Raw genomic sequence first — 68,285 nt, forward strand, 5'->3', positions numbered from 1 at the left:
GGTTTGCCTAATTAGGAATGTACAAGATGATAAGCGCAATGGTGTTAACGGTGGTATTAGCATGAAAGTTGACACTTTAGAGTGTACAGATGAGGACATGAGAGAGCTGTTCAGACTAAAGGACTAAAGTGCTGCTGCATCACTCCATCATGTCCTAGGTAGACATGAACCAAGAGCTAGTTTCCACTGGCACCACTACCAGCAGGTAGAACAAGATTGTGGGTAAGGTAGGAAACCATTAGCCTAAGTGAAAATCAAGTAACATGTTACTGAAAGAAGTTTGAACTAAAAAAATCAAATAATTACAAAATAATTCTTGGATGCCACTGAAGATTGCATTTAATTATAAAGATTAATATGAAAGTTGTGGGTGGATTTTTCTTTTAAAGCTAAAGCAGACAAGCATTCTTCACTGTCACGTACCTTTCACAGTGTGGAGCTCAAGGAGCTCAACTCCTAATCTAGGGTTTCATCATCTCTTGAATGGACTACTGTGACTTCCTGGCTGACCTTCGATCATAAACAGATGGTTCAAAATGCAGCAGCTGGTCTGGTTCTCAACCAGCCCAAAAGCACACACGTTACACCTCTCTTAACCTTGCACTATTAATGCTTGCTCTTGTTGAAATACCACTCACCCTCCATACATTCACTCATAGGATCCTATGCTACAGCTGCTCCACAATAGCAAAGAAACATTCTTTGAAGTTAACATCGTTACCCCGAAAGTTTCTCCTATACATAGATCATCCATGGTGGAAAGAGGTACCTATCTCCATTTGTCTTGTAGAACCTGTTGAAACCTTATAGAAGCATTGCAAGACCTTGTTTTTCTGAGAACACTTGATGATCTAATGCTAATACACTTATATGCTTTAACTGCTACTTCTTACTCTTATTTTTTACTAGGGGTCCAAGCACTAAAGTTCATCTGCCCTTAGTGATTTTGCATTAAAAATAATTGTTAATGAGGATTTACTTTTTTTGCTCTCTTATTACACCATAAAGCCAACCCCAAATGTAATATTTTATGCCAATCAAATTTATTAGGACTTATGTAAAATGGTATGGTGGTGCAGAGGGTAGTGTTGGCGCCTCAAAGGGTCCTCCAGGGTCCCAAGTTCAAGTTTCCTAAGATGATTGAATGAAATAATTATGATGAATTATGTAGGGTCAAATCAAGCTCTAAGAAACCGTTCACTGTGGGCCATATTCAGACTCGAATTTCATGCACAGTGAGGAGTTAGTACCAAAATTATGCACATCAGTATTCAGACCTTAGATGTAACCACAGAACCTAAGCCCTATTTAGACAGTTGTGTAGGATTTAGCATGAAATGGGCACAGTTTTTGAAATCATGAAAAAAGACAGTACATCACGAGCATACATTATGATTTAATGACCTCAATTTTGTAACTCCTTGTCACATTAAGTTGGATGACCTGTTTACTGTCTTTGCACAGAATACAAAAAAGAATCATTAGTCTTCAATGACTGGTTCAGTCATTTCTGTATTTTTATTTCAGCATAAACTTCATTCTTTCTGTTGCTGGAAGTAGAAAATATTATGCTACCTCTAGTTCAACATGCAGGCTGTACTGTATCAAGTGCTATTTTATAAGCTAGCAGCCAATAAAGGTGGGTGTTACCCAAGCTGCTAAATTGAGAAATTTGCACTGATAGCATGATTAAATGTGATTACCAAGACTGGAACTACAGCTTTTCATATTCCGTTCATGAACAGTCAGCCTTAGTACAATATATTATTACACTATTTTTAGATCAGATGTTTATTTGAATCTTTGCCTGCTTTCCATTTGTTTATTATTAGTCGAATTGCATTTTTTAATTGTTTCTTGCTTTTATGCCAAATCCTATTGCAACTGACAGCAAAGGTAGTAAAATTCAATTTACTTCAGTCCACATTTTCTATCCCCTACTTTTTCAGTCTTAAAGGAAAGTGCTTGTGTTTAAAGGTGGTGGTCTAAACTGAAAAGCTCCTGTAGCGAGAACTAATCACAAGAAACCCTGTCAACCTCGAGGCATAAACTGAACATGGAAAGGTAACTTAAGCAGCTGTGAAAGCCCAGTCTGAATACGTGAAACTTTATGCATAAATATTGACGTATACACGAAAGTAGGTTAGTGTCAGTTTCAGTACCACATTCTTTAATGAACTATTGTCCAGATTCACCACATGCTTAATCTTTTCATTAATCCCTGGCCTTTACCTTCATGCCATCCATCCTGGGATATGTTTCTATAACTCTTAGTGTAGTGGATTAATTTATTCACCTGTTGAATGAATATCAAAATGCTGCGAGATAAAAGAACATACACACCTCTTCAGAGCAAGTTCTTACAAGAGACATTTATTAGAACATTGGAATACATGCCAAAACAAATAATTTACAGCAGCATTTTTTTTTTCATCACTCTCCCTCTTTTCCATCCAGTTTTGCCCAACTGTTGTGGAAGTGTCCGTTTCTGTCCAAGGTTCATTGACCATATACTGTTTTGAGTTGCATTTCTCATTGTATATTGTAAAATAGTGAAAAACACACAGTCCGACCTGTGAGATTCCAGGTCCGTGTAGTGTATACATCATCTGTGTGAGCTACAGTGGGAGAGAGTACCATAGGCAGCAGTACAGCCCTTAGCTAACACTGTATTTGTCACATATCTAAGAATAGGAGTATGTCCACCTCAGAGTAAATGTGGACTGTCAGGAGTCTACAGCTGTATGTGGCACTCACAACATTACTAACTAGCTACTGCAAATGCTAGAGGAACAAATGGAGTGATAAGAGCATTCGCATGCAGGTTGTACACGTTTTATCTTTCTTCCCAAATATTTTACAGTATATTCACAGCTACATTCTGGTGTTTTTACATACTTTTCTTTATAATTAAACCAATATAGACCTTAAAGAGGGAATATTAAGGCTTCCTGCCTTGTCTGTCTTCTCTAAGTTTTATTTCTTTATTTCTGTACTACAGAGAAAATTCAGGAATAGAAGAAGAAAGATTTTGTTTTGTTTTCCCAGTGAAAAACTCCACTATGCTTTCAACTACGTGTTCAGTTCTTCACAATAATACAGTGCAGGCTGAATACAGGTTGGGTGTCAGTTCAAATTTACAGCAAGAGGAAACATAAAATACACATGAATGGTGGTTTAATGAGGTCTGATTTGGTAATGTTTTACCTTCTGAAAAGAACTTTCTCTTATGCAAGATTCTTTCCCATTAAAAAAATAAATCACCACCCAAATCCTGTGTGACACCTGACACAGGATAAATTACAAATGCTTTATTTAATTAAGGAATAAAACACCACACAGTGTGCTGTTATAGGAAATGAATCAATAACAAGGTGATGTGTTGTGGCACAATGTGAAACAGAGTTAATGTCCACCCTGAAGTTGATGAATTTCCTAGAACAGCATATTCCTGGAGTGTTTTGTTCCTCTTATACCACAGCAATTCGTCAATTATAATAAATGTTAATTTATTAATGAATGTAACATCATATTTCTTAGCCATTTATAGTTATATTTAATGTTGTGGAACATGTTCCGTTGTAACATCTGTAAACAGTCCCTCACTTAATGGCGTAATGGCAGAAAACTTACTGAACATTACAAAGTGCTGACACTGGAGACTCCTTCCAAATATATCAACTTCTCCTTATGGAAAACTTTACACATCAATAATTAGATGCTTTTGTTTTGATGCTTTGTTAAATAACAGCACTTTTTTAAAACATTTATTAACCTTAATTCCTGTGAAGGAGTTGTTACTATAGAAATGATAATGTATTTGAGTGAGCACATTAATATATGATTTGTCTTGCTGTTGTTATAGAAAATGAATCAACGCCCTCTAACTGATCAGATTCAAGCATTCAAGAGTGAAGTGGAACAAACAGGATTATTTGATCACACTTGGCATGGCATGTCACTTTCTTTTGGGTGAAGATTTCTATAATAAGGGTATATGGAAAATCGAAAAGCAGCTCTGATAAAGAAAACTTGAGTACAAATGCTTAGTAGCCCAGAAAACAGAGGCTCGAGTGAGAGCATGAAGAGACCCCATTAATAAAATAACTCTATATTATGTAATATTCTTATATATAATTCTGAAAAAAGTACAAAATTAAATATTACTCTACAAAATAGCTGAAGGATGTACTTATGTCGGAAAGCTTATTGAGGAAAGGGAAAACACGCTGTGTATTAATGTCATGGCCAAATGCTTTTGGAGCAGTTAAAAATAAGGAGAAGGAAAATAGTGAGCTGGAAAAAGAGTACACTGAGACACGCTGGATCTTCACTGGGAAAGGGTTTGACTCAGTTTTGCTCGGCAGATACACGTTTTGGGGTTTTATGCAGTATATACGCACAGAAGTTTAATCAGTGGCCTTCAGTTGTGCCTTTATTCTGACAGACAGAAGTACGTCTCGTAGAAGTTCACTTAATTCTGTATGATATTTACAGAATATTGTCGCTGCGTGTTATTATCCATTCTGGGTATGAGTGAATTTTTCCACTGGAGACTCCTGGATTTTGAGTCTGAATGAACAGCTCAGAGTGTGTGTGTTTTGCTTCCAACATACACTCTCTCTGCAGGAGGAGTGGAATATTGTATTCACATTTCCTGTGTGTGCCTCTCAGAGTCACAGTCAGTAGAATGGTCAGAGTCACTTCTCTTTATTCGACATTTGTGTGTGTTTGCAGTTATGTGGGCATGTGGTCACACACTGCGAGGTGCCCGCGGTGTCTCGTGGGTCCTACGATTGCGCCCTTTCTTGCTGTCCTGCATAAGCCTCCACTTGCTGGAGTTGGACTGGCTGGTGTGAAGAAGCTGGGCAGCATGTGATTGACTAGCATGTAGGTGGTGGGCCTTTTGCCTCCGCTGCTTCCTCTCTTTCTTCCACACTTGCTCACATAGCTGGTCCACACTGTTGGGGCCAGGCGGGTCAATCAGAGACAGGAAGTCCTGGTACCACAGTTTGGCATGTGAAGAGTGGCTGGCGTCTGAGGGTGGCCGTTGTATGAGATCGTCCAGATGATCAGTGGGGATGACGTGGAGCGTCAGGCGCAGGAGTGTCTGGATGAAACCATGTTCCACTGCATGGCAGTAATACACACCCGAGTCCTTCGGAAGCAGACTTCGGATCAGTAGACCCTGTTCAGTTCCCATCACTCGCTCGTCAGACTTTATCTAAACACACACCCACACACACACACACACACACATACACGAGAGATAAGATTATGTGGCCTCTTGATTTTCCTACTTCTTTCATATGCATACACTCACACACATATACACACCAGATCCAGCTCAGTAAAATAGTATCTTTACTAAATAAATCTGTGTAAGGAAGTATTTTTTAAATATATAATTAATTATCTAAACTTTTAAGAGTATTTTTAATAAGCATTTAAGTATTTTCCCTTCCTCAAGCAAGCCTATAAAGACAAAAATGCACTTTTACGTAATTATATTCAGCAGTTCCATTACATGTTCTGTATCTGTATCTTTATTTTATTTCATTTTATTTTATTTTATTTTATTTTGGATGTTCTACTCATTTTGTCTAGCGAAGATTCATCTTTTAATTAAGTTTTCTAAGCATGTCACATCTTCATATCTGAGGTGGATAAGATCCACTGTTAAGATGAATGAATTTATGACTTAGTGAAGGCACCTTCCTGTTGACACAATGAAAAGATATTCACACACCAGACTGTCGGGATAAAAAAAAAATGTTTTCCTCACAGGGACCAAACAAATGTCCCCACAAGATCAAAACTGTCAGATAGCCCTATACAGAACCTTTGGTCTGCACCAAGATACTATAAAACATATCCAGACTTTCCAGACATCAGCTTTCCAGTTTTTTGGTTTCTTTTCATAATTTTTACTGTTCACTGTTACACACACACATAAGACAGACCTCTTGTTTGCGGTCCTCCCCATGTCTCTGGAACTGCCAGTAGATGAGAGCACGCTGAGACTTAGGGCTGCACTCCAGGAAGGAGCTGCTGTTCTCCACCCCATACACTGTTTTATCCAGCAGGGTGCTCTCACCATTCTCCTCGTCTAAGAAAAGGGAAAGAGATTCCATTTCAAGACACACATTCCCACTGGGAAAAGGCCATGTAGAGGGCAAAGAGTGGGATCTGGCTATGTCAGTGGTCAGTGTGTGTGTGTGTGTGTGTGTGTGTGTGTCTGAGAGAGAGAAAGAGAGAGAGAAAGAAAGAGAGAGTGAGAGACAGAGACACAGAGAGTGTGTGTTTTCATGAATGTGTCCATGTTCATTCCAATCACATTCTCATGCGTCTGCAAGAGGCCTCATGTCCAGCAGAGAGGATATGAGCTGGTAATCCAAACCATGAGCATGAACTCATAAGGACACACATGCACTCACAACTACAAACACAATTTATTTATTGCTTTTGGATGTTTCATATTTTCATATCAGAGCATCAGAGTGAGGTTCTGCCCGACTCTTCCGCCACTGCCCTTACAGAAATATCACGTATATTTCACATCTGAAAATATGTTTTTTTTTCCTCACTTATGTGATTATGTGAGTAATTTGTGATGATATACTAAAAAGACATGAAGCTGCATTTCATCATGTTCTGCCCCAAAAGTTCACATGACATCATGTGAACAATATGTGCATTACATGTGAAAAGTCCGCTACATGTGAAACATATGAAGTGTCTAAAAGTGTGTAAAGTTCACGCGTGTATCATGTGAAGTCCGTGAGACTTTTCAGTAAGGGTGTAACAAAGTGGGTGCGCGAAACAAAAAAGGTACGACATTAAAGTGTGTGTGGTCCCTGCGTGAGTGTGTATTTCTGTAGCTATGAAAGACTTCCGTTGAAGTTAAATATACGCCTTAAACACTCAGTTCCGCTCAGTTAAAATTTTATTTTAGCCCGAAGGTAATAATTGTGGAGGCTATGAGCCAATTGAAATTCTCTTTAAACCTTAAAGTCAAGCCTAATGAAAATTCAAGGTTTTATACTCATTTAGGTAAATTATATGGTGCGTGTATGATGAGGTGATGAGAGTAGTGCTCTGTGGTTAGCTATAAAATGCTGAATGAGGGTTAGCATCTTAAATCTGCAGCTCTTACCATTGTGCTGCAGGTCCGAACACTGAGTGAGAGGGTCTCCGTTCCTGATATCTTGGCGCCGAGTCCTCCTACACACACACAACACACACATACACACACACATGAGACATGATTAGGAAATGCAGGAGGTAAGCACCACATGTGTAAACATTCACTAAACACAGGCATTTTGTCTTTGTCAGAAGCCCACAAGTGCTTCATCTCTCACGCCTTAACATGCAAAGTAAATTGCATCTAATATTGTGTGTGTGCATGAAATGGTGCCTATTAAAGCTGCAGGCTATTTAGTCTCTGTAATATAGCACTACTCTAGTCTTTCTAAAAACATGACAAGCAACATATGTCCTGAATCTGTCCTGTGCATGAATATCCTTTCAAGGTTATTCAGCCTTAATAATGCAGGCAATATGTAAGTTTGCTTCTCTGCTAACATGAAATAAATAAAGAGACTGTCGTATCACTGAACCAAAAGTACTGGTAACAGAAACACATAATTATACACCCAGCCAAACCATAATATAAAACATTTGGTAATTATATGTTAATAATCCAACTGATAGCTCAATTGGAATAAACAAAAAGGTCTTGTATATGGTTAAATCACAAAAGAGTGAACCACTTGAGACAATCAAACATATAAGAAATATATCCAGGTTAATGGTTTGTTACATAAAAGAATAATCAATGTTAATATTTTAATAATACCATATTTTCACATATATATTCTGCATGTTTGTTTTTGGGTCAGGGCTGGTTGGGTAAAAATGTCCAAAAAGCAGAAAAAAAAAGGTTAAGTCACACATTTAAAAAAGAATGATGGAGGTGTTACATCCACATGAATATTAACCACTCTGTTAATATTCTAATACTCCGAATATTAACCACTTTGTCTCCACTCATCACTTCCTATTCACAGACTATTTAAAGCCTATTCAAACTAATTGTGAAGTCTTGCCATCTGCATTTGTATAATTTCCAAGCTTTATATTTAGTGATTGCCATTTCTGTGTTCTTGACCCATGCCTTGAGTTATGACTACTCTTTGGATTTTTCTTTGTCTGAACTGATCATGAATGGCTGTTTTTGTCCTTTGCCCATTTCAACACTGATTTTTGGGTTGTTTATTGGATTTTCTTAATAAACGTCCTGGTCATGGATTCTCACACATCTCTCAAGACCTGTTTATTACACAAGGACACAGACGTTTCTTTTCGCCTCCTGATAAGGACATCTGGATTATGATTTGTTAAGTGATATAATATAAAACGAGGCATTTGAAACATCGATTAACATGTTTGTGCAAGATCATGTGCAACAGCACACAGAGAAGTAACCCAAGCTGTATTCTAGTTTCGAACTTGAGTGATATTTAAATAGCATATTTGTATGAAGTTGAGTGACATTAAATATTGTACACACAAAAAATCTGGGTTGGATTTATCCATTTTGACATTGCGTTTATGGATTTGAAAATATCACTGCACCACTTGATTTCAAATGTCACATTCCATGTTGCTCTGTTCCACCCCGTCAATGCAGGTGTGTTCAAATCTCACTACAAAAATAGAAACTGAGCACTAAAAGGAAAAAAAATGGCTTCTGCCCAGTTAAATTAACAATACACTGCTGTTATAGCAACACTTACACCTGAACGAAAACCGAGCGCCTTGTGTAACCTTTTGTAAGGTTGACTCTGGACACATTCTACAGAGCTCTTTCATTCACTGTTTATATTCCCCTCCTGCAGAATAGCAGAACTGTGCAGCAGCAGCACACTCGCAGTTTCAGGCCAGGTTAAACAAGCTGTGATCACCAGCTGGGAGTACCTCTTAGCGGTGGGGAAGTATCGGGAACACTGCGAGCCATCCCAGGCGCAGTAGGGGTCTCGTGCTAGACAGCATTCAGCGCAGGCCTTGCCGTAAACGTCACAGCGGTGCAGTGGCATCTGGGAAATGCCGATATTCGAGCCTAGATAGAGCTGTTGCTGTAGGGAGAGAGTTCAACTTCTCAGAGTTAATGTAAAAAAAAAAAGTCAGATATCCACATTGAGTTTGGTTGGTTTGATATATATTCTAACATTTTCTTATGTAATAGCTTGAGTTAATGTTGTTTTGGAGCGAGTTTGAGGATTCTGTGTGCAAGTACACTGCTGTTTAATTATAAACTAAGACAGTCTCTCAGTGTCAGCTTGATTATTCACAATAAAGAGGAATCGCAGCTGCAGACACACACTCTTTATCTGTGTGTGTCAGATAGAGAGCAATAAAACTTTATATTTATAATATATATTTCTGTGTGATCGGAGTGCATGGATGATAAAATGATTAGGATGCCATTTGTGTCCCACTGGTATTACACTTACAAATACAGTATGTACATAAAGCAGAGGTATTTTAATCACAGATAAAGACAACGAAGTTTCAGATAAATGAATAAAAACTTCTATAAAACCTACAGTACTTAGAAAACAGAGAAAATATATTCATCAATGTACTCCAAAAATTGAATTATTTTTACAATAATGCATGAATCCAAGTTGGATCTCATGCTTGACGCATCTTTTTTTCCATAAGTCAACCATTATAGGTTATAAAAAAAATATATACATGTTTGTTGCATCCCACAACATTCACTCTATACTGTTACTAGATATTGCTTATTGTGTATTCACCCTCTATGAAATATTTGGAATATTCCACAAGTCACATGTTCAACAGGAAGTTGCATCATCTGAATTTTCTGAAGATCTTGGAAGAAGAAAAGTAAATTCTCTTTCTTTATTTTCAGTTATTTTCTATTATATTAGAAATTGCATTCCTGTTACTCAAACTGTAGCCCGAAAGTAAATTATTACTTTTAAAAGTGCATTTTAAGCAAATCATTAGAACGTCCTTAATGTCCTCATGCCATTAGCATGCATTCTAGTTGATTATGTTGATTTTGTGTATATAATTCTATGCTCAGTTACTTTCAATGTTATTCAGCCACTGTCAGGAAAGAAACCTTGTGAAAAATGAACTTGTTGCCTGAGATGGGTTTAATACATTTTGAATGGACAAATGCATATTTTCTTTGATTTAGTGTTGAAAAAATGATACTAACTAAAATTTCAGTGTTGCAAGGGCTAAACACCACAACCATGGAATCACCCCTAACACAGTAAAACTGTAAGCCATGGAGAGAAAGTTACACCACGAGGAAAGAGCTATGCTGAGTATTTTGTGGTATATGGCAGATCCAGCAGTGTTCTATCACTCCTGTCCACAGAGCTCTCATGTAACTTTGTGGCCAGCTCTCCCCTTGGACTCATTCTGTCAACCTCACTTACTATTAGAAAATACGTTCTTTACTGCTACATTTGCAGATTATGTGATTAAGGCTTTTGAGCTATGACAAACATCTGATAAACCTTACCTGTTTGGTGGAAAGCTCCATAGCAGTTATAGCTGTTGGTTCCTGCAAGAAAAAAAAAAAAAAAACATTTACATCAACACTCAGGAAATTAAATGATGTTATACATACAATATGTCCCATGCTATATAATTCGGATATAATCCAGGAGTTGTTCATACCCTAAACACAGTCATCTCTTCCAGTAAAACTTCCTCAAGGTCATGCCAAGTGCCTCTGGGAATCGAGACCACCTTAAGAACTGTGCCAAGATCTGAAAAGATAATGAAAAACCAACTCATTAATAAATATCATTTTATTGGATGATATCAACAGTTTTATTTCATTCATTCTACAATGACGTATACTACTATATTACTAATATGCTATATTAATGTACTAGACTATGCTGTTTACTTTGTTTTTGTCTTTTTCCTACCTCATCCTGGTTACATCCTTTCTAAGGAGTGTGTTAAAAATACTATACTATACTATACTATACTATATACACTCCAAAGAAAGGATTAAACCAGTAGGATGAAATAAAAGGAGAAATAAAAATATATATTTTAAAATACTCAATAAAAAGCCTATATTAATTAATACTGTACTGCACTATACTGTTGTACTATACTACACTACATGACACTGTAGTATACTGTACTATATTTTTCCGTCCTGGTTTCGTCCTGTCTATTACTTTATTATACTACATAACATATTATATACTACTGTATAATAGTAGAATGCAGAGTACAAATTCCGAGTACGGGTCACCATACCTGGCCTCAAAGTCACTTCACTTCACTAGAATATACTATATTATACTATAAAATACTATACTAATATACTATATTTTTATTTCCTCTCCACAATCCTAGTTTGTGTCTTAAATATTCCTTGAAAACATACGTATAATATACTACAAATAGTATAGTATACTACAAAATATTAAACATATATTATACTATACTAAACAATACTACACTATACCATTGTAATATATGCTATACTATATTATGCTATACTATACTATGTGAAGAAAACACAAGTGAAATAAAGTTGCTGTTGGTATTCTTATTCTTCCGGCTCATCACTGGTCTGCATATTTGATTTGGCACAGTTTTAACGCCGGATGCCCTTCATAACGCAACCCTCCCCAAATTTATCTGGGCTTGGGACCGACACTGGGAGTGCACTGTGTAACCCCAGTGGCTGGGTTTGGTTCCCTGGCCGGGAATTGAACCCAGGCCACGGCGGTGAGAGTGCTGAGGCCTAACCACCAATCCTCCAGGGAACCCACAAGTGAAATAAAGTATTAGGTATAAAATTGCACTTTTTAACAAAATACGAGCATGTGTTCACTGACAGCATTGTTATGACACTACAATATATCCTCTATTCCACTAACCTGTGCCAATGAACATGACATCATACTGTCCGTCTTCTGCCTCCACTCGGTCCACAACGATCTGTGTGAACTGGTAATCCACATCAGTCTTAACAATGATTGGGCGGTTGTTGAGGGGAAGCACTGGGTTGTGCATGGCTGGATGACTTCGGGCAAAAGTGATAACATCATCAGGTAGATCTTTTGTGGATTCAAAACCTCCAAAGGTTTTGCTTGGACACTGTCATGAGAACAGAAACAGGATATAAAGATACAGTCTATTTTCCTGAGCTCTCCCTATGTGCCAATTTAATTATGAATTGAAGCTGTCTCACCGTGCCAGGGCGTGGATAGGGCACTCTGCCTAGAAAGGGCACCCACTGGTAGTTGGGCCCATCCCGGTGAGCATAGGGACCCAAAAACACCCTCCTGACATCAGCCATGCTGTACATACACACTGCTGAGCCTTTAAAGATATTACTGTAAAACAAACACATACAGAAATCAACATGTTTGATGGCAACCAGAGTCAGTAATACCCTGATATGTTTCATATATCAAACAATGTCATTCAATATACCTGGATGTTGTGAACACTGCATAGATGATAGGATTCTTGGAGTCCTTTGAGCTCATCAGAAAGACGTCCTCTGAAAGGACAAAAACAAGAATTGAGCTTCATGGATATTTCGCAATTATCGTCTCTCTATCTCCATCACTCACTCACTCATACACACAGTCACGGAGACAACTTACGCAGCTCATCAAAGTGTGTGTCAATTCCATTAAGGCCTGGAACAGAGCAGATGAGCCGAGCTTTCAGGAACGTGGTCCATTTATTCACCAAACTCCTGTGACCTCCAAAGTCGTTCTGTTAACAGCACAAACGTGTCAAGGTTAAGTTTAATGACTTTCAAAAAATTACTGTTGGTCTCAAAACTAATGAACCTAAAGACAGGGCCATAGCTAAGCCTTTTGTCTTGTCTTTTAAATAATTAACACTTTAGAAATTACTTTACATCATATAGTCACACCAATATTAAATCTTAAGTGAAGGCTGATAGCATAGTTTAGGAAAAGTATGTATCCTGACAGAGTAATGAAGTTTAACATAGAGTCAATTAAGATGAGAAGTCAACTTATTTTGCTAGCTAGATAGGTGTGGTGAATACTTAAACTTCAATAAACTATAAACATTATCCAATATAAATAGCAAAGACAGCAACATCTGGCTAAAAAAAATATAGTAAACATAGTAGGTTTTATGGTAATCAGATTTTCTTCGGAAATATGTCTATATTTCAGTGTTATCTAAAGAATACAAAGTGAAAAACTGTGTGTCTACATGTGTCTACATATACTATACATATACTGTAGACATGATCAAGATTCCAAGAGCAGTCTTTTTTTTTCCTTATCCAGCACTGAAATATAGACATATTTCCAAAGAAAATCTGATTAGCATAAAATCTACATTAGCAATTGTTCTTTTTTTTTCGCTGTTTTTTAACTAACACTAAAGAATTTCAAAGCAGGGGTTTGTTGTGATAATTACAAAATTATAAAATAGTTATTTTGTAATTAGAAAATAGCTTATATTTCCCTCATAAACCCCACATTCCACCACATTCCATATGTTCTAGCTGGGGCCCTGCTTTTAGACGTAATCCCACATGAACATCTGCAAGCAGTAAGGACAGGCATGCCCAGATAATGTTTATATTAGCAGCACTACACATAATGGAAGTGAGTATGCATTGTATGTGTGTGAAATTGTAAGATTTACAAAAAATAGCTGTAAAATATTAAAGCGGTACAAAAACCACAAAAAAATCTGCCGCAATCAGCATTTATAACATGATAATTTCATGATAATTGGTGGACTGATGACTCAAAATTGCTGCACAGTGCCCTGAGATGGACTGGTGTCTCATCCAGGGTGTATTCCTGCATCACGTCCAGTGTTCCTGTGATAGGTTTCAGATCCACAGTGACCCTGACAAGCATAAAGCGCTTACTGAAGATGAATGAATGAATTAGCAGCGTTGAGAGGTGGACTGAACAAGTTGCAAAAAAACAAAACATTCTCTGACATCTTGAAATAATGAGACAATTGTGTGTGTGCTGGTGCAGAGTGGATTCCAGTCATGCCAGAAAGCCAAGCGGCACATAATTGTGAACACCTTTCTCCCGCTCGCCGCTCTAGAGTTCCACTTCAACTAAGTGCAAATGCAAGTTGTACGTTAGATCCACAGAGGAGCCTTTGTTTCGGCCTGCTGATGACTCTGGTGACATTTCAGTCTCTCTTCAGCTTCTCGGTGGGCAGTGAGATTAGGATGCAAGAAAAAGACACACATCGCCAAAGAAACTTGGCTTCTTAAGCTACCATGTCTACTGTGTGTGTACGTACAAGCAATTTGGCATGTATGTGCATGCATGTGTGTACAAGATATCAGCGCGTGAAATATTTGTCCGTGTACCTCTTTTTATGTGCATGTTTGCAGATCTGTGAATATGTGTGTTATCTTACTTTACACAGCTGCCCGATTCTGGCATGTGTGGCTTTGCCAGTTTGTTCTCCGTCAATGGCGTTCTCTCTGAAGAACATGTAGATCTTGTCATCTTCAGGGTTATCGCTCTCAGGAATGAGATGGACACCTACGAACCTAGGTTCTGCGCACAGATACACACACAGTGAATTTTGCATAACACGGAGCGGGTTCTAGACCATGGTACTTGCTTTGTTATGGTTCTGTTAATGAAGGAATAAAACACTTCAGGATATGATGTTATTGGAAAATAATCAACAACAGGGTGGTGTGATGCAGTTCTCATTCCAAATTTGATTATTTTTCAATAATGGCATGTCCTGAAGTGGTTTATATCTCTTATATCACAGCAATTCTCCAACAAATTCATTTTTATTTATTAATAAACAACATATTTTTTATCCATTTATAGATACATTTAATGTTATGGACTGTCTGCGAAACAAGTTAGCTCCTATTATTACATATCATATCAGAGTTATAAACAGTCTCCTTCTTTTCTCTCTGATGTTAATAAAACAAAAAAATGCAGCTCGATGTGTTAAGTGCAAGTTGTGACTATAGAAATAACAACATATTAGAATGAGAGCAACTTGACCAATCTGACCAATCAGAATCCAGAATCCAAAAGTTCTGCTTTGGTATTACTAATATTTATTTACTGCATTTGTTAATATCTCATTACACACACAGCTTATTATTCAGTTATTCATCTTAAAGCATGTGTCTCACCATTGAGCCACCGGGAATCATGCTGCTCCGTCCTGATTGGATGATGCTTTCCTAACGTTCGGAAAACAGCAAAGTCTCGCCCCATGAAGTCGGCTGCTGTCCCAGAATACAGCTCACCATCTGTCAATCATATGCGCTAAAGGTCAAACTAGGGTTACGGCAGAGAGAGGAAGAGAGAAGAGGAATGACTAATCTCAGGTGAACACTCAGTGTGGCTTGATGGTCATCACCTGAACATAATTTCAAGAAAAACATCCTGTGATGAAGAAATTGTGTGTGTGTGTGTTTGTGTGTGTGTGCGTGTGTGTGTGTGCGTGTACGTGTGTGCATGTGGATGTGTGTGAGTGACCTTTAATCTGAGATGAGAGATTTAACAGAAGAATGTGCTGCAGGTAGAATACAAAGACAAGAACAGTCTGATCTTTTCATCCTCTTAGAAAGACTGTTAATCAGAGGTGTTGGGTTTCTATTGAAAATAGCCCACATTCACACACGCATACATGCACACATTCACACACACACACACACACACACACACACACACACACACACACACACACACAAACAAGCAGCACTCTACATCTACCTCATGTAAACATACACTCACCAATAAGTAGTGAAGCAGTCATGAGTTTTGGGTCATAGGGGCTTTTCCCTCGGCCATTCTCAAAGTGTGATGAATCCAGCCTGAAGACGTTGTCCTACATTCAAACACACACACACACACACACACAAACACATATTGTTATAAAGAGCAAATAATTACAAGAGATCACTGGATGGTGAGTTTTTGTCTGAGACACACAAGTCAGGAGAGAAAAAGAAAAAGAGTACATTTACTGACCACTTTATTAGGGACATCTGTACGCCTGCTCATTCATGCAATTCATGTTTGAGTTGTAAACTTTCTAAGACTTTTATGCATGAAAATCAGGAGATCAGACATTTCTAAAATTCTCAAACCCATCCATTTGACACCAACAACCAGGCCACCGTCAAAGTTACTGATTAAAATTGTATTTGCAGGCCACAGTCAAAGTTACTGATTTAAAAGTGTATTTGCAACTCAGGATATTATTTTAAATATTTTCCAGTGTCCTGTAACTAACAAGGGTACTCATACAACATTCTCTATCACTTTAAGAGATTTGTAGTTTATAACACATATATAAACAATGTACAGTGTTGACGCAAAACAACATGAGACTATAAAGCAGTTTCATGACATCCATTTTCCTGGGAGATTTGGTTCTGAAAGAGAAGCCAGTGAATTTAAGTGACTAATTTTCTTGCATTTACTTAAAACTTGCAGGTAAATGTAAATGTAAATTAGTATTTAGCTTCTAGTTTTTGCACATTCCTATGTGTACTTGGAAGTAATGGACAATGTACTTATTTTGTTTGCTTTCGCTCACTAAGGTCTAGTGTGGTCAGTGGTCAAAACTATTTAAATCAGAATGCTTTTTGTAATATTTGCTGAAGCAGTTATGAATAAGATACATAATTAGAGGAAAAACTCCTTAAAAAAATGTGGACCACCAGGACAAGGAGGTGTCACTATTTCCTTTAATACATTAAGAAAATAACTAATCAGGGGATATTTACCTCTGGCCGTTTGCCCACCTCCACATAAGCACAGGCAGGGTGGAAGGCTCCTGTTCCACATGCGTACAGGTGAGTGTGATTAAATGGCTGCAACACCTTTATAAAATTTGAACACTCTTTCTGCAAAGAGAGACAGAGAGAGAAGTTTGACAAGCTGGATTGACAATTGCATGTTGTATGAATGTGTAATTGATGGTTTGTCTGCACACACGCAAGCACAGAAAGCTAAGAGGTCAACTATAAGTTACGCAACATCAAGACACCTGCATTTCTGCAGGTTTCATTCAACATTCAATAGATATTGTCACAAAGCAGCTCTACTGAATCTGGATGTAGATTTAGATTCCTAATGGAAAGGAGGCAACAGTGACAAAGAAAAACTCCCTTAGATGACAGGAAGAAGCCTTGTAGGAGGAACCAGACTCGAAATTGAACCTTCTGGGTGACAACAGGTAGTGGCATTGTGAATCATCACTCTTCTCTAAGTGTACTATAAAGTCAAGCTTTATATTGAAAGGATGTTCAATGTGAGCATATTGTGAATAAGAGACCTGGGATGAACACAGGACAGTCTTGATGGTTACAGCAGCAGGAAAGGGTGAGACTTGGCAAGAGCATGACTACACCATACTACAACATTGTAAGGTTGTGCTATTTAAGGATTTGTAGAGTAAAGGTCACAAAAGCAGCAAGCATTAAAGAGTCAACAAGGTCAGCAGTAGGGCTTTTATGGGTCATTCAGAACCATATCCATTTTTTCCACATGCTGAGTAATCTAGGCAATTCTGTGTTCGTCTGCTGTTGTATGGATTATACAGTAGATGTATCCTGCATGTCTCAAACCTACACAGATCCACAAACACTGTGCACTTTCATACCTAGATGACACACATGCACACAAACACTAAACACAGTGGTACATCTGGGAAAAAACATGCAGACTTTTAAAAAAAAGCCAATGTTACAACAGCTGTAACTGGTTTGAGCAGCGTGTGGAGAACATCAACAGGAGCAATCCTGTTATGAGCATCCAGAGGTCCCCTGTGTGTGTTTGTGTGTGTGTGTGTGTGTGTGTGTGTGTTTGTGTTTGTGTATGTGCGTGTCTGAACAAGCCTGACAGTCACCCAGTATGGAAAAGCTTTTTCAGAAAAACACACACAGGCCAGTTACATGTTAGACATGTGTCTCAGTACTCCTGACACATACAAGCCTTGCTTTTCTAGCCTTGTCACTAAAACAATGCTATGGAGCAGAGTGAAGCATGATGCTAGCAAAGCAGGATTACATTCCACTCCTTCACTGTATCATGTTTGTTTAAAAATGATTTACTGTAATGCTGGGTCACCACATGGCAATGCACTGTCTCCATCTGACATTTCTATGGGTTAGGTTATGGCCATCATCGAGCATGTCTTTTGGGCAATGAACAATTTGAAATTGCTGACTTGATATTTTGTAGGGTTTATAATGTTATATCAAAGCATAACCCTAAACTAAAGATGAGTCTGTTTGAGTCCATCATAATGCGCATCAGCTGTTCACCTGGCTAGCTAGCCCACTCAAATTCACTAGCAAGCTACACAGCAAGACTTAACAAGTAACCTAACAATCCTGATATGATTTAAATTGGGTAATAATGTTTAGTTACTTTAGTTTTTCTAAAAATAACGAGCTAGAAGTTTTGGGTTTGGGAAGCTTGGGTTACTATCTGTGTGGGGTTGCACATGCTCTCCCTGTGTCTGCATGGGTTTCTTCTGGGTTCTCCGGTTTCCTCCACTTCCAGAAAACATGCTTGTTGGTGAATTGGCTACTCTAAATTACCCCTAAGTGTAAATGAATGGGGTTCATGGTGAATAGTGTTGGAGTGGTGTCCCATTCAGGGTGTATTCCCGCCTAACGTCCAGCATTCCCAGGGTACGCTCCAGACCCACCATCACTCTGACCAGGGTAATGCAATCTCTGAAGATGAAATAAAAGTCTTCCTGCTTTTTGTTGTTAGAACAGTGGTGCTTCAGTGGTTAGGGTTCTTAGTGATTGATAAGAATGATTTGCTGGGCCCTTAACCATCAACTGCTCAGCTCACTTCTAATCTAAAGCTTCTCTTTACCCAATTACAGCAGCCAGATTAACTTACATAACTGGCATTTTGCCACTGCATTGTGTGGTACACAAGTGCATATGTACCCTAAGTAGAATTTATTTTTGTTCCCCATGCATCAACCTATTTCTTATAAAGGCTTTGTCTAGCACTAACGTGACTACAAACAAAATTAGCATAAATTCTAATAAGGAAAATCTACTTCACTGAATGTCACACAAATAAAAAAGAGAAAAACTACGACCACTAACGTCAACCCCTAAACCTCACCTTAACCATTCTCTTTAAGCTCAAGTTAGCTCATGCAAATTCGTATGGATTTGCAAATGTAAGACTATTTTGCGTGCCACAGTGGCTCATTTGTTATGACTTTGTGAGTGGGCTCTTCTCGAGCACCTTTATACCATGTGGTTGATCTCCTTCTTGAGCGTTGGAGGAGTGGCTCCTTCATGAAGGCAGCTGCTCTATGTTTTCAGCAGCTTTTCAATAGCTGCAAACTTGACATTGTTCCACTTCAAGGAGTAACAAGCTTCAGTCAGTCGCTCTCTTTTTATCAGCACCATTTTCACACAAAAGCCGTCTTTCATCGAGAGTCCTCCAAGCACAGTCACCATGTTTACATCAAAATCCCACACACAACCTTGTACTGCTATTCAGATATGTACTATTGGGAGTTTACCAAGCTCAAAGTTTCATTGTGGTGATAATGGGGTAGAGGGAGGGAGCAGGGCCGTGCGATGGCTCTTGGTTTCAGTAGAGAGCCTCAGGCATTATCTACGATGGAATTTCAATGAGACAGAATGATGGTTATACCAGGAAGTGGTGTAAACTCCTGAACAGTGCTGAGCTTGCTGAGGGCCACGTCTTAACTGGACTCTACAGATAGAATGCTTGGGGCTGTGGATGGTTTACTGTAGCAAATAAAGCCTTTGAGAAATAAAGCCTGACCATCATTTAGACTGGAACTAAATTCTAACTTTCCTTCTGATTATTGGTTCATTTATTGTTTATGCTTTATCAATGGTTTATCGTGGACTGAGTCTATCCTGAGAGGGTGTGAGATAGGAATATGCTCTGGATACTAATTATAATTTATTACTTAAATAATTTCTAATTTATTATCTATAATTTTTAATTAAGATTTTTGATCATTCATAGATTTTTTTTATTATTATAGTCAATAATCACTTTAATTTGGTTTCGATTTTGGTATACAATATAAATTATGTAATATTTATATGTAATATAAAATGATGGTAAACCATATTTGGCAGCGTTATTCAAATGAACTGCATGTTTTTATTATGAGGAAGTTTTTTTTTTTTAAACTGGGAAATAATAGTGAGATCTACCATATTTATACATATTGCTGAAGTGCATTTTTTTTTTTGTGAAAAAAAATTCTGAGACCCAGCTGACTGTGAATTACTGTCTCATGTTGGCAAAATCAACATAACCAGTGTGGTCTCACAACTGCAACTTGCTAATATCAATAAATTAAACCATTGGCCAACTATAAAAATGGACAAATGGATAACAGCATTATAGGTGTGGTTAATGATCATAACTTAGTTATAATTTATTAGAATCTCTAAAACTTTTTAAAACTTTTTATTGAGCCTATAAAAATATAAAATGACAGTAAAAAAAAACCCTTTAATAAGAACTATGAAAAAAATGTTTATTAGAATTCATATTAATTTTGCATGTGACCCATTATAGCAAACATTAAGACATCAGCAAACTCACCTGCACATCTTTTCCAGCCCACCTGCACTCATCCCGATGTGATGAAGATGGAGGCCAGGATATCTATCAGAACAGATGAAACAGAATGACAGAGAGAAAGAGGAGTTATAAAACACTTCAGTTATACACTTAGTCATAGTTAAGTCAGAGGGAAACAATAATGTAAATGTGTGCGTGCATGTGTGTGTGTGTGTGTGTGTGTGTGTGTGTGCGCACGTGTGTATGTGTGGTGTGTGTGTGCGCTGCAGGAACAGCATTGGGTTTCTGGCTGCGAGTGTAATATGCTTTCCATGTGAAGGTGAAATCTATCAGGCTGGTTTTAAGTCTCCCAGAAGAACAGACCAGTGCTTGGTAACCCAACCCAGTTCCTGCCTTACGGCTGTGAAAGAATGAGACACTGTTTAATTAAATAAACTTTAGCCAGGTGCAGGTGTGTGAGCTAAAGAGGCAAAGATAAATTCAGGATATGACCTGATGATTCTTAAAAGGTGTTCGTTTTTCTCATGTCTATGCACACAAGAACATATTTTAGTGTCCTGTATATCGTATGCAGTACTTGTCTACTCATGATACAGGGTACTGAGACAAGATATAGTGATAAGAGAGGAATGAGGATAACACTGGAATCTGATGATAATTTGTTATGATAAGTCACTTTCAGTTTTCAGATTAAAATTGCCGTATCAGTTCTAGTTATACCTGATGCTACGCTTCATCTAGACACTCTCAGGAATTCAGTTATGCCACACAACATGGCTTGTTTTGAGATGAAAAGAAGACATGAGTTGATGTCAGGTCCAGGGTGAAAACACTGAAAGGAAAAATGGTTTTCCAGGTTCTTTAACCCTATGAGACCATCTGGATGACATTCAGCACTTAACTGAACTAGAGAAATTGTGTTAACTGGTGAGCCACACTTTGTCACTATGAAGAAAAAAAACTGTTTATCTTGCTGAGAACAGACATGACCTGTGAACGCCTAGATAATTTGTAGAGACCATCTATAAGTAACGATGTAGGCTTTGTGTTTTTCTTTTTCCCACGATGCTTAAGGTGTCTGATTTATTACTATAAGTCTGATTTATTATTTTTTGTCCTAAGGCTAGACCATCTAGCCTCCTGATGATAGTGAAGTCTTACCTCCTGCTTGAAAGACTTTTGCCTGAAACATCCTGTTTCTCTAGAAACTTTGCATATCATGCTGAACGTTCTACACTTACAATTATTACTGAAGTAATACTGAAGTTCCACTCGATAGTATTACGTACAAAAACTTCAGAATAAGGCATTATCAAGCTAACAACTGTTGTGAAGCCAAGCTTTTCAAACTGCTGCTCATGTTGCATCACTGTTCTGCATACACAAGCTCATAGATTGGCTAGTGTTGCTCTGATTGACAGGAGCACAGCCTGAGAGCACGGCCAATTTTGCTCTCCTGACTCCAAATGGCTGTTGCGTCATCAGGATTCAAACTTGCAATCTCCCAACAATGATTGCGAACACTTTTCTTTTGTGCCATTTGGGAGCCCTTAAGAAGTGTTTTACATACTTAAAATTATGTAAAGAGTACCAGCAGCTACATATTCTGTCATAAATGTGATAAACTTTATAGTAAAATACTTAAGCATAGAGTTCCGTCTTTAAGCAAGAGTACTGTCTTCAGTATCTTACCAGCTGCTGGTCCATGTTGATGTCTATCAGGTTGAATGACAGGAGATGGTCCTTTGCTCCTACAAAGAGCCGACCCTTCTCCTCATCCAGTAAAAATGTGTGGTAGGCTGAGCTGTTGGCCAGTCCGTTGAAAGTAAACAAGTTGTTCGACTCCAACATTTCTGTGGGAAGGAGAAGAGACTCTGTTTTATTACAAATAAAGAATTACAGTAGAAATATTTGCAGTGGCTTACAGTTCTAAGAAAACAGTTTAACCAAAGCCTGCTCATCTTACGCCACTCTTTGTATCATATCATTACAGCCATTAAGTTTGAAAGACCATTGTTCATATCTGTAGACATTTTCCGACCACATGTCACCACTAAGGTCTCCGTGTTGAGTGAGCAGGCTGTTAGAAGGCAAAAGGAGACTTAACGGACTGAGCTCTTGGCATAATCGCAGAACACTTCGGCACGGTAGCTAGCTCTCTTCTTTTACTGCTGATGGTGAGTGTGACGCGTGAGTGTGGTTTTGGCCATAATAAAACCGAGATCGCTGGCTCAGTTCCTTCTCTTTCCATTTCCCTTCTTTCTCTATCACATATCACACACACACACACACACACAAAGGGAGAAAGATATCTGCTTGTTTTTGCTGTTGTCTGTGTCATTCATGCTTGATGGAGCCGAGAATTACGTAAGTAGAGCCATGTGGCCTGTGAAAGATCTGTGCCAGGTTAAGTTAGGGCCATGGCCAGGGCAGATCTGACCTGACTTTTGGGGACCCTTGGACAAGCCTTATAGAGCCAAAATAGTAGGAAATTAGAAAATCCATACCTATAATACAAACCTAGAAGAACAGGAAATAATAAAATAAATAGCTAGAATATTAGAAATTTTGAAATACATAGCTGGATTAGCATCAAATCAGAAAGTACATAGATAGATTATTGGTAAATCAGAAAACACTTAGCTGAAAATCATAGCTAGAATAGCAGGAAATAAAATAAATCGCTAGAATATTAGTCAGACTATGTCTTTTTAATGCATAATATAGATGATTTAGAATGCATTATCTGCATCAGAATCCATTTATTAATTCAGGCTCTGCCATCCATGTATGGTGATGTTTCTTCATCAATACATCTCATTTAAAAGTTCATCCTAGTCAATCTTAATTCCAAAGGTTTTGACCTTCAAGATGACCCACTGAGGCACGAGCGCGCACACACAGCGCGTGAATAACACCTTGAGCAGCGAGAAAAAACTGAGGCTAAGCAAACAACACATCCACTGCTACACCTGGAACCCCTGCTGTTCAGCTAATAGCATCCAGCACTTTCTGTTATGATTGGTTATGGTGTGTATGAAGGAATTATGGGACCATAAAATTAAAATCTGAGCCTCAAAAATTCTTCTTCCATATTGAATTACTTGAAGTAGTTTCAGTAACTGTAGCCTTCATATAAGTTGCAAATAATACTCAAACTATTAATGGACTTGGGTAGCTGTTTTGAGCCGGAAATCCAAAGAAAGAAATGTAATCCAGTCAATATGAATTGCTAAAAGGGTACAGCTGAAGGTGAGAATGGTCCGGGTGTAGGAGCCAGAGCAGGAGAGGTGGCGAGAGAGCTCTAATTACAGACTGTGACCTGAAGGGAAATGAGATTTTTCCCTGCGGCCACCCTAGAACACTTTAAAACTGCACCCCAGAGCAACATTAGTACTGAGTGAGACTTGTTGGACACCTCAACCTGTTATTACAGCCTGTGTGTCCGCTTGTGTGTGCGTAAAGCTCAACTGGGCTTTGAATGCAAACCCACTCTTAACATACCACAGCTCCATCTCATTCACACATCAGCTGCAGGTATCACATACAAGCAGCTGGCTAGTCTCAACACAGTGACAAATGCTACCTGAAACCTTTTCTGCTTGACATATGTAGCTAAGGAAACATCTGAACACACACTTCATGTGTTTTGTGTTAGCATAAGAAAGTAAAAGTTGCATAAGAGAATGCATATTATCATCTGAATAGCACATCCAACGTAAACTATATCCTAACTCTACCAGATGCTAAAGAACTAGTATAATCTTCTAATTTATAGATGAAACTGTTGTGTGTTACTACCTGCCTGCCCTGCTGCCCTCATAGTTATTTCATTTTCTGGTAACAGATCCTAAAAGCTTTCATTAATATGTGATTAGTAGATATGAATAAATTATTAGTTATTCAGACTATATACATTAACACATGACTGGTTTGAGCTGACAGGATGGCTTCTGTAACTCAAATTATCACTCGACATCCGTGGTGAGCAGAAAAGCATCAGGTTCAACAACATCAGGTTCAACTAAGAACAGGAATTTGAGGCTACAGTGGGCACAGGCTCACCGAAACTGGACAGTTGAAGATAAAAGACCAGGCATCGTTTTTCCAATCTTCAAAAGTCCAGTTAATGATTAATTAACTATAATTGTGTTCTTAGTATTAAAAAATTTATTATAAAATATTGCCCATTTTACTACATATGAAGACATTTTAGTAGATTTTTAGTTAATATTTTCAATGCACAGGCAGCAGTGTGCTAAATTTACTAACTGCACCTTTAAGAGTTAAAACTTAAACTCAGTGGAATGTATCTATTTGGCAAAATTATTAAAACCCACCAAATGCCTTACTAAACGAGCTATAAGTAGAAATGGAGTCATGACTCACTCACTGTGAAAACTTTTGCTGGAATCTGTCCATTTGGCAAAACAACTAAAACTAAACACTCACTAAATGTGTTTCAGGATCAGAAAGACTCTCGAACTGACTCTACATAAAAGGAATTTAACTGAACATGCCTCCAGTTATGCATTATCAACTCTATCTCTCTCTCTCTCTCTCACACACACACACACACACACACACACACACTACAGAATTAAGATTGCTAATACAGCTAAGCATTCTTAAACCCTCAAATGTGATGAAATGTGAATGTGTGTGTTATACACTCATAATCCCGTGATTGTATCCTTCCATTGCTTTAATACCTCTTCTTACATAAGGAGACAGAAAATGGGAGAGAGGACCTTGTGTGTGTGTGTGTGTGTGTGTGTGTGTGTGCTTGTAATGTCTCGATCAATAGAAGTATAAGTGTTACAGGAGTCTCTTTGTATTTTCAAGTGCTGCTTACATAATGCACTTATAGTGTAAAAAGCTCTACTTGAAGTTTTATCATCTCTGATAGTGAGTGTATTCACTGCACAGATGTAGACACACACACACACACAAAACTCTTGTTACTCATAGGTGTTTTTTTTTTTACAAAATATTTGACATGTCCATGTGCCTTTATGCCTGAACAAGTGTGTGTGTGTGTGTGTGTGTGTTTTCCCCATTGTAAACCCTTCCTGTATGCCCTTACACCAACATCCAATGACAAATCTCAATGTTTATTTTTGTCTCGTATTTTATTTGAAGGTGTCGAAACCCAACAGTGTGTCATCAACCAAAAACGTGCCGGTATTAGCACGCTATTAGTGTACCATTAGTGGATACGATTCCTGTGTGTGTTTGTTGGTTTAGTTCAGTAAGACCACAGTAAAGCTCATCTGTTATCATGACACATTAGGGCGAGGCTGATGCAGGAAAGTTTCCACCCTACAGTATATAAGCAAAAACCACTTCCTGTCTACGCATTTATCTGTGTGATGATTAATAAACAATAGTTTGAGTAACAGATGTTGTCATGACAGCCAATACATGTGATGTAGTTAAAACAAGGATGTACACACAGACACACACCTACACACACATTCACAAATATTAGGAATCCTTTTGCTGTATAAGTAGTAACGTTATCAATATATGTATCAAATATGTACCCAAAATATACCCCAATATGTACAGTCTTATACAGATGTGCTAACGTCTAGGGGTAAGCCATAGTGTTTACTATTTTTGATCTTTTGCTACAGAGATAGTGGAGACATCTATCAAATTAGCTTTTCTCATTTTTTAATGCAAATAAAAATTCACATGGAAAAGCCAGTTCAAAAGTTTCTCTGGTTTAGCATTGACTTTATCTAAACAAACTTTGACCTGTGAATTCATGTATTATTATTTTGTAATAGTTTAATATAATTTGAGGAATAGTTTGACTTGTTTGATATTGTTTGCCCAGATCTACCGATACCTATATATACAGTACTGTGCAAAAGTCTTAGGCAACCTATTTTTTTTTAGTGCAAACTTTGTAATAGATTTTTATTTTATGACTTCTACATTATCGACTCAAAGCATTGCAGATTTCCAAACATTCGTTTTCCAGCACAAAACTAAATATTACAGAAAAATGTTTGTATATCAGTAAATAAGCCAACTTATTACATATTTGTTTTAGTGAAATATTGACTTTGTTTCATTTATTACTGTTTACTGCCCTTTTTTCATATAGAAACATTTAATTTCATTATTTTTGAAGGCATCTTTGCTCTACAGCATTTCTTTGCATGTGCCTAAGACTTTTGCACAGTACTATATAATCTACTTTGTCCACTACAGGTGGACAAAGTAAGCTTCCTTTAGAAAAGTAGTTATATAGATTTAGAAAAAAAAAGTAGTTGTATAGATGCAAGAGCTTATTTTACAAGCACCTTTTACTGAAGCATTAATGAAAACCTATAAAGTATTTGCTTCTCATGAACTTTTATTGACTGTTCCATAGAAGTGATATATATATGATATACTGTTCCATAGAAGTGATATATATTTTCAGTAAACAGGTTTTCTGTTCTTTTCTCAGCACAAAGTATATATATATATATATATATATATATATATATATATATATATATATATATATATAGAGAGAGAGAGAGAGAGAGAGAGAGAGTGAGAGAGAGAGAGAGAGAGAGAGATTAAGTTGAAAAAACACTACCTTGTCCCTTTAGTTTTAGGGTTAAAGTTAAAGGTTGTAGCTTTTCACACAAAATCTGACCAGATCACTCTTTCTAGGTGGACTCCATAAATCCGGTGTGAGATTACGTAGGAATTCTGTGTTTGTGAACAGAATCAGCAGTGTTTTCTTTTTCCCCCCTCCGTGAGAACAGTAGAGCATAAAGAAATTCCTTGTTGCCTTTATGATCGACACAGTACAAGAGCAGAAGTTTTTGAATGGTATTTTGATTACTTTTACTGATTTTGTCTTGTCTTTATTCAGTTATTTTCTTCTCACATCCCTTAAACATTAACCTAAACATTTTCCTTCTGCAACATCATGGTTTACCAAACTCCCCACAACACCTAGAATCCAGCATTTTACAGATACGTATAGGTTTTGTACGTACAGTACAGTCTCTCTCTCTATCAATCTCTCTCTCTCTCTCTCTCTCTCTCTCTCTCTCACACACACACACACACACACTGCTATTGTTATGAAAAACATCAAAGAGAGAGGAGAGAGGACAGATGGAGGCAGAGGAATAGTCCCATCTGAGAGTGATAAAAATAAACTCCTCTACCCTACATACATCCTGCCCTCCCTCCCTGTGTGTGTGTGTGTGTGTGTGTGTGTGTGTATGGAAAACTACTTATTGTTGTCTCTTTGCTTTGGTCCTAATAAGACAATTGAGCAGATCCACCTGTGTTTCCAGAACGTTCTGTAGCTAGCTAGCACAGCAGCCCATATCAACACCCTTTGAGAACAATTAGCCGGTTTCACTCAAAACAATTTAATTCCATTCATTCTGATTTATTGTGGCTATAATTAGCATACATAAGCATAATTAAATATTAAGATGATATTAAGAGCTGAAGAGCTTACATCCCATAACTTTCCTTACATTCCTCCAATTAGCTTCATTATGAAAAACATACAATATGTTGTTCATAAGAATGATCCAATGCAACTTTAAGGAGTTAACTAATAAAACAAAGCTGGGCTTGCTGTTATAGGAAAATATCAATGACAATCTACAACAGTGTGATGTAATGGTTTTATCAAACCCCAAAGTTCACTATTTTCCTATAACAGCATGTCCTGCAGTGTTTTATTCTTCTTGTAACACAGCAATTTGCCAATGATGACAAATTTTTATTAATTAAAGAACATCATCATTTTTATTAATTCATTATTACATCTGATGTTGTGGAAAGTCTGTGAAACAAGTCCCTGTTATACTTGCTCATTCCATCATCAGCCTTTATTTTTCACTCTCTGTAGATGATAACAAGACCAAAAACACAGCTTGTCATGTTACAGAGAGACTGAAAAATGTAAAACCCTCTATCTTGAACGCTTTCATGTGTCTTAAAGCTTGCAGGTAAAGTTGCAGCTTTACCTCAGACTGTTGCAAAGCACTGACACTGGAGACTCCTTGAAAAATGCTAAATAAACATCTCTTTACAGAAAGCATCACCATATCAACAATTACAGGTTTTTTAATCTGTTTATATGGAGCATCCACCATAATGTGTAAGTTACATTAGAGACTATAATGAACTATAACGAGAGCATTAATATAAATGCAGCTCACACTGATGTTCAAGTCATGATGTTATAAAAAATTAATCAACATCATCTGACCAATCAGAAGCAAGGATTCAAGAGTGTTCTACATTGTTCAACACCCTACTGCATTAAAAATAACACAACTATTTCCTCATTTGGTGCATGAATGGTTTACACAGAGCAAAATTTGTTGGTTTTTACATATAGAACTGACAAATCTACTTGGCATGTACAGTAAATCTCAGATGAGTGGACATAATTCAAATCTTCTAATCGTGATACTGTATAACAACATAAATCCAAACGTGGGTGCCAAGTTTTACATGTTTTCCCCTCGGAGCCCCTAATATGAAGCCCTGGGTATAATTCAGTGTAATTCAGCCAGCATGTACGTTTGTAGGAATCTCTGTGTGAATCGTTTCGGGTATCAGCGTCCACATTTGCACACATTCCGCATAAATACAAATGCTGAGAATGATACAGAGAGTTCCAATTCTCTAGCTGTAACTGAAGAACTCTTATTAAACTCAATGCATTCTTGGCATTTTTTTTTTTTTTTGGATTCGAAGCTTAACGCTTAAAGCTTAAGGAATCCTTCATTCAAACATTTCATCACAAGACTACAGCAGTCTCATCTGGTCATGTAAAAGAACTTTATCTGGTCATGTAAAAGAACTTTATCTGGTCATGTAAAAGAACAATTTTATCGCTTGTAAAGTTATATTACACACAATTTCTCTGACTATCTTGTATTTCCAGTGTGTTCATGTTCAAGCACAAGCACAAACACACATACACACACACACACACACAAACACACACACATAAGCAGTGCATCTGTGTTGATACTGTCAGGCCACATTGGTTGATGTTTATATAAGGGTGTTAATGTTATTCTGCCCTGGGCTCAAAGGGGGTGTAGGACCGCCCACACACACACACACACACCCACACTCACACACACACTAACACACTCTCTCTCTCTCTCTCTCTCTCTCTCTATTTTTATTATTTGGGCCTACTGGTCCAATCAGGACTTCCTCATGGGTGGTACCAGTATTCCAACATTTACCCTCACCCCCTCCCTGAATGACAGGTTTCCCCCTGTGATGATGGAAATAAAGCCTGGGGAGCAGTGTGTATGCATGGGTGAGTGTTTGTGGAGGAAGGAGACCTTAGGAGCAATGGCATTCCCAGATATATACAAGCTTCTCTTTAGCATATGATAGTTCTGCACTATATTTGCTCCATGGTTGTGGTGCACATTCACCCTTGTAACTCTTAGAAATGAAACTTGAACTAAACACTTAATCAACTGAAAATTGTTCATTGAAAACCAATTGAAAATTGTGTTAACCCATATCAGGCAAGTCAGCAATCTCATTTTTACAATGTTTATTTGCTGAAATTACCTGCATTTTGCTCTAAGTAACATGTTTTGTTGTTGTTGTTTAGCACTGAGTTAGGAGATATCCAAATATGGTTAACTAGCATCTATGTTAATGCCATAAGGAGATTAAAGATATTTTATAATTTCTCAGTCTATAATTTGGGAAACAGGCCCATACTTTCAATAAAACTCTATTAGTCAAAATCACAATATTACTGAAAATAAAGAAAAAAAGAATCATTTTATCTTTCTCCATTATCATCTAAATAATTCAGATGATGAATGTGTGATTTGTGGAATATTCCAAATAGTTCATAGCGTTGAATTTTTCCAGCTAAAAGGGTTAAATGAATGCTGTGGGATGCAACTGAAATTTACAACTGAAATAGGATGTTTCAAGCATGAGATGTTAAATGGATTCACACAGTTATTAAAAAATAAGATTTTACATATACTTCAAGGTAAGGTGTACTTATAGTAGGATGGGATCATTTGTAAATATAATATCAATGGGAAATAAAATGGCACCCCAATCATGGAATCATCCAATAATCCCTGGAAATAACTGATAGTGAGAATTTGTAGGAGATTTCCATGTACAGGTTTGAAGTGCCTGAGCGGTGATACTGGACGCATTGTAAAGATAGTGTAAAACCTGTTTCAGCTAGACTGCACAGACAAGTGTTCACAGGCATAAGCATAGTTTCCACTGGGGACAAGTCCACCCCAACCCCCACACCCCTACACCCTGTCCCCGGTTTTCAAACATAGCTCGGGGTTGTGGAGGATTATTACGTGCTATGTCAGCACTTTGTGCCAAGTAACAAATTCTGTGAAGATATGCGCCATTACTGTCTGAATGCCATTATGGTGAAGACAAAGTGGCAATACATTTTGTGTGAAACATTCAAGCAGAACATTGAGCAGAAAGAGAATTATCCATTCTAATGGTAAGTGGATAATCCATTGTAATAAACTATCCATACAGTCAGTGCAATATTGCAAACTTTTTAGTCCAGGTTCACTCAGGACATCCTGCCACCAAGGGTCCCTAAGTAGGCAGTTCCACCATTCAGTGGTATATTCCACCACCTCAGTAATGCCCCTACATGCAGTTTTCTAGCTATTCATCACTGGAGAAATTACAAAATGGTTTGACTTTGTTAATGTACATTAGCTGATAAACTTTTTTTTGACAAGCCGTTCCAAAAATGTACAAGGCATGTTCCAAAATAGCCCTTTAAGGTTATTCAAGGGTTCTTTGGATAGTTACGTATTATCTTACTAAACTAGTTTTACCATTTACTTTTTCTGGCAAGGAAACACTTATTATAGGTGGAGCTTTGAAAGAACCCTTCAGAATTTTTAATGGAGAGGTACATCACAATTTTCTGACAGGTTTCCCCTGGAGGAAAAACCACACAACTCTTAAGGTTTTTTAGAATGAATTTTATTTACTTTTATCTTCATACCATTAAGGATTCATCATTCTGACTATATAGAACTTCAATAGAAGGTTTCCCTTTCAGAAAAGATTTCAAGTAGAACCCTATAACGAAAGTCCTCTCTTTTAGTCTTAGAGCAGGTTCCAAGTAGATTTGCTTTGGGACACACTTACCCATCCCAAAGAATCCAGTGTTTCAGTTTTAATTTAGAGGTAGCTAGGAATTTACTGACAGGGTTCCCCCAGAGGAACAACCACAGAACCCTTAAGGCTTGTTGACTGAACTCTAAGTGTTGCACCATTAAAAGTTCTTCATTATATCTGTTCTATGTAGAATCCCAATATAAGCTTTCTCTTTCAGAAAATGTTTCAAGGAGAACTCTACAACAAAAGACTTTTCTTTTAGTCTTAGAGCAGATTGTAAGTAGATTTATTTTGGGAGACATTTACCAATCTCAAAGAACCTTTGCGGGAACCTTTTTGTTTTTCTCAGTACTTAATAAATGACCAGGCATTGTGTGAGGAACTGCACGTTACACGGTGCTATGTTTCAGTACTTCAGTTTTAATATAAACTCTATTTAAAAATTGAAAAATTGTAAAAAAAAAAAATAATAATAATAATAATAATAAAAATAAGTAATTTTTTGACAGAGCTCCCCCAGAACTCCTAATGCTTGTAGAACCCTTTTTTTTTTAACTGTTGCACCATTAAAGGTTCTTTATCTATTCATTGTAGAACTATGCAACTTAATATTTCTCATTTGGAAAGGGTTTCAAGTAGAACCCTACAACAAAAAGCCTTTCGTTTAGTCTTAAGTTGTAAGGTTTACAGTAGATTTGCTTTGGGACACATTTACCCATCCCGAAGAACCCAGTATTTCCGTTTTAATGGAGAGGTAGCTTGCAATTTTCTGACAGAATGCTAAAGGCTTCTTCATTAAGGGTTCATTCACACTGTCTAGTCCTTTTAGAACCTTAACTTTCTTTTTCAGAAAAGGTTTCAAGTAGAACCCTAAATCAAAAGGCTATTCTTTTAGTCTTAGAGCAGGTTCCAAGTAGATTCACTGTGGGACAATAGAACGTACAGCCATCCAAAGAAGACATGAGGAACCCTGTTTTTCTAAAACTATGTCATAGATGTCCAGGCTTTGTGTGAGGAAATATTATACAGTGGTGTATTTCAGTATTCAGGTTTAATAGGGAGGTTTAAAAGCAATGTTCTGTATTCATAATGTAGGGTTATATGAATACGGTGTGTGTTTGTGTGTGTGTGTGTGTGTGTGTGTGTGTGTGTGTTGTTTGAATCCAACCCTGCAATTTCACTGCACATTCCACAGAATCAGTTTTCTTCACCCTCCTCCATGTCTTCACAAACTAATAATCAGACACTTTTTTTTTTCATAGCAATTTCTATCCATATTGATCATATCACACACATATCACATATAACACACACACAGACACACACACACACACACATAGGTGCCTGTAGGTGTCAGTATTTGTTGCAGCGAGTGCCAGTTAAACCTCTCTCTCTCTCTCTCTCTCTCACACACACACACACACACACACACATATACACACACACACACATACACACACACATCTCAGAGGTATCAGCGTTTCAACAGCGGCTGTCAGGCGCAGAGCTTTATAGAGTGCATAAAGATGTAATTTTCCACTACCTAGCTAATGAGGAGCTGTCAGTGTAACTACAAAACTGACAGAAATAATGATGACACTTTTTTTTTACTTTTCTTCCTGCCTTTACTGTCAGCCTGTGATTCTATCTCTCTTTATCTCCCTCTATTTCTATCTTACACTCCTGACAGTTCATTTTGCTCAACCGTGACAGAGAAACAGAGAAACTGTGAGGAGGAAAAGAGAAGTTGGACGTCACTAAATCTTATCCTGCGTTACGGCGGAAACAAAAATGCCTCAATTAGTCATCCTCGCTATAGTTATGAGCTTGTCACATGTGTCCAACACCAGAAGAGACAGCAGCCTTAACGTGGACGCAAAGACCAAATGTTGGCATTGGCATGTAATTGGCGTATTCTGTGTAAAAAATGATGTGTAATTAAAAAAAAAACGACAGAGGCTGTCAGTTATCCATGTTGCATGTTGCAGAAGAGCAGTTCAGTGTAAGAAAGATAAATCCAAGGACTGGCATATTGTGCTCAGAGCTTGTGGAAAAATAATAAGTGCTGAATTATACATGCAAATACAAGCCAGAGTGCAGTTTAAGCATTCCCATCTGTCTACAGTTCTATTCATTTATCCCACACACTCTTCACACACATCACACATGTACCCGGGTGCTTATTAAAGCAGCGTACATTACATTTGAACAGCGGTAATTCTTGGATATTTGTTCTTGTGTTATTAAAATGGTTTCAGTTGCACTTCACTTTACTGAAAGAAGATGTGGAAGGGAATGGAACACAGAGTGATGCACCCTTGCCTGACTTTGGACTTTTATATATTTTCAGAGAAAATGTGAAACTTTCCCAATAGAATACAATTTCAAGGAGCAGCAACCCAAAACAAGATTGTGTCTGCTTCAGAAGTGAAACTCATGAATTCCTAATCTACAAAAGATCTGATGTTTCAACCTAATCAAGCTGATATTATACAGTATATATTTTTAAGTTTATTATACAGGCCACAGTATATATACTGTATATCACATTTCATGAAACTGTATATAATCAAAAGTACAGTGTTCTCTTTATGATATGAATGCACAACCAACATTAAACCTGCAGCATGAACAGATATTAAAAATGAATTTCAAAATGTATCAGATAAAAAAGTCACCTTTGCCCCTGAGTTTGATGTATAAAAACAGTGCTTTCTGCAGACCAGCAGGACAGGCAGCAGCAGTAGTGGACATTAAGTGCTCTCACCTTTGTAGGAGAGTTTGAGTCGGGGCACGTTGCTTTTGGCACGCTGAGCATCGGCTCCTCTCTGCGGTGTCCAGAGCCCACACAGCAGCACTGCCATCCCCCAAAAGTAGTCCATGATGAACCCAAAGATACACAGCTACTAACAGAGGTCCAGATCTTCAGAGCAGCACCTGAGGATGGAGCAGGTGTATGGATGTGTGTAGAGTCAGGGTGTAAAGCGTACAATGATCACATCCCTCTTGGAGAATTGGTCAGCCCAGGCAAGAGAAAACTGACCGCCGGCACCAGTTCTCAACACACTTGAGTGTAGATGTGTGTGTGTGTGTGTGTGTATGAGTGTGTTGTCTTTTCTAAGCCCTCAGGCTGTTTATCTACTTGGTCCCCTTGCCTTGTTTTCTTTTCTCCCTCTTTGTCCTGATCCGTGTAAAAGTAGCACCTCAGCTGAAAGCACACTGAGACAAAAGTGAACTTAAGCTTGCTGAAGCTCTAAGCACTTCCACTAGCTCCCTCACAGGCACACACACTCTACCCTCTAAAGCTCAGCACACACAAGTCCACAGTGCACGTAGCCGAAGAGAGAGTGAAGCCAAGAGAAAGCCTGGCCAAGTGAGCAAGAGAGGGAGGGATAGAACAGGGGGAAGGGGGACGGGCTGGGAGGAGAGGATCCTGTAGGTAGATTTCTCTTTTTCCGCCTGACACAACAGATCCTCCACCCATCTGAGCGCGCACACACACACCCACACCCACACCCACATCCACATACACATACACACACATTCTGTCCATCTCTCAAATTTTCTCTCTGTTCAGTTAATACCTGCTACTTAGCCCTTGTTTCTGTATCTCACATCTCTAGCTTCCTCTCTGTAGATATCTTTTAAAGACAAAAACAAGTTTTTCTAAGTAGCAAGAAAATAAAACTGTAATATTCTCAACATATTCCACAGAGTCCGTTATGTTTTGTTTTTACTAACATGTTATAACTGTAATGTAGACCATTTTCTTTCTGAATTAAAATGTTCAGAACATGATGGAGTATGCTGTTAGAGGAAAATAATCAATGACAGTGTGGCGTGATGCTTTGGTTATTTTCCAATAAATGTTCCCTGAAGGGTTTTATTCCTCTTACACCACAGCAATTTGCCAGCGCTAAACAAAGTCCATGAAGTTATCTCCTGTTATTACTTACATTAAAGCAGCTATAAACCATTGTTCTGTCACTTTCTTTTGAAATTCTGTCAGTAAGACAGAAAAAAATGCTTGTTAACAGAAACCTATGTTGGAAAACTTAAAGGAATAGTTAATACTATAATACACAACCTTGTGTTAGTTGTTAGTATAGAAAAGTTCATTAGAACAAGCACATTAATATAAACCTTGCAGCTGGCACTCTATAAGCTGCTGTTATAGAAAATTAATTCACTGACCAGTCCATTAATCTTCTGACCAATCAGATTTGAGAATTTAGGTAAAGAATAATATCATCTAACATTTAAGCACATTAAATGATTTTCTATAAAATGAACAGCCTACAGATGCAAAAAAAAAAAAAAACGACATGCTTATGTTGGCCCTTTTATTAGATACAGTATATGTTTATTAGCTATACCTAGGTACAAGTGTCTTATAAGTTGCTTTGTATGTCTATAATTACTGAATGCAGTGCACTCAATGCTCCATCAGTGGAAAGGGACCACAGTAGGACCACCACTGAGCAGATTATTTGGGTGGTTACTCTTTCTCAGCACAGCAGTGACACTAACATGGTAGTATGTGTGGTGCTGGTAAGAGTGTATCAGACACAGCAGCATTGATGGGGTTTTTTAACACCTCAGTCTCAACACTGCTGGCTTGTGAACAGTCCACCAATGAAAAATATCCAACTGGGTTCCCAAGTGGCATGACAGAAAAGAGTTTCGTCAGGAGATTGTGGCTGGGAGCCAAGAGTGCAAAATTGGCCATTCTCTCTGGGTGGATTGAATGGTGTTACTCTCTCTCCTGCCAATCATAGCAACACTAGCCAATCGTGGACATCTGTGAGCTCATGTATGTGGAAGAGGGCAGATAGCGGATTCAGCTGCAGACAGCTGCCATGTGACTTAGGATGAGCATGTTGTGTATTTTGGAGGAAGCACATATCAGACTTCACTCTCAATGGTTGGTAGCTGTTGGTAAGGAAGAGCTGGCTAGTTGGTGGGAATTGGCAATCGAACAAATTGGGAGAAAAACCGGTTATAAAAAAAAAAAAGTATCCAGTGATGCTTTGGTTAAGAACTGATGAATGACTAGAGGATGATTAACACAAATCGTGACTGGAAAAAGATGAGCTAAAATCTCTATACCAACAAGGTAGGCGTGTCTAATAAAGTCAGTAAGTGTCCACAGCACCACACACACCACCATGCCACTATTACGTAGGTGTCACTACAGTGTTGAGAAGTGTTGCAAAAATAAACTGACAGCCGACAACTTTGTGTATGACTCTGCAACTTTTACCACCTCTACAGTTATTACTGAAGTGCACTGTTTTTGCCCTATAAATAAAACCATGATAATTTGCTCCACTAGTCATGTTCACTTGTGTCCTGTCTCCTCACACTGCTTCTGGACTAAACCAGACACAGATCCTTCTGCTCAGCTCAGCTCAACCCTCACACGACGCTTATTTTTAGCCTGCTCCATGCAAGAGGTGAAGACAGCGAGGAGGAGTGAGAGTGAGAGAGGATTGTCTTATCAAAAAAAGTCATGTTCAAAACTGTTAACAGTGAACATAATTTAAAAAAAGAGACAGAAAAGAAAGCTGTACTCTCAATAGTATCATTGTGCATGACTGACACTGATAGCTGCTGCTGGTTAACACATTTCCGACAGTCACGGGGACTGCAGATTAACAGCTTATAGACACACAGCACAAGACAATAAGTCACACTTATTGTCTAAGTCACACACTCATAGCAAAACTTGCAGTCTTCTCTTTTCCTATAACTGCTCAGCAGCCCCAGTGGAGTGAACTATAGCACACTGATCCTGACCTCCAGGTCAGCAGTTTCCTCCTCATATTTCCATTTGGCAGTGCCTGAGCGCTGCAGGAATACTTGAGTAATTGGGTTTTAATATGGTGTGACATATGAACACTTCTAAATGCGTGTGCTATTGACAGCATCGATCCTTCAGCAGTGAGCTCTAGAAGAGCAAAGAGCAAGACAGAAGACTGTAAACATCACACAGTTACTACCAAACAGTAGCCCCCTCGAGACCTAACAGCTTAGTGTGTGTGTATGTGTGTGTGTGTGTGTGTGTGTATGTGTGAGGTGTGTCATGGGAATGCACTGAAAGACAGAATTTAGCTAAATAATTATTATTAATGCTTCAAAAAAAGACGTGGACTTCTGAAAGTGTGGGTTTGTTATTGAAGCCTATTGAAACAGAAAGCGGATATTTAAAGAACGTAAGATAAATACGGTCTATTCAAAGAAAGTAAGTTAATAAGGAGTTCTACAGTGAGATGTTTGACATTTGTTATGTCATCAGCATCACCATCACGGTGAAACATGGAGCCACCCATGTGTGGAACAATGAAGGGAGAAACAAGCAAAAATAGACTAGCCACAGTCCAAATATAAATTCTGCTTTTAGGAGACAGGTCGGCTAACATTTGTCTTTAAGTGTTAACTGATAAGATAAAATGAGTCTTATAGGGAACACGGCATAAAGGTTTCAACAGAAATCACACACAGTAAAAACAGTTACAGTAAAACAGTCAGTAAAAGACATACAGAGTGCAGTTACATAAACTGTCTTCATCAGTCTAATTATCAGAAAATTCATTGACGATATAAAGTATTTTTTTTTACTGCTTGTGAGTCTTTCTGACTGGTGCAGTTCTGAAGGTAGCACATGGTGAAATTCTGCAATAGTTTTATTTGAGGTCTATTCTCCTACTCCCCTTTTTGATACCTAAGAGTAACAGTAAATAAAAATGCCCCTATTTTAAATAGATATGGGGTGATATCATTTTTCATGATAACATGATTTTTTTTCAGCACAAATAGGGCTATGGGACAAAACAATTTATATATATATATATATATATATATATATATATATATATATATATATATATATATATATATATATTTTTTTTTTTTTTTTTTAAGGAAAACAAAAGGGGAAAAGAACATATTTTAGATGTTTTTTGCTAAACTGAAGAGCTATGAGTGGATTTGCAGTCGCACTCTGTGGCCAGATGCAATTTGAAATAAGTCTCTATGACAAATAATTACCAAATTCTACTCTCCACAGACCTCATTGGGTTAACAAAAAGTCATTACGGGTGATTAGCATTACAAAGCATCCTACTTTAACAAATAGAATGCTTTTTTATGCTAATCACCTATAATGTGTTTATCTGAGGTTTCAAATTAACTGCCAAGATTTGATGCCCATTCTTACCAAAAAGAAGAAGAAAAAATCTGTCTAAATAATGGATTTGGCATTTGGCAAATTTGGCATACAGAAGATGCTAAAATGCCATACTTAGGGAATAAAAAACTGTATAAAACAGTTATTCAGCTAGCGAGCTAGTCTCCCTACCTATGCAGTCGCCTAATTATATTCACAGCCTGTTGTTACCACAATGAATGATTCAGTTACTGCAGTGAAACTAATAGCACAAGGTATATCTTTAGGATAGTTTAAGTGGTTTAATGGGTTAATGCAATATAGCACACAGACTTCTACTGCACCCTGCACATGTATCACTGGATAACACTGATTAACACCAAAGCTGGGCTGAAGACTGGAAAAAGACCAGGTGATGTTTCTCAGGTCTTCTACTGCTTTTCTGCTCACTTGTTAAATGCTGAGCTGAAATCCACTAACAGTACTGTTACATAACCATGGAGGTCTTCAGGAGGCTGCAGTGTAAATATGTTGTGCATGTGAGAAAACTGGTGTGAATTGAACTGACATGATAGAAATCCTCTCCTAATTTCAACAATAAATAAGTAAATAATGAAGCTGACATGTACAATAGGACAATTTTTAACTTCTTGCAGTGTTGCGAATGATGAAGAGAACCTTTTAAACACTTCTATCCATTTTTATCTCAGTTGCAACTTTCCAAAACTTGTTTTTCCCCATGATTCATTCATTCATTCATTCATTTGTTGGACTGCATGACCATACCACTGACTTTAATATGGAGTGGCACAGCATCTTCTGCCTCTAGCTGCTGTCTGTGTCCCTCCATTGACCAAATTAAGCCACAAATAAGTTATTGTTCACCAGCAATTACACGTAATAACAGCTTGTAGTCTCATGAGGCTTAAATATGGTGCTGACTGACTAAAGGAGCCTACATAGCCATCTTTCTTCATGACCCCAGGCCTCTAACATTACATTAGGAATATTAAAGCAGTGAGCTGTCTCCAAGGCAGTAAGGCGTCACACAGCCCGTCCAAGTCTGTTCCCAGAAATTCTGCTGTGCTGTGATCAGATGACTGAGTGCTGGGATTTCTGCATATGCATCTACTGGAGCTGACCTGCTTTGCCTACAGTGATATACAGGATATGAAAGAGCTAAAAATCACAATCGGGATAGTGAGAAAACATTTGTTGTACCCCCAGTCTTGCTAAAAGTGATTTCCTCACAAGCAAAGAGGAAATTTCCCCAGAGAATTCTTGTGTAAGTGTGTTCAAATGTACAATGATCAAAGGGGAAAAAGGTTATTCCATAATGCTTAGTGTCTAGCCATAAATTTCAGTAAGTCTAAAAGACTAGTCATCTAATTACCCATGCCACACTACCTGAGTGAATTTCATCTGTTCCATAAATGGAACAGACAAAATAATATTAAATTACTAATAAATGTTCTGTTTATGTCACTACTGAAGCACTGGTGTTGTGTAAAAATGTGTGTATATATACACATACATGAATATAGCACAAACTAGACATCACTCCTAGCCTTTATTTTCTCTTCTTCAGCTTGATGCACAGCTAGGCATAAATGTTCATTCTTTATTTGACACTACATAACTAACCTACTTCACTATCAAGATAGCTAATATTAGGTTATTATATTGTGTATTAACCAGTCCCCAAGATTGCTAACATTATGCTAAGAATTGTATCATACCACTGAAATCAATTAGTTAATTCTGCTAGCAAGGTGTGGGCTAAATCTTATACTTTTAAACTAAAACCAGTAACCAGATCTGCTAGAAAGCTAGTTAACTTTACAATAACTATTGTATTATGTAATTAAAATGAGTATTTTGTGTTAACCAGTAGGCTACATTTAAGACTCTGTTAATTCATTTTTTATAATTAGCTTCTTATTCTTATTTACAGTTTCTGTGGTGAATTTACCACCAACTGAACATGAAACAATATTGGGTTTTTTTTGTTGTTGTTGTTTTGTTTCAGTTATCTAAAGTGATATCTAAAATTTCTCCTGCCATTTTTTCTGGCTGATTCATGATAGGCAGGACTATATTTGATACAAATGATGTCAATGTTACCAAAGTACCAATCAGAATTAGCCATCTGCTTATGTCAGCTCCTCTTTTACCCCAACCACAGAAACTAATGTGACCTGTACTGGCTCACTGCAGCCTCTTTGTGCCTGAGTCTCAGCAAAAACCCTATCTAGTTAGAAATCATATCACTTTATATGCACTGTTTAAGGTTATTGGTTGATGGAGAGAAGTTCTACCTCAGTTCTTTTTTTAATGGTGAAAGAAATGAGAATTAAAAGAGTGGCTGCACTATGAATGTGAAAAGCATAAACTATAGCTAGTACTGTTAAAAAAAAACAGTAGACAAGCTGTATTTTGATGTGAACAACACAGTTTTATAATAGTTATTGCTTACATTTGGGTACACTGAAAAACCAAGACTACAATGTTTTTCATGTTTGTATAGTAAAATCTCACAATTTTATAAATGAAAAAAGATGACAAAGGTAATCTGATCTTGCTAAACTGACCCTAAATGATAATTAAGCTGCTCACTGTCACGTGATAGTAGGCAGTTGAATCAGAGGACAGTAAGGCTCATTCTAGTTTATTATATTCAGTCATGATATGTGCACTGCGTCTGCATGTTGCTGTGCCATGCTCTGCTGATTAGTGTAGTTTTTTAAACTAGCTGAAAAGGGAAAGTAGCAGTGCAATGCACACAAACCGCAATCATATCTGATTTTGCCAATTTCCACATTCACCATGCTGCTAGGAATATTTGCAAAATACTCCAACACACCATGCAATGTTCATTACACGAAAAACAAAAGTGCAGTGGCAGTGCCATGCCGACATTCCTACACACTGTTCTAGCACCAGCACTTTAATAGTTGCTTACTTTGCTGTTAAGTAATTTGACACCCTACACTGTTCTGATCAGGCAGAAATTTTTGTAGCTGACTTATGTAGCTTTAAGTTACAATTAAATTGTAGTTAAGGGTATAAAATTTTTTTATTTATTATTATTATTTTTTTTAATGGGATACAAGATCCAGGCCACACCAGTAAATCAGCCAAAACATGGTGTGTGTGTGTGTGTGAGAGACACTTGTTAACTTGACTCATCGTCTTAGTAAATAAAGCCCTTTAAAGTGTTAAGGGCAAGCCAGAGCTAATTCCACCTGAAAACCCTCTTAGATATGGAAATACAGGCTAGTGTGGGTCTCCACATTCTGCAGAGAGGAAAGGCCTTAGCCATGTGAAAGGCTGAGATGAGAGAAATGCTCATTATCCTTGCCGAGTAAACTGGTCTGATCCCTTTAATCTGCTGAAACCTTTTTGTTAAATATCACAAAATGAACTGTGAATGGGCTTCTTGTAGTGTTTTTTCCCCTTTCTTCCTTTCCCTGTTATTTACAGGGATTAAAATATAATCTGTTGTTTATTGGAATATGGACGGAAAACTGTTGAAACCTGATCTGATTCATATGCTGCCATGTCCATGATAGTGATTAAAGATGGCAATATATTCATATAAACTACAAAGACTAAAGTGTGATAGATAATAATTTAGAGAAAGCAATAGTTCTATTAGATGTTTAACGGGTTATTATCATTCTCCTCTTCTCTCCTCTCCTCTCCTCTCCTCTCCTCTCCTCTCCTCTTCTCTTCTCTTCTCTCCTCTCCCACATAACTTTGATGTCTTATTTCATCTTTATAGCCCTGTAAAACTGAAAACCTGTCATCAAAACCTGTATAAATTAAATTTACAGTAGACACATTAACCAGCTAATAAAATACAGTATTACCAGTGGGTATTAGTACTAATGTATATGCATATCTCTCTCTCTCTCTCTCTCTCTCTCTATCTATCTATCTATCTATCTCTCTCGCTCTCTCATTATCTCACTGTCTGTCTCTCTCTTTTTCTGTCTCTCTTGCTCTTTGTCTTTCTCTTTATTCCTCTCTCTATCTCTCTCTCTATCAGAATTAAAGGTATAAAGAGAAGGAGAGGGCATTTGTCCAAATATTGTGAAGTGAAACTATAAAGTAAATATTTCTGCTCTTTCTTTTTATCATGACTTCTGCATGTAGGCTGAAATTCTGTTCGTTTTCCTTGCTACACCAGCAGGTATACTAAACAAAAACCACTTGACCTTTGAAAAAACGCCTCAGGGACTAGTTCCAAGCCTCTCAATCCCAAAGTGCAAGGGCTGGTCTTGATTTAAATTGGAGACCATTGAGGGCAATAGGAACCCACTCAGCACTTACTCAGCCAATTTATTCAATGCCAACCCACACAAAATACCCCCAACTGTATATATACCTATGGGCTCAAAAAAGAGACTCATACAGAGCCATATGCCCATACCTACTCACTTCCTCTATGCCCTGCCTCCATTCTTCATCGCCCTGCTTCTAGCCCACCCACTCAAACCGCCAAATGGGTGGTTTGGGTGGAGAAGAGACATTCTGTTGCACTCAAGCAGTTTGGGGAAAATAAACTCATAAATGAGAGTGTTGAGGTCAGCCATTAAGCTTAAGCCCGCTCAGACCTCTGGGCCTTCTGCTTGAATAGAGAGCTTTAGTCTTAAAGATGAAGGTTTTGTGGAAAAACATGTATCAAAAATTAATTATATCATCATGGTATTGTGAGAGGAAGTGAGAAGCGATGGTTCTACCTGCTGTCACTGTAGGCACAAGAGATGGAGCGCCTGATTCCTCGTGGCCACGGATATTGGGTTTCTCTCTGCGATGAGGACAGATGCACTGGCTTTCTCCAGACACGAACAAAGCATAATTCCCACTCTGATGGATCCCAGCTGTAGAAGCATCAGCCATCCTCAAAAAGGAAAACGGTTTGGATTTAAGAAAGATAAGGTGTGTACCTTTCCTTTACTAGACCTTAATCTCCACCACATCCTTTAGAGTTTGCCAAGAAAAGCCACAGCACCTAATAACACAGTAATATCCCTTTCTGTGCATCTTTTTTTCCATGCTATAAAATATTCTTTTAAATATGACATGCTAAAATTGACCTCCTTTATGACAGTTCCATGATACCAAATAAAAAAAACACTCTCTTAAATGGAAAGATATATGAGGATGAGATATATATGAGGATGAGATATATGTGAATAATATAAAACCTTGGGATGTGCGCACATGCCTCAGGGATCGACTACTATTTTTAATGCATATGGCCGCAATGACAATAAGAGATTTCTCTATAAACTTTTCACTGCAGAAGACAGGCCAAGCCCAGTATGCAGTATTAATGAACACATACCCTGCACACTGTGAGTCATTTTCTTTCTTGTCATAAAAAATAGATGGCAAAATAAAGTGAAAAACCACAAAGCTATGAATAAATTACTCAGGGCAATGTGCTCTCCTGCATGTGATAGTGTGCAGGTCCCACCCTTCCCAGAGTTCAAGTGGAATTATTGTGCAAGTTAACCCACTGAGTCATTTATTCAGAAAGTCATGATTTTTGACACATCAGCACTTTCAAGAGTCCAAAATCTGACTGCAATTATTTTCAGTTATTTTACATAGTATTTATATGAATAAATCTCAGAAACATGATGGTGTGATCTTCCAGATTGCACATGTAATTTAATACAGCTCAACAAGAGTGTCTATTCAGTTCAATAATACACTTGCCCATATAATATTATAATAATCTGTGTATTATTATGTACTCATATTTCCTCTCTACAGACCAGCTTTGCTTAGTTTCACTGGTTTCCATTCATATTTACCCATATTGCATTGATATAAGAAACCATACCTGATTATGTTTGCATATACAGTGAACCTCAGTACACATTCATTTTAAATATATTATTTAAATAACATTGACACATCCACAGATTATTGCATGTGTGTAAACATATAGAAAGTGATCACCCAACTAGGTAATAGATTGAAAAATCCACGATTATGACAATAAGATTAAAATATAAATGGCAATATGCTAGTGCTTATAATTTCATGCTACAGAACTACATTCTGAGCAAGAGTTCACTGTTTTACACTTAAATTCATAAGCATTAATAAATATTTCAGTCTTTCGTTCACAAAATGAGCCAATTGTACTCATTAAAATCACTACAAGCAGGTTTCTAATAATTTTTTACTTAAGTAGCACTGATGTGCTATGTATGATGCATGTTTACTTGTTTATACTTGTATACCTGAGAAATAGAATTATTATTATTATTATTATTAGTTGTAGTAGTAGTAGTAGTAGTAGTAACATTAATACTCTGATGAATAACAGGTATCCCAAAAGTGAATAATTCAAAGATGATATCACTTTGAGATCATTTTTACCCAACACCCTTTCAGAAACATGATTTCTACAGAAGCTCTAAAGTCCCTTAAACTATTTGCTCTGACTGTACCTGGAAACCTTTAGACAACCTCCAAAATGACCAAAACTCCAAATAGTATCTAAATCCCATCCACCACAAAATATGTTCTCTTTTTCCAGGTTTCCTCCTTTTTTAAATCCTACCTCTAGATTAATAATTAGATTAATAAAAATGTTGATAAAAAGCTGTTTATGAAGAGATCATGCTGTGTAAAGTGGGATTAGTAGATCTTCAGTTCCAGACAAAAGCCGGTATAGAGCTTATCACCACACACACACACACACACACCACAGAGAGAATATGAAGAGAAAATGTTCCTGGTGTCAGGCAGTGGAAGATAAGTTTCTCTGTGGAAATCCCTACTTAATCTCAAGAACACACACCTCTACTTTTTTTACATTTCTGTTGAATCATAGGATTGATAAATCAAGAGTGTATCTACAGTCTTGGCTCTAGGAAAGTGGAAATTACATAATCTAGGAAGTTAAATTATGTCTAAATGCTAGAACTTTCTGTGTCGTATCTGTGTAGAGCACAGACTCCTGAAATGCATCAATCACCTACTTTATTTATTCAGGACCACCTTACGTCAAACCATAAACAGTGACGTATATACTCTGCCTGTCAAAAATGCTTCAGAGACTTCATTCAGGTTTTCAGAAGTAAACGTTTTCATTTGTGTTTGTTAGCCAGAGACACTGTAAGCCAAGAAAAAATCAAATGGGCCTATTAAAATTAATGCTGGTGTTCTACTCACAATGATGGAAACTGTCTCTAAAAAGCACTACAAAATATTTTTCCACAGATAAATGAATGCAGCTCATCTAGAAGAGAAGATTTTCTGCTTCTGGATATAAAAAAATTATTTTGAGGAAATGTTTTTAAAAAATACAATGTTATTTCATGTCTAAGCTTTATATCATGTATATCATAAGGACAAAGAACTTGACTTGTATAGCAGAAAAAAAGCTTTCCCGGCACATATGACATGATGTGATTGATGAAGGCTTTAACTTCCACCCATTTGGCACAAATTTTACACTAGTGCAGTGGACAGGGGTTTGTTGCTGTTGTTACTGTTGAGTATTAACAGTTTTATTTTATTATATATAAGGAAAGACATGTTATATAATGCAATTAATCCAAATATCGAAAAATGATTGGTGAAACCAAATTTGTTATTTTGCCCTAAAAATAAAGAGACAGAATACTAAATATTTTAAATTAAATGTTGAACTTGTTTTGCTATAATGGTACAGAAATATGCTGAGGAGTGAACAGAATACAAAAGTTAACCCTGTCAAAAGATGACATCTCTCAAATATGGTATTAAACTGCACTTCCCAGGCAGCAGATTACAAGTTACAATGCTAATGTTGCTTAATTTCAAGGTGTACCACTTCATGTTCTCTTCTGCATTTCTCTAGAATAGAGCTTGGATCATTTAAAAAGAAAATCCAAGTGAGAGACCTTGAGGGATCTTGTAAGAGAGAGGGAAAGAGCAGAGCAACTGAATGTTACCCACTACCCAGCATGTAAGGTAACACCTTCGAAAGTAGACATAACAATAAACTTTACCAAAGCCAAAACGCATGTGCTTCTACCTTCCCCCATTCCCATTTAAGTGAAAGTGCCCACAGGGATGAAAGCTGGTTGTTACAAACACTCTTCTGTCTCATTTAGTGCTATAAACCGACATCGTTCAACACTGCATCCTGCAACACAAACTTTTTCTACTTTAAATTAAGCAATATGTCTAGTAGTCTGATTAAATAAATCACTTGTGAAGAAACGATTCTTCTAAAAAATGTGCACAAGTACCTCTTTGTGCACTTTGCTGAATAGAACCACATTGGTAAATCAGGTTGATGCTAAAAATACAAAATTCAAAGTAAGAATGCTGAGTAAAGGTAAATGAGATGAGATTACTATTTGGCAGGAACTGATGCAAGGCTGGCCATCTCATTAAATTCCTTTTAAGCTGCATGGAGGAAAACTGCCTGTAGACTTTGATCACCAGTTGGATGTGGTTGATGTTGGATATGTGCCATACACTGTTAGATGTGAATGCAGGCTCTATGATCCCTCATGAATAATGGCATGAATAATTCTTGGTAACATGACAAGTGGCACTTTTTTTTGTCTTACTAACTTCAAGAGAGGAAAAACAAGTGGCTGGTGAGGGAACAACTGCTTATGGCTGCTATGATGTGAAGCGTTTTGTGCATTTTCCATAACTTCTGTGTCAAAAGAGTTTGAACTTTACTTCTGGCTATTACAAAGCACTCATACTAGAGACTCCTTCCAAAGATGCTAAATAAACATCTCCTTGCACAAAACCTCCATATCAACAATGACACATTTTGCAGTCAATTTATGTGGAGTGTCGGCCAAGTCCCTGTCAAAGTCGTTACTATAGAAATGCATAACATTTCATTACTATAGAAATAACATACTTGAATGAACACATTAATATAAAAATTGCAGTCAGATCTACTGTCAAAGCCGTGCTTTTATTGAAAAGTCAACACCTTCTAAATCATCCAAATTGAGTATTCATCAGTTTTGATTCATAATACTTAAAATTATAATAAAATAATATACTAGGTGGATAAAATACTGTGAAATATAAAATCGCTTTTTAGTTAAGGCAGGGGTTCCCAAACTTTTTGGGAAAACAACCCCAAATGCACATAATGAATTTTCTGCGAGCCCAAGTCTTGACCATCCTACATTTTTTAAAAAAAATCAGATTTATAATTTATAACTACTGTAATATTTAAATGTTTTATTACATTTAACGTAAGTGATTAAACACCAAAGGAATATTCTTTGCACAGACTTAACAGTCTAGTGGGAAATGTTGTGTTGTTATAGGAAAGTAATTCACAGTGGGGTGGTGTGATACGGCCCAACCTGAAGCAGATGGGTCTGGATTATACTTGATGCATGACTTTGCGTGTATGTGCATCCAGAAGATTTAAAAGTGCCATTTATTAAATAGCACATCAGAGCAAAACAGCCCTGTCTGTCAGGCTTCCAAGTCGAACTGTAAAATGTTAAGCAGTTTGTATGCACAGCAAAGTTAAACATGCTGACGAGCCCTGTCTCTTTTAGAATTTTCTGCCACTGTCATGATTGTTGCCATGGGCTGCATTTCAAATCTAAAACTCTGACCTTACATTCAAAACTATATACTGATCTAGAAAATCCAGAAAACCAGTACATAAAACAGATCTTTAAATAGGTTTGAAGGCAACATGAGAGGTTTTTAAAATTTAAACACTAACTGTAATTGGAAAACCAGTTAGAATTTATACTCAATAATGGACTAGAATAGGATATAAGTATGCGATTTGAGACAAAACACTAGTCTGTTTAGCAGAAGTAGATGGAGGGGAAATTTGTGCTGTGTTATTTCTGAGCTATGGTAGTGCTGCTTGTCAGAATAGTGAAAAGATTAAAATAACATGTATCCTATTAAATAAAATGTGGCTTATTTGAATGTGACTCCCACTAACACTTCAAAATATTAACACACCAAATTTGCCTTCAATATTTCTAATATTAATTTGTAAAATAAATTAACAAAACAAAAAAGGAGATTTTCTTGCGACCTCATTTGTAAATCAAGCGACCCCACGTGGGGTCATGACCCCTAGTTGGGAAACCCTGAGTTAATGGTTCTAACTTCATTAATGGATTCTACTTGAAATCATCTGCAAAAAAGGAAACCCTTTGTTATAGAAAATATACAGTTCCCCATAAGGACAAAATGAAGAATCCGTTCTATATCTTGCCTATTTTTTTTTCTAGTCAAAGGTTCTCTACTTACAGAACTGAGTAAATACAGCTTTGTATAGTTTAGTGTTTCTCTTACCTCAACACACCTGATTAAACTCATGAAACTTTACTGCACAAAAAACAAACAGTACTCTAGCACTGTGGGACTGGAAAAGAAGAAAACCCTACTCAATATTGATTTTCACCAGGTGTTGGCATAAATCATTGGATCTCGAACAGATGAATAGAATTGTTCCATAGCAATTACTTTCTGTTAAGATGGAGAGGTAGTAGATAGAGATCTATAATCTGGAAACATGTTTTATGTGTGTTTTTTTGTGGTTTTTGAGACTTTCTAAATGTATAATGTGGATGTAGGGTTCCCTCTATCCATAGACTGATTTGGAAGGAGTGTTAAATCGGTCCATGCCATCTTATTCATCCCCTAGCCCCAGTCGGGTGCAAGAAGAGCAAAGGTACTGTTTGGAGCTAAAATCAATAAAGCACAATAGGTTGGGTCATTCTGAAGATGAATAACAAGTCAAGCAGTAGACAAAGACTCCCTTATCAGAGGCTGAACAGGAGTAAAGCATTAATGTCATCCCACCTATCAGAGTACATAAAGAGGTTGAGGCAAGTACGGTAAAAGCATATATTAAAATGAACATTGGAAATTTACATAATTACAGTAAATTACAAGGGGTGTAATGTGTAATACACTATCTGTAACTGTCACTATCTGTATCTGTTTAGTGCTCCAAATATCTGTATTTGTAAACTAGGAGGGTTTATTATTATTATTATTATTATTATTATTATTATTCTTTGAGCTTTATTTGAGCTTCATACCAGACCACGTGCTTGTGCACACATAAAAATAAAAACCTTCATTGTGTATGACTTTTTTGCTGCATCCTGTGGGATCCCTGTCTCCATGCACAACTAGTAGCAATAGTGCATCTCCTATACAGATCTGTATTTGTGTCCAATTAAAACACATTATCTGTTCATTCTAAATAATACAGCCAAAAGTTTGTGGACACTTGACCATCACACCCATACATAAGCCTTCCCCAAACTCTTGCCACGGTGTTGGAAGCACACAGTGGATTAGAATGTATTGCTGTAGCATTAGGATTTTGCTTTACTGAAAGTAAAGGGCCCCAAATCTGCTCCAGCAAAACAATGCCACTGTGCACAATGCAAGGTACATAGAGACATAGAGACAGTTTGGTGTGGAAGAACTTGAGTGGCCTGCACAGACCACTCAATCCTGCCTTCAACTCTACCTTTGGGATGAATTAGAACATGGACTGCACACCAGGCTTTCTCACCTGACATCAGTGCCTGATCTCACTAATGCTCTTGTAGCTGAATGAGCACAAATCCCCACAGCCACACTCCAAAATCCAGTGGAAATCCTTCCCAGAAAAGTATAGGCTTTAATAGCAGCAAAGGGGCAAACAAGCCCAGAGAACTGAAACAAGGTATAATTGCCCTTGTCTTCTGATCTGATCTGATCTGATCAAGTGTACTTAGAGGAACTCATCAGTCCCATCAATAAAGGTGTATAAATCATCAGCCCTGTGTGTTTAGCATCAGCAGTGAAAAGGCACGAGAGAAAGGTGAACATGCATAGATTGTGGGCTTTAAGTCCCTGCTTTTAAAAGTGTGTGAGCAAAACTAGTATCCAATAATCACTTCAGCGCCTTGGCCATTAGGAGGATGATGGACGAGTAAGAGGAGAGTAGTGAAAGTTAACAGACAGTAAGAAGAAAGTGAGCCAAAATAAATGCTAATTGAAAATGATTGTGTTTGTGGAGGCAGTGCTGAGTTATGGATAAGTACAGCTGGGCAGCCTTTTAGCACATTCCTACAAACCCTGTCTTTCAGCAGCAGATCACTAGCTCAGAGAGAGAGAGAGAGAGAGAGAGAGAGAGAGATGGGGGTTGTGGTGGAGTTCTACTGGGCTCTTCTGTTTTCATTTTCACATTTTCTCCATTCTTTTTAGAGAATAAAAATAGTCAGGAATGCCTTACAGCTGCTTTGCAGTCTCAGACCAATCCAAATCATATGCTATATTACACAAATGTACACACCATGTCTGCATTATTCAACGCCAACCATTCTATACTGGCTGTAGCATTGTAGAAGCAGCCAGTCAAATCAATTCCACACAGCTTTATCAAAGACTGAGAGCAGTCTGTCTGAAAGACAGCTCTGATGCGTATCATTCTCCCCTTTTCCTATAGGCTTTGTGTCAGTATTCCTAATACACACATCCTGTTCCATTCAGCACTTCTGTGCCACCTCGCTGTGCCTTCAGGCAGACTGCTCAAACAGACACCACCAATTCACCGCTAATCAGACTGGAGGAAACTGCACCTTGCTTTAATTTACTGCTTGATGGGGGCAGATACTTGACTCAGCATGCCTTTGAGCCCAGTCAGGCCAGGTGTTGGCTCATGCACAGAAATATAGCAAAAGAGTGAGAGGGAGGACAAGGAAGAAAGAAAGAATGGAAAATAGTCTTATCTTTGTGGAGAAGTCCTGGTGCAAAGAGTAGTTACATCTCAACCCAAACAAGTGTGTGAAATTCAGCTTATCAGGAGATACGCAAGATATTGCACACAGAGGAAAATAATAAACTATTAAACTGTGGTTTGATGGCTCTTTCACAATTATCAGTCCATCTGAGTCCAAATCAGAGCAAAATTGATTTGGTTTCTTATCTATCTGGTCTCAGACTGCACATAATTAAATGAATCAAAAAGCAAAACTGACTGCTCAAGGGGAGTGTGTGCCTGAAATCACACTCATAAAAATTGTTTTTTCATTGTTGAGAAATAACCCTTTCCAATTGTGCATAGAAATCACAAAATAACCCAAACATGAAGTCTGTGCTAGAGAAATGGTAGATTATTATATAAAGAAAGAAAAATTGAAAACATTTTGTGAAAAACAGCCAGTATTTATTTTTTCTTTTTGTCTGGTTCAGATATCCAGTACACATAATTTCTGCAGAATTACAGCTATGTCCTGTGGCTCAGTTTGCATGTCATGGGTCAGTTTAACACCTCACTTCTACAAAAAAAATGTCACCCACAACCCAAATTACATTTTTGGTTCATGTCCTGAGGTTGGGTCGGTGCAGGGTCAAACCAGTTTCTCACTGCAATCAAACTGCATTAATGTTCGCTTTGAACCGGACTGTGACCACCTCGTTCAGATGTTCTTAGACCAGTTGTTTGTTCTGTACCCAAGTGTGATTGGTGTGTTCTCACTTGCCCTGACTAACCACACCATGTTCAATGGAATAAATGTGAACACACTGAAGCGTGAGAACACAGCAATTGCACTTCGGGGAAGACCAAAACAACTGTTATGAGACCATCTGAGTGATGTGGTCTCAGTTCGGTTCCAGACACCTCTAGTGTGGTTTAATTGCAATGAGAACGTGATTTGACCCTGAACGGAGATTTGGACTAATGGACAAAAACAGAAAATAGAATGGTGGATGTATACTTACTGAGTACCAGTTCCATGTTCTCTGTGCTTGGGTGATTTCTACACGCTCTTACCAAAGGTTTGTTTACATTCTTCCATCGTCGTATTTCTGACCAATGAATGAATGAGTTTTATGGGTATGTTTTCAGCCCTATATGCCCTTTAGCCAACGTTTTTTTTTTGTTGTTTTTTTTTATTTCACACTTAATGATTTGCAATGTGAAACAAAACCAAACCAAGCAGCAACCAAAAGTACCGATTTCAATCTGATTCAGAAAAATGGCCTAATAGCATAGAAGCGCTTTCAAAAAAAAGGTACTTTTTTGCTAAACTTCACATGGAATTTGGGATTTTCATATTGAATGTCAAGGATATATGTCAGCCCACTTAACCTGGGTAAGCTGACAGCTATGATCCCACTTGCTTTTAACCTGGAAAGCATTCACCATGTAATATCGACCAAATATTATGGAAGACTGACTGACTACACAGGAGAAAGTGTTGGAATTTAGCTTGAAACAAAACAATAACATTTAGAGAATGGAGGAGCGATCAGCATGTGACACATGTATACCTATCCTAGCTCATGCTTGACTGCCAAAAGCCCTCTTAACCAGTAGGGTAAGAGTGCTAACACACACACACACACATCTCTCTGATTACAGTGTTGATAAGTAGAAACACTTTCTCCATGGATAGAGGCTCAGTGGAAGAAAGGAATGTAGTGAGAGAATAAGACAGCTTCCGCTGGCACTTCTCATCAGGGCCAGAGACTCGCTCACACACACTGAGCTGTCCCTTTGATACTCAACCAGAAGCTCATGCCACATTACGTAGCGTAGCGGTGGTGTTGCCAGCATGTGCTCCGGTGCCAGTCTGAGAAAAGACTTATTCATTGGGAGAGAGAACTTTCCCAACAAAACTGTCAATCCTCCATGTCCAGAGGCTCCGTGCAGTCGTGTGCAATCATGTGATAGCTGAAAGTTCCTTGCAAAAATACACTTTACTTTAGTACATTTGTAAAGTGTACTGTATGTGCATGAAGTTTATATTGTATACATAAAGATTACTATTTTTACTGTATACCATTCACTATACTTGCTTCAGGCTAAATTGAGATTCAAAAAAAAAAAACTTGTAGGTAAACTTACAGGATGTTATTATTTACTCTGAAGAATATTTTGTAGATCCTATTAGTACACTAGCCATACAATAATATAAGTATACAGTATAAGCCATATAACAGATTTCACACAACAAGTAACAGTCATAGTGGAGGTGAGGTGGAAAATGCTACAGAGCCATAGCATCCCTTTCAGTACAATGGGTTTGATAATATGCACGTAAAAATAAATTCACGGAAGCACAACTAATCATCCTCAGAAGATTTCATAACATGCTCTTAGACTAATGATAAGGAAGGTAAGAGAGAACCAAGCAGTCAGTCGAAAAGAGTTGCAGGATGACCTGAAGGCAGCTGGAACAACAGTTACACAGAGAACAATAAGCAATCTCCATTCCTACACCCTACACAAAACTCCTCTTCTAAAAAAGAAGCACAGAGATGCCTGTCTAAAAGAGTTTAGACAAATCAGAACTATTTTAGAAAATATCTTCTGGACAGAAGACACAAAGAACACATACCTCTAGAACTCATTGACAATAATTCAGCTTATCATGCTTGGAGAAAAAAGGGTGGTGTGTATGATCCCACTAACACCATACTCACAATGAAGTACGGAGGTGGAAGCATCATGATACAAGGCTGCTTCTCTGCAAATGGTACTGAGGCATTAGACGTCATCGAAGGAAACATAAACAGAGCGATGTACCAGGAGGTATTAGAGGAGAATTTCATCTCATTGGCCAAGAAACCTAATCTGGGGAGAAGACGGACATTTCAACAAGACAACAACTCCAAATATATTGCCAAAATAACGCAAGATTGGTTTCTAAAAAAAAAAAAAAGAAGAAAGAGGTGCTTGCATGGCCTAGCCAATCTCCTGACTTTATTTAGGAGAGTGGACCCTCATAACCTTTGGGAATTGAAAATGATTTGCCAAGGAGAATGAACCACAATGCTGCCAAAAGCTAATTACTTGTTCTCGTAGATGCCTTGAAACTGTAATTGCCAACAACAGCATTGCAATGAAGTACTAATATGGTGTCTGAACAAAGTCAGTACAAAGTAAAAAGACATTATGTGTGTAAATTTGAAGTGGATATATGCACTGGAAGTATGTTAAAGTACAAAAACAAGAGTGTGGGATACTTATTTCCCCTAACTGTAGTACTGTACACTACATACTGACTTGCATACTGAAAGTACACTTGAAAGTGAAAATCTAGCTACTTCTCTACATATTGAATAAAATCTATCAAGCATGAAGGTGTTTCCTCTGAGACATGAGAAGCTGCATATCTTTTCGAAAGCTGTTCATGTAACTTCATAGGAATCCAGTGCTTCGAACATTGGTTCTCAGAGTGTGGTCCGTGAAGCATTGGTGGTGAAAATCACAGGCCACCATTATCATAGTTCTTATAGTTATTAGACTTCAAACCTCAACCCAAAAACCAGTGAGACTATAAATAATGTCATCCTGGACATCCTAATGTGTTCTGTCAGAGAGAAATTCAGGAATAAATACCTATATGGCTCCAATAAATAGTCAGTATATTATTGGAATAGTTGGATTATGTGCTGAGGGGGTCAGTGGAATTTATTTTACAGTTAAAAAGGTCCCCAGCTCCAATAAGTTTAAGGACTCATCGCTTAGAGCTACCTGTATGTGGAACAGAGGAAGACCGTCCTTGTCATCTATCAGGATTTGAACATGGGAGCTCCCAAGCAGCATTCGGTGCTACTGGTTTTAAAACCAAAGATCTGGTTAGTTTCACTGATTAGTTGAATTAGACTTTAGTTTATGGCAAATGTCAGTTGAAATGCTACATAGTCAAGTTAAATCAAGTTAACATCAATTTGAGTAAATTCTAATTAATTATAATTTTTTGAAAATCTTGTATAATCATGAGCATATGGTATATTGGAGTAAACTTGCTCACATAAAGCCTAACTAATAATATACTTGACACCTACTGTACTTTTCTTTAAGTATTAATTAAGGCTAATTTACTGAATTAGAAATAAGATTCACTTGCTACCTTTTTCTCACGCCATTACAGCTTTAAGTAGTTGGAGCGTCAATCGAATGCTGGCAGTACTGTGTGTGTGTGTGTCATGGACTGAAGAAGGACTCTAACAGTAGCTGTCTCTAGACTGGCTGATCTCCCATAGTTACAAAACATCCTCAACACCCAAGAGCTCCAACCCCAACCCCAACCAAGGGGCACACACTCCTCATAGAGTGGCGAGCTTAATGTGATCACTCTCAAGTGAAGAGGGTTTGAAATCACAAAAGCACTAACACAAATATCTAACAATCTATATCGTCCATTTAGCCAGTAACATTCATTTGGGTGATTTGTTGAACTTCATCAGCCTCCTACATGGGTACTGTTTAACATGATTTCAAATGGCTCGTTAGTGAGTGTGTGATGAAACAGTTCAAACAAGCCGTCCTCTTTTCCTAATTACTAAAAAGGCAAGATATACGCTGCTGTGGTGTTGAATAATGCATTGGAGAGATTGTGTTCCTGTTTGAGTGTAGTGTGTAGTGCTCTTGTTTGCTCCAGGCTAATGAATTTCACTGAGAGAGGAGTGTCTTTGCCTGGAAAGAAATGGGTCATGGTGCACTTCTATTGTCTTCAAGTCTCACGCTGAAGAGAGGATGAAGTGAACATGAACACCGCCGAGCATTTAACTAATGCAGCAACTCCGTCATAAACTTTTTTTCTTTACTCTTAAACTTTTTATTGCTTTTGTTCTTTAGTGCTGTTGCATGTACGATTATACATGATGAATTCTAATGGACTTTATTTGGTATAGTGATTTTTTCATCTACATTCATTTCCGATAAAAAAGACCCTTTTCATTTATTAAAATTGAATTTCTTTTGTATGAAAGAACTAGCATACAGTGCTTTCTCACTGCTCAAGTTTAACTCTGTGGTAGGTTTGAACAAGACAGAAGAAAGCATGATGGGATTGTTCTCCTGACAAGGATGTCTGACATGTCGATACTCTTATCTAAATTAAACCGTACATTCATTACTGTTATCTTAATTAGCCTTCGCAACATTCAGCACATTTAAGCAATGACGTGTTCTTAATGAACTCTGAGTTTGCTTAATTAAGACATCCGTCCTTTGTTTCTAAAAGACTGACTTTTAGACGCATACACAGTTAAAGAGAGATTAAGCAAGCTGTCAGAAATGATTAGCTTTTAAAAAATGAATGAGACATGCATAAATCTTTATTATCTAATCATTCATTTAACTTTTACTTAACCTCTTCATGGGTAACTCTGCACCTTTTGTAGTCCGTGTAGGAATTATATTTGGTAGTGTAGCATATGACAACTATTTCTGATATTTAAAGAGCCACTCTAGGCATGGACTAAGATAGATACACACTAACTAAAAGCTAGTGGAGAGGATGATGACAAGCTGATGGGAATCAGGAGCTCCAATAACATGTCTGGATCAGCTGAAGAGTGCACTGGGGGAGAGTCGGGTCATTCAGGGTGAGAGCAGACACTAAAACACCCCCCAGGCCTCAGCCCATGACCCGAGCTTTAGGAGCCACTCAACCCAGCCTGACCTTCTCCACACAGCACGGAGGTGGAGGTGGAGGTGGAGATGGGCTTCTGAGTGCCGGAACCAACACTCTCTCCACACTGAGTGCACCCAGTCAGAGGACAATCTAATCCTCATACACGGTTCGCAAACAAAGAAGCTATAACAGACATAGAGCAGATGCACATGACATAACACTATGGCATGCTGAAGTATCCAGGTACAATGATCATGCTTCATCCATAGCTATATAAATATTACCTTTTATATGATTCAGATTATCTAGCTTTGTCAAGTCTGTGGTTTTCCCATAGAATTAGGTGACTTTTGATTTTTGGCAACCCTCACCCTTCAACTCAATGTTACATAATTCTACTTTAACCCAGGTATAAAATAGTCTGCTCATTTTACATATTTTACACATATTTATACACTATATTTTTATGATTTCTTCATTTTTTTCAATTTGTTTTTTCCTCTGTTTTTATTTAACCCCATTCTTGATTTTTATTCAAAATTTTCTTTTATTTCTAATATTCTAATTCTTCTTCTCTTTCTATTTAATCTCACTTTTTTATGAATTCTATTTTTATGCTTTAAAATAAATAAATGTTTTTATTTACTCCTATTTTTTTGTTTTTACTACCTGTACTTTCATGATTTCTTGTTGTTTTTACATTGTGGTTTTTTGTCTTGTTGTTCCTTATTGGCTTATATTTAAATATTAGCTTTATTGCTGCTCTTATTATGTCCTTACTTAATTCTTATTATTATCATCTCTTTTACTGTCTTTTTATTCTCCTTGTGAAGCATGTTGAGCTGCATTTTATGTTTGCAAGTTTCTATACAAATTTCGTTTGTCATGCTTCTTTTGTCAACTCTTACACCATAATTATTACAATCTTTCCAGGTCATCTCAGTGACCTCACTTTTCAGTTTCAACCAGCATTTTGTAAATACCTTACACCTTCTTGCTCTGATAGTGTGTATTGCATGCTGAGAGAATCGGTGAGAGCGGTGAGGTCGGTGCGGTGATTAGGAGCCGTGGGCCGGAGCAGCAGTCAGGTTTGCTCACTTTTAAGGAGAAGTCATTTGTTCAAGCAGACTGTTGACTAGGTAGAGTTGAAACCTAAGACAGGGTTCTCTCATGATGACCTTGCTGATAAAATTAGGCTTAAGGGCTTCCTTGTAGAAACAATGTGCTTAAAATTCCATACATCAGAGCAAATAAGGAAAGGAAGTCAATGACACAGGGTGACCGATTACAGAAACAGGTTTTTAGAGCTCACATTACACAAGTGAAAGAGAATTACAGAGCACTGCTGGATGGTAAATTCTGTTAATTCCACGTAAATCATTCAAAAGTCAAGAATCACCACTTTGTAATGTCATTTTGTAACATTCTTACCTTTAGACGTATAAAAATGTATATTGTAAGTGGTCATGTAAAAAAATTCTGTTGCTGTTGGAACGTTCTGGTGCATTAGCTACACTGAATACACTTTTGTGATCATAAATAAGGCATGACGGCATGGCAGAGACCACGCAGGCGAGCCTGTATAATGTCTGACCACTAACACAAACAAATGATTGAAATATCTGGCTGTCAGCGAGCATTTCAAAGCAATTTTCCTTCCTGACAGAACCCACATTAGTCGTTAGCTTCTTGCTCAGTCACAGAACACAGAGGCGTCTGCAGAGGGGAAACTGGTAGCACATTTTCTGCTACAATCCAGAGCGCTTTTCCTGTCAAGCTTCAATTACCCATGTGTCCAGCTACCATGTGCCATTTAGGAAAAGTGGAGACAATTACCTGAAATAGTTTAAGTGACTCCATGCGTATGACACTCATAAATAATATTAATAAAACTGCAGGTTTAAGTTGCTCTCTGAATTATACAATTTTTACCTAGTCCTGCAAATTGCACACATACTGGCATTTTACAAAACGCTATGAAATCAATTCAAATCAAATGAAAACAAACATGTCAGAGAAAAGCAGACATTAGAGCTTATATTATGACAGGGTCCAGAACAGAACTTTTTCTCTCCTTTCCAAGTTCTTCATGTACTGCTGTACTCTCTCCATTAGGACAACTGCAAACTGCTGTCCTTGTCTCTCATATTAGCACACAAGCTTCTTCCTGTCGGAGCAGCTGTGTGTCAGCTTTGTGTTTACATTAAGAAAGAAAGAGAGACATTAGCAGAGCTGGAGAGACAGTGTTGATAGAGATCTGTCAGTCAATCTGTGTGATGATATAGACTCTGAGTTTAACATAATAATGGCTTGTTGAGGGATCTGAGATCTCATAAATGCATTGTATACCTGCTCATACAACAGCACTATTGAATTCTTCATTCTGATTGGTCAGAAGGTGTTGAGTCATTTTCTATAATAGCAGCTCTGACAGTAGTGCTGGCTATAATTCAAATACAGTTCTATATTAATGCATTTATTTTTACTATGTTATCATTTCTGTAGTTACAGCTAATTCACAGGGACTAATAATCAATGTGTAATCATGTAATAATTGTAATCATATAGTTGTATAATAATTTATATGGTGAAGCTTAAGTAAGAAAAAAGTAGGCTTTTTTTTTTTTACATTTATATAAGGAGTCTCCAGTGTCAGTGCTTTGGTCAGTAAGTTTTCCACCATGGCAGAGTCCTCAAGACAAAAGACTACAGCAGATAACCTGACGAGATGCTTTTTTTTGTCTCAGAGAGGGAACGACTATTTGTAGTTGCTATAATGTAAGTGATAACAGGAATTAACTTTTCTCACAGCCATTGCACAACATGAAATTTAACTATTTACAGTGAAAAGGATGAGATGCTTATATTTGAAAAACTAAAAATTGTAATTGTTGACAAATTGCTGAAGTGTAAGAGGAATAAAACAGTATGCTGTTATAGGAAACTAATCAACTCCAGGGTGGTAACAGTTACTCCACCTCACATTGGGCCACATCACACCACCATGTCATTAATTTTTTTTTTTTATATCAGCACACTCTATTGTGTTTTATTCCTTACTTATAGATGTCCCAAATAAGGCTAGAAGCACAACAAAAGGTTACAAATAATTTTGACAATCAATTCATGAAATGTGTTGAATTTATTCTAACTCAAGTATGAGGTATATCCACTCAAGTACTTGTCTAGACACCTACAGTAGGTATAGACTTGATCTGTTCACACGATCCTTCATCAAAATCTCTAAACCAGATGACGCCTGAGTGTGTGACTGTTTGAATAACATGTTTCTCATAGTCTGATATGAAAGACTGGGCCTCTTTTCCTCAAAGTGATCAAATTTTACAAGGGCCTGAAGGAGCACTAACTAATATAAACCACTCCTGGTTTCAATAGCACATGTTAGTCCTGCAGTAAATGAAAGGTGCAGCATTGCATCATAAAGCAATGCACTGAAAATCATGAGCAATGACACAATATACAGAGGTCAGAGGACAAAAAAAAGAAAGTCACAGGAAATATGCTGCTCATGTTTTTTTCCCTCCTCTGAGACAACAGATATAATGGGAAAACACAAAAGGAACTATGAGATGTTTGTAATTTGCTGGTGCTCTGTTTGGATGTCAGAATTTTTTTTCCTATTTTTGCACAATGGCAATTTTTCAGTGGGCAGAAATGACAGTGTCTGAGAGTGTGTGACATTAAACCACTGCTGCAATGTTATTGTATGTGCATTATAGTCTGCTTATAGTGAAAATACACCAAAATACACAGAATAAGAAACTCAATTGTGGCCAGAGGTGGGAAGTAAAGTTACTTTGTTACTGTACTTAAGTCTGTATTTCACTATCTCTATTCAATTGAGTTGTTCTTTCACTTTTCTTTTTCACTACATTTCAAAAGAAAAATCTCTACTTTCTAGTCACTACATTATCAAACACCATTACAGTTCTCTATAATCATATATTTTTAAAGTCATGAGGTGCCTTTATAGCACCAGGCAGCTTTAAAGAGCTGATCTAAATTCCTAACAACTCTAATCTTTAACATCTGGCAAGATTGAGAACTATACAGTACCCATCACTGTAATCACTGTAATCTATCTGTTTCTTTGTATTTATTGAGGCAGTTTGTATTGTGACAACTAGATATTAGCATTCAGCTAGTTTGTATCATCATTGAGTTTTTATAATGCTAGCTAACATTTGAGAGATTAGGAATAAAGCCGTTGTTAGTTAGCCTTAGCTAATGATTTCCACATTGCTTGATTGCTTGATGAAACAATCAGAAAACAAAAAACAGTGGGTAATTTGAAGCAGGCGTCTTTTTCTTTTTTTTTTTTTTTTTTTGAGTCTTTCTTTTCCTTTCATACTTAGTGTAAAAGTAGAAAAAGAGGTAAAAAAAAAAAAATTACCACTACTCTTTGAATCTGTACTTCAACTACTTAGACAAGTAGTTGCACCTTTTAAATAACTTTTACCACCTTTTACCACCACTATCTGTGGCTCACTTTTAATAATTTCTTTGCTGTAACTGTAGTTTGTAATTTTAATAAGAGACCACTCTTAGATCATGTAGATTCAAAGGTATACTATAAAAAAAGTTGATTCTTAGAGCGAAACCAAACTACAGTATCAATTTTAAGAGATAATGCATTTTTCCATACTTACTGTGTTTCATTCTAAGACTAGCACATCACACATTTAAATTGAACTGTCCACAGCATATTATAGTAGAAATTAAAGTGTATTTATCATATGGTCATTACAACCAACAAATATAAGGCATTTACAGAGATGACAGAATGACAGAACTGCAAGCTGTAATTGAAGTAGCCTGCTTATTACAACTTTAACCCTCCCGGAGAGTGACGGAGTGTTGGCCAAGAACAGGGCAGTCATGGGTCCATGCCAGTATGTTAGAGTGGGAAAAGTCTCTGGAGAGGAGTTCAGATAGATTAGCCTAACAAATACCTACTTAAATACTGGAATCCTTTCCAAGCTCAAGAGGAAGCTGGAAGTGGCATGTGAGTGTAACCAAAGCTTAATGTAGACAAAAATGACCTATTCATGAGCTATTGCCTTAATCTGTAAAATAAAGTAATATGTACAGTTTTTTGTCTATTTAACAGACTTGGGTTTATGATCTAGCTGGTTTTAGACAATGATTAGAGATTAGAAACAAAGATTAGAAAATTTGTTCAGGGTCTAGTTTTAAGAGGCCACAAATCGATACCATGGCTCCCATTTAATCCCAGTTGGAAACTTGGAAAAAAAAAAAAACATATACTACTACACTGTACCACGTGGCGTGTCATGATGGTGATACTCTCAAGAGTACATAATTTATACCTTTGGTATGTATCTTTTTTATCGAAAAGTGAATTCAGAGCAATTTTAAAACTGTTAAACTGTTAAACATAGACTGCATTCACTTTCTGAGGTAAAAAATTATATAGTCCCCCTTGAGAGAGCACTACAGTAACAAGCAACGGTACAGTGCTGTGCCTTTTTTATTGCTGGTTTGCTTTAGAAACTGTAGACTAAAGTACGATCTGGACAGGATGTGATTTTCAGACATATGCCAGTTAAGCAATGTCCGGATGGACGTCTGTAATGGATGTGTCTGATTCATATGGGATAAGTGATCTCTGTATAAATTACTTCACTATATACGTTATGCCAACAAATCCGATGCATGTTTCTGCTGCTCACATGCTATTAAGTGCTTGTCATACAGAATGTCTTGATCAATAGTAAGCTACATGGACATAACAATTCCATAGGTTAACTAAAGCCACCAGAATGGTCACTCCTCTGACAAGTGCTTTTGAACTATGTATTGCTGTTCAGCGTTTGAAACTTGCCCAATACCTGGTTTTGGCACAAAACCTCTTTTCCCACAGGATATGATGGAATCTTTACCAACATGTCAATTCGGAATAATCATGGATTTATGGTTATTTCTACTATTTCTACTATTCTATTTTATAAAAAGAAAAACAGGGTGCAATATTTCCAAACGCATACATGCATAGTCCAAAAGAATTTACAACATGGATCCGGATGGGATTAAAATCCCAGAGATATTTTGGTCATTATTACATTACCCCAGCTTCCCATATAAAGCTAGTTCACTCCAAATAGGGATTAAAGTGGTGAACCAGTGTCAAATACCATTTACTTTTTACTTTCCTGGCTTCCCCCAAAAGCAATTCCAGTAAGATACTTTCTAGAGGGATTATAGTTTTAATGGCATAGCTAATCAGTTTTCTAGCAAATTCTACAATGTGTCAACTGAAATCCAGAACTACTTTTAGACATTTCAAAACAGACATTAAAAGATGGGAACAAACTAACAAGTAAACCACATTTCTCTTACCATCTCTTACCAAAACATTCAACACATGTAATTACTTCTGCTAAATAATTCATTTTAACCAAACACAGGTTATTTGAACCACAAATAGAACACAAAACACAAACTCTAGTAATGCCATGTTTGAAATTGCCAGTTCATAAAGTCTTTGGGAAGTCTTTGAAGCTGGAAACAGTGAAATCCCATGATAGCGGTCAGACAGACCTGCAGTGTGGAGGAGAGCTGCAGAAAGGACATTCGTCAACATTAAGCCCTCAGAAAGCAAGGTCGTCTCTGCTTCCTCGGCCCTGAATGAGCCCCTGTCTTTCATTCCTAATCAGCCAGAAATGCACAGAGGGGATGGCAGAAGAGATTGAAACCATACTGTATCTCATACACACATGCCCACACATCAGCATCTGAACAGCTGGGAGATATCAGTTTCTGCCTAATGAGCCAGACTTCACCAAACATCAGCCAAACAGACATTGGCAGACATGAGTGAGTATGTTCCCTCTCAAACAGTCCCCTAGGAATAAGATGATCAGATATAACAATCCTGCCGCCTGTCAGCTGATTCAGTGCTCTTTTCAGTAATTACCATTAAATTTACATAATTAATTAAAAATGCATTGAGAGGTTATGGTGTGCAATTGTATCCTGGTCATCTGATGGAAAATGAAAAGGGTTTTTTATGGAAATTCAGCCAGTTAATTGAAAAAGATGACCTACTGCATTTTTTTTTTTCAGCAAAATGACGCTAATTTGATTATGTCGCAATTTATACTCCATATGATTCTGATCAATTGGCATAAATTTCAGGAAAATCAAAGGGAATTTCCAAACCCAGCTAGGACATCTGGGGGTCTTTGAATAGAAGGGGGTAAAATGACATTTCATAATCATAATCCAACAGAAAAAGCATGCTTGTGTTAAATAATAACCAGCATATGGATGGCAGATATATGATACTAAATGGAAAATCATTGGCCTCTAAGGTCTACAGAACTACAGAAGAAACAGAGTGCCAATCCAGTGTACCACATTCAACCTTGAACGTAAAATAAGAGCGACTCTTACTGACATTACAGAAAATGGAAAAAAGTCTTAAAACAAGACTCATTGTTGAGACAAATAAAACCCTGGTTGAGAGCGATTGAGAAAATCTGCACTTTCCCTGGGGAATCAAACGGTCCACAAGTGTGCTCTTAGATATTTGGCATGAGCTCAAAATCTTTAGTTATACACTGTTACGGAGAAAAATGCAACAGTCCATTCAAGGCAACATATCATTAATATAAACCAGGATAAAGAAAGAAAGAACATCCATTAAATTGCATTCACTCACAGTTGGACAAGCTTGTCATGGGCAGAATAAAGTTGCAGCGATGGTTCTTCCAACTCAGAGGAAAGATTGCAGGTTTACGTTGAAGCCATACTCATTACGATACAGTAGTCCACACATTACACCTAGGCTCTGAAACAAAGACACACACAGACACAGTCACACAGAAGGAAGGATCCTCATGGTAACCACTCTAATTTGAGCACAGAGACTACATGTCTCTGGGGTTCATGGTGTTCCTACTCCACTTGTGTACAAAATGACGTCACTTATATCTTTCCATCTGGGATTAATATTACACTCATAGATTTGTCAGTAGCATTCAGTTCAGCAATGTATTGTACTTATCTGCTCTTTATGCTGTGCAAGTGTGTGCACTGGTCTCCAATGTCTACCCCTTTTTCAAGAATGTTTCCATGAAATTGGTACAAAAGATATAGCCAAATAAAAGGGATACATTATTGTGATCGACATGGTTGGTGTCTGTTTGGATATTTCACAGAGGCCCTTTGCCAGGAGATTCTTGATGCTTTAGCTCAGGGGTCATCAACAGCCGGTACTCGGTTTGGATGTGACCCCAGCAAAGTAATTCAGCGGACCATACCGGGCAATAAAAAAAAATACTGAAGCTGAGCCATAAATGTATGAACTGGCTGTAGTTCAATTTACTAACTATTAGCCATTGCAGCGTCTGTTGCAGATCCTCTGCTGCATTTCCAATTATAACTTTTCTGTCAATTATTTAGCTGAAGGAAGTTCATTGGACCAGAATAAGGGTTAGACTTTAGCTCAGAAAGGGGAGAGTTTTCACACACTTTCCTGGATTTTTCATTTTATTTGGTCTGATAGTGAACTGATGACATGGCATGTTTGAAAAAAAAGTTGACGATGGAAACATAATGTTTAAATTTGATTGGACGGAGAAGTATGCATTTATTCTCCATGTCAAATGCAAAACTAATCTGTTTCATGTGCTCAGAGTCTATGGCTCTAGTCAAAAGTGGTAACATGAAGTCTCTGTGAAACAAAACATAACCACTTCGAACTGTCTTATTCAACTGTCTTATTCATACTTATTCAAAGTAATCACTTATGGTTAAGCATTAAAAGGTAATTGTTATCTCCATTCAGTCATGCTAGCTGCTTATCCTGACCAAGGACTTTTTTATCTGATGATATAAGCGTGTAAAAATTAATAGTAAATATTAATTAATTTCTTTATTCATACAAAAGAAAAAGTGTTCCACAAGGCTCTGTTCTATAGGGCCACTCCTTTTTGACTTATATACAGTTTCTAGTCTCTTAATTATTCATAAACATGGCATTAGCTTGCACTGTTATGCAGATGACACACAGCACTACTACCTATAAGCCAAACTCAATAGTAGAACCCATCTTATTAAGGTTGAATTCACAGGAATTTCACATTTCTCTTATGTTCTTTTCCTTAATGGCCGTTCCAGTGACCACCTGTTTAGTTTTACAGTAACACAATTTTAGATTATTTTTTAAAATAACCAATATATTTGAATTATATGTTGGTTGTTAGCAATCTGAACAATATTTCTGGAAATAGGGACACAAAAGCCCATGCTAGCCATTTTTCATATCTGCAAAATGTGTATTTTAGCTTTTCAAAAGAATTGTAAAGTTAAGGTTATCTTAACTTGTAAAGAATGTGTTAAATGTGATGCTCTACCACTGAACAGTGATTGTTTTTTTGTCCTGTCATGCTTTGGGGAATCAGCCCTGATCATAATCTCTGTAGTAATGTTAAATATTACTACAATATGACGTTTCTTGAGAAACTGAATCAAGCACTTTAAAGTTAATATTGAAAAAAATATTTTTAATATTAAACATGTGTTAAATTTAAAATGAGTCATACTGACCTTAAAAGTACATAGAAGTTAAAACTAAATTGCCTTTTTTTATTCTAAGAAAACCATCCCTCATATATCATTACATACAGAGACACACACCAATGTGTGTGTGCATACCACATGTTTCTTGTAAGTCTTGTAAGTGAGCCAGACTCTGTCACACATGAGTATTTGTATAATTTCTGAATGCTGAGAAAGGTTTTCTAATTTGCATGAAAGTCAGACGTAAATGGTTGCCGCTCACAAGTGATTGGGAACTCACGGTTCACACACTACCGAACAAAGCACATTTTACTTTTTAATTATAGAACATATGCTGTATGACAGGCAGGTCAAAAATCGGATTTTCTCCGAGAAGCGTGATTACTTACTGACACGATGGAATACAACAGTGTATGTGCCAGCAGATGTAACAAATAATATCAATGGAACACAAAGCTTCATGTTTAGAGTTGCTTCACACTGAAAAATCAACCTGATCTCATGCAATGGATGGTATTTAGCAATCTTTTAGTAAAGATATGAGTAAATGTTTTTCATAGGCAAACTGAACTAAAAATTCCTGCCAGATTTACAAAAGTTTTGGTAATGCTTATTTCCTTTGTACCGTGTATGTTGATAAATGTCGAAAATTACCAAGAGATTTTATGTAAACCAGCTGTAATTTACCGAGCGTGTTCATGGTAATCCTGATCTGCATTTAGTGACACCCAGAAACCTCCTTAAAAGGCAAAGCCCACTGTGATATAATACACCAAAATGACAACTAAATGGTGAAAGAGCACCTCCTAAATCTTCCACTAATGCACACTGAATGGACAGTCATATGGTATTTGTCTTTTTTGCTTTCTTTCAAGCCATTAACAACTGAGTTTCACAAAATTTTCATTAAATCTTGTGTGGTCAATTGAAATGAACTAGCAGTTGAAACTTAATAAAGTAATCTGTATATAAAATGCAGAAACTCAGCAGTTGTTTGTTCTGAAGTCCAGCAATCCAGGTTCACATTAGTGAGTCTCTTTATATGGAAATTTACAAACACAGGAGAAATTCTGATCTTGACCAGAATTTCATGAACACCACATTTATTGTGTAAATGCTGCTGCAAACGATTAAGAATAAATTTGTTCACCTTGATAAATGTGGTCAAATATTCATAGTAGTGAAAATAATTTCACTGGATGTAATCCCACAATTCTCCCTTAAATTAATTCTTAATAACATTTTAAGCAAGTTGGTTATTCTTTATTATTCTTTATTATTTATTTATTATTTATTCTTTATTATTCTTTATTATTCTTATATAAGTTTTAGTAATCTGCATTCATG

General features: G+C 37.3%; 1 protein-coding gene across 1 annotated transcript; it reads right to left on the minus strand.

The window, feature by feature from the left end:
* Positions 1–2,346: 2,346 nt before the first annotated feature.
* Positions 2,347–35,158, minus strand: sema3ab (sema domain, immunoglobulin domain (Ig), short basic domain, secreted, (semaphorin) 3Ab). The gene is made up of 17 exons (XM_026927060.3): positions 34,567–35,158; positions 22,341–22,501; positions 20,670–20,732; positions 16,823–16,942; positions 15,825–15,918; positions 15,218–15,337; positions 14,467–14,609; positions 12,693–12,807; positions 12,517–12,586; positions 12,272–12,416; positions 11,958–12,177; positions 10,729–10,820; positions 10,571–10,612; positions 8,983–9,140; positions 7,157–7,224; positions 5,964–6,109; positions 2,347–5,224 (listed from the first exon to the last, which is right to left on the minus strand). The coding sequence occupies exons 1-17, from the start codon at positions 34,679–34,681 to the stop codon at positions 4,754–4,756; spliced, it is 2,343 nt and encodes a 780-aa protein (XP_026782861.1). The 5' UTR covers positions 34,682–35,158; the 3' UTR covers positions 2,347–4,753.
* Between the last annotated feature and the right edge of the window lie 33,127 nt (positions 35,159–68,285).

The sequence above is a fragment of the Pangasianodon hypophthalmus genome, chromosome 6, assembly GCF_027358585.1.
Source record: "Pangasianodon hypophthalmus isolate fPanHyp1 chromosome 6, fPanHyp1.pri, whole genome shotgun sequence".
Classification (NCBI taxonomy): Eukaryota; Metazoa; Chordata; class Actinopteri; order Siluriformes; family Pangasiidae; genus Pangasianodon; species Pangasianodon hypophthalmus.

Excerpts from the sequence above, each read along its gene's own strand:
- sema3ab (XM_026927060.3), bottom strand. The coding sequence starts at position 34,681 with ATGGACTACTTTTGGGGGATGGCAGTGCTGCTGTGTGGGCTCTGGACA. Across the intron at positions 16,943-20,669 it reads GGGCTGGAAAAGATGTGCAG|AAAGAGTGTTCAAATTTTAT; the intron begins GTGAGTTTGCTG and ends CTCTCTTTGCAG. Across the intron at positions 12,808-14,466 it reads GAATCGGGCAGCTGTGTAAA|AACGACTTTGGAGGTCACAG; the intron begins GTAAGATAACAC and ends TGCTGTTAACAG.